Source organism: Oncorhynchus keta, chromosome 19 (genome assembly GCF_023373465.1).
Source record: "Oncorhynchus keta strain PuntledgeMale-10-30-2019 chromosome 19, Oket_V2, whole genome shotgun sequence".
NCBI lineage: Eukaryota > Metazoa > Chordata > Actinopteri > Salmoniformes > Salmonidae > Oncorhynchus > Oncorhynchus keta.
Genome location: NC_068439.1, coordinates 30,488,711 through 30,560,799, shown reverse-complemented (window position 1 = coordinate 30,560,799; position 72,089 = coordinate 30,488,711). Strand labels below are relative to the sequence as shown.

The 72,089-nt window shown below is 40.9% G+C and overlaps 1 protein-coding gene across 1 annotated transcript; it reads right to left on the bottom strand.

Moving 5' to 3' along the window:
* Nucleotides 1-13,657: 13,657 nt before the first annotated feature.
* LOC118398053 (potassium channel subfamily K member 9-like) lies at nucleotides 13,658-65,676 on the bottom strand. The gene is made up of 2 exons (XM_035793032.2): nucleotides 64,352-65,676; nucleotides 13,658-19,590 (listed from the first exon to the last, which is right to left on the bottom strand). Exons 1-2 carry the CDS (start codon nucleotides 64,950-64,952, stop codon nucleotides 18,656-18,658), a joined length of 1,536 nt encoding a protein of 511 aa, XP_035648925.1. The 5' UTR covers nucleotides 64,953-65,676; the 3' UTR covers nucleotides 13,658-18,655.
* Between the last annotated feature and the right edge of the window lie 6,413 nt (nucleotides 65,677-72,089).

Here is a 72,089-nt window from a genome sequence, read left to right as displayed (position 1 = left end):
GAGTACCAGCACTAAATATTTTCTTCTGCTTGAGGTCCTGCACTTCCTGTAGAATATCAGGTCAAAAGTATTGAGGAGTTCCTGCACCTGAATATCAACAGTACCGGCACCCACAATGAGTACTGACATCTATTTTAGTCCAAGTCAAGCACTGGCCTGAACATGCATGCACCATCAGATTGAATGCATAGTGGGTGGGACAACAAAGGGTAAATGTACCAAACGTGAAGGACACCATCCCACAGTTGTGTCAAGTTGGCTGGATGTGCTTTGGTTGGTGGACCATTCTTGATACACACGGGAAACTGTTGAGCGTGAAAAACCCAGCAGCGTTGCAGTTCTTGACACAAACAGGTGCGCTGGCACCTACCACCACACCCCGTTCAAAGGCACCTAAATATTTTGTCTTGCCCATTCACCCTCTGAATGGCACACATACACAATCTATGTCTCAATTGTCTGAAGGCTTAAAAATCCTTCTTTAACCTGACTCCTCCCCTTCATTTACACTGATTGAGGTGGATTTAACAAGTGACGTCAATAAGGGATCATAGCTTTCACCTGGATTCACCTGGTCAGTCTATGTCACGCCTGGGCAATTATTTTCCATGGAGGGCCACATGAGAATATATTTTTGCCATCGCGGGCCAGAATCATATTACAGGATTATACATCATGTGTATGACCGTGTTGACAGATATATCTACTGTAAATCACATCCAGATATGCTACTTATTTTATGCACAGAAATAAACCACATCCATGTTCTCCTTTTGGTAGGTATTTTCCTTGTTTAACATGTAATAAACTACACAGAGGGAAAAGTACACTGTACATAGATAGACTCCATGTCCTGGAAAGAGCAGGTGTTGTACAATCAATAGTAATAATAATAATCATACATTTTATTTGGCAGATGCCTTTCAGGACACAAGGACATCGTACATAACATCTAGTGCTGTACATTACATCTATTTCATTTAAGCCTACGTAATGAATTTGAATTACGCTTGATTATTTACCAGGAAACAAAACAATATACTGTTAACAAATTGCTTATCAATTTTAAAGTAATATGGGGGTTCTGGTACGTGTCACTTCACACTGATACCATGTGTAGTAAACCGTAGCTATCGCTGTGTAGGCTAGATTACACTGTGTAGGCTACTCACCGTTATCTACTGTAGCTAGCTAAGGCTCACTAGTCAACTTGGCTAGCTAAAACAAGCCAAATGGCCAAACAAAGCTCACTGTTACATTTTTTTCAAGAGACCGTGAATGGAAGAGGGTGTTGGGAGTATTTGCCAAGATTTTTGATATCAGTGATTTCACAACGAAGGGCCTCCAGTCCCCCTCTATATTAATCACTGATTGCATTGATCTAATCCAGGACCTTTTAAAGGGAGTTTCAATAACGTTCAAAGACAATGATCTGCACTACAACAACGTTTTTATTCAACACTTGGAAATCATGAAACACGCTTCTCCACTTCGACCATCAATCCGGTGAAAGTTATGTCAATTCATGCTTCAATGTGCCTTGCAGGTAATAGGGAACAACAACCTGGCCTATTACCAGTGTTATCATGGAGCCTATCTTGAGCCTTATATAGAACTTTGCCATGTGCTTCTCCACCCATTCACTATAGGCCCAATACGTATACACTTCTGATAATTTAATTGATATCACACAATACATTGTAGGCACATTTTTAAAAATGTATTTTACCTTTATGCAACTAGGCAAGTCAGTTAAGAACAAATTCTTACTTTCAATGACAGCCTAGTAAAAGTGGGTTAACGGCCTTGTTCGGGCGCAGAGCGACAGATTTGAACCTTGTCAGCTCTGGGATTCAATCTTGCAACCTTTCAGTTACTAGTCGAACGCTCTAACCACTAGGCAGAGAATTCACTCAGTTTACATTTTGACTCATAAAGTGATCTCGATTAAGAAAAGGTGATCGACCACTGTTTTTGTCTGTGTAGGCTATGGGTGCCTATTGGGATTATTACTGTTATATCAGGGCATTATGTTCTAGTCTCATAATCTATGACTTATAGGCCTACGGTTTATTTTGTGTAGGTCTTTGTGAGTCACATGTTAAATGCATGAGTCATGGATTTATGTAGGCCAACGAGACCATTTGGTCTGTAATGTGAAATCACATGTTAGTTGTGTGGGATTACAACTGATCGATTACAGTAGGGCATAGGGTAGGCTATGTCTTTATGATCATTTAATGATGATTTGTTGGCCCTTCCATCAACTGATTTCCACTGGATTTCCACTGATTTCCACTGGATTTTGGTTTTCATGAATTCTCACATCATGGTGGTTTTCAGCCAGCTGGTTTTCTTTCAGGCAGTTTTGTTCCCAAACCTTCTCATTCATGTGCCATACACATCTTCCATCTTCCCAGTTAGTCATTCATGTATTCACTAACTTCCCAAACAATCCTACATAAAATAACAATAGTTTCTGTTGCACCATCAGCACCTGCTTGCTGATATATAAAAGCCCTCCTCCGTCCACCCAGAGGAAACGTGGCTCTGCTTAGATGATTATTTGAGCTGTGGTGAAATTACAGGCTTAATGTTGAACGGAGAGCACCAACACGAACGCCACCACCCCTCTAGGCTTTGAACAGAGGGCCACAACGCAATGACACTCCAACGCCCTTCCTTCCAGGCTGTTCTTATTGTCCTCCTCCATCCCTGACGTCTGTGGCTCTGGCAGTGTAATTAGCATGGTGTGGGATGAGGAGGAAGACACAATAAGAACAGGGGTTGGATAAATAGGACTGCAGTGATCACCACGCTCTGCTCTGCAGAGATCCCACCTACTGAAAAAGGGCAGGGGAGCATCCAGTGGCAGAACACACAAGCCTCTTCATGAGCCCCGCTCATTTTTCTGTCTGTCAGCGTCCTCTTTCCGGCACCCCCCTCCTGCATGTCTATACCCAGACTTTGGCTTAGCGGGCTAATGTGCACTTCTAGTGTGCAGGAGACCTGGGTTTGAACACCTTGTGTAAAACCACACACACACAGTACAGTAGACATCCGTACGCATCTTCTCCAGGCATTGACAGCTATTTCCAGATATAGACTTTTAGTGAAATGTACAGCCTATATCTGCCTGTCTCATACACATACCTGACACATACCTTCACTTAGTCAATATGGCTTCTCAGTGGATCACTGTGGTTATTTTGCATTTCACACCAAGCTTGTGGAACTTCGTTGCTGATTTCTTTATTTGTAATAAGGTGACTTTCTCAGTACTTTTGTCAATCTCCTCTACACCCGTACATTGTATTAGACATGTATCGGCCTCCTGTGGTATTTCAGCACAGCAGACCATCTCTGTAGGTTTCGATAGGTTTCGGAGTGAATTAAAGTACATGCGATATGGGTCTTGTCTGGTGCTTTAATTGCAAGCACACACAGGTTTATTCCAGTTAGTCTTTATGATCACAGAAAGAGGGATAGAGACTTAACTAAGTCAGTGAGTAAGAGCCTCGCTGTTAAGGTTGTATAATGATTGGAGACAGGCGCAGGAATACGTAATAGGGTTTTTTATAAACAAGTGTACAATAGCACCTAGCTTGGAAGCCAATACAACAGCATTGGTACTCACAAGACCAACGGACATGGTAACAATAGCCGACAAGGACAATAGGGAACAGAAGGGACAGATATACACATACAAATCAGAGGAACCAGGTGTGCGTAAGAAGACAAGACAGTCCGGGGTTGGTGGTAATGAATCCAGTTCAGTGACACCTAGAAGGCCTGTGACGTTTACCTCCGGAGCTGGTGAACGGAGTAGGCAGCATACCAGGGGGCTCCGTGACACTCACTCACATTTAGATCTTGCATCTTACCTGGGTTGGAGCAGGATAATTCCCTGGCTTGTAACCGTCTCCTATTTGTGGATAGAGGGCAGGTCGGGGAGAAATGACCCCTTTATCCACAATAGGAGCAGAGGCCCAGATTCCTACTTCTCCTACGCTCTGCCTCGGGCAAACGTGCAGAGCCCACCTCCATCGGCTCTGGCACAGAGATGGTGTAGCCACGGGCTCCAGATTCCGTGCAGGTCTTCATCTGGACCACATGAGGTTGTCCAAATGAATCGCCATGCTGATGAGCTGGTCGAGTGACAGGTTGTCATCACGGCAGGCTAACTCCATCTGTACCTCCTCCCGCAGTCCGCTGTGGAACACGGTGACCAGAACCGACTCGTTCCCTCCGGTGGAGGCCACGATGGTCCAGAACTCCAGGGCGAACTCCGAGGCAGTCCTAGATCCCTGGCGTAGACGGAGTACGCACTCACCCCCCTCTTGGCCCTCCACAGGATGATCAAACACAGAGCGGAAGAGGAGGGTGAAGCGCTCGTAGGACTCGCCCTCTGGTCCGCCTGTTTCCCAGACCTTGGCACCCCAGTCCAGGGCCCGTCCGGTCAGTGCCTAGATGACGGTGGCAACCCTGTCTCTCCCGGAGACAGCCTCGTAGCGAGCGAGGTACAGGTCGCATTTCAGAAGGAATCCCTTGCATCTCGCTGGCACGCCGTCAAAGCGCTCCGGGAGGGACAGGGGTATTCCGCGGACTGGCTCAGATGGGACAGAGGCATGTAGTGGTGTGGGGGCTGGTACCGGAACCGGTGCTGGAGACTGGAGGGACTGCACATTTCTCTCCAAATGCTGGATGGTTGCCAGCACGCTGTCCATGGCACTGCCGAGTCGGGAGACACAGTCCTCGTGATGCTGGACTGTCTCTACGATGGTCCACAGCTCGGTCTTTCCTGCTGTCTCCATTTAGGGGTCGGTTATTGTATAATGAATGGAGACAGGCGCAGGAATACGTAATAGGGGGTTGTATTTTCTCCAACGAAAAGTGCGAAGTGTAAACCTCTAAATAATACACAGGACGAGACCCGTAAAACAAGCTCACAATAACACGTAGCATGGAAGCCGATACAACAGCACTGGGACTCACAAGACCAACGGACATGGTAACAATAATCAACAAGGACAATGGGGAACAGAGGGCACATACACACACATACTAATCAGGGGGAATAGGAACCAGGTGTGCGTAATGGGACGAGACAGTCCAGGGTTAGTGGTAATGAATCCAGTTCAGTGACACCTGGAAGGCCGGTGACGTAGACCACTAGAGCTGGTGAACGGGATGAGCAACAGGACCAGTGGAATCCTTGACACTCCCTCACATTTTTATCCTCTCTGGGACGGTTGCCTCTAGATCATTCTGAATCGGAATGTAGAATTAGATCTGATTTGTCTTGAAGTGTCTTGTGTTTTGATCAGTTTAGACGTCGGTGGTCACTCTCTCCGGGCTAGATATGTTCTCTCTCTTCACATGTTCTTAAGCCAACACTAAAATGACTTTTTAAGCCCCATCGTGTATCTGGAAGCCTTGAGCAAATATGAGCTTCAGCTTGGGTTTGAGCGTCAAATTAGATGCCAGTCATATCCCTTCTGGAGGGTGATTCTTAATAAATGCACTATAGTCATGAATTCATAACTTCTTCTTGGAGTAAAACTTAATTTCCCCAACAGGTAAGGTTTTGAACTCAATCTTTTAACTGCAATAGTGAATATCTTGGTAAGGAATGAATTTGGAAATGTATGCGTTTATATACTGGTTCTTCTTTTATCTTAGCAGCGTAGTCTTCATACAATGTAGTCTGTCATGGGGTGAATAGTGAATACTGTACTTGGCTACTGTTTGTCAGTGGGATGTGGCAACTGTGTTGGGAGCTGACCAATACAGTAGTGTTACAGTCGTGTTATAGTGGGGTTACATTAGTGTGACCAATACAGTAGTGTTACAGTCGTGTTATAGTGGGGTTACATTAGTGTGACCAATACAGTAGTGTTACAGTCGTGTTATAGTGGGGTTACATTAGTGTGACCAATACAGTAGTGTTACAGTCGTGTTATAGTGGGGTTACATTAGTGTGACCAATACAGTAGTGTTACAGTCGTGTTATAGTGGGGTTACATTAGTGTGACCAATACAGTAGTGTTACAGTCGTGTTATAGTGGGGTTACATTAGTGTGACCAATACAGTAGTGTTACAGTCGTGTTATAGTGGGGATACATTAGTGTGACCAATACAGTAGTGTTACAGTCGTGTTATAGTGGGGTTACATTAGTGTGACCAATACAGTAGTGTTACAGTTGTGTTATAGTGGGGTTACATTAGTGTGACCAATACAGTAGTGTTACAGTCGTGTTGTAGTGGGGTTACATTAGTGTGACCAATACAGTAGTGTTACAGTGGTGTTATAGTGGGGTTACATTAGTGTGACCAATACAGTAGTGTTACAGTCGTGTTATAGTGGGGATACATTAGTGTGACCAATACAGTAGTGTTACAGTCGTGTTATAGTGGGGTTACATTAGTGTGACCAATACAGTAGTGTTACAGTCGTGTTATAGTGGGGTTACATTAGTGTGACCAATACAGTAGTGTTACAGTCGTGTTATAGTGGGGTTACATTAGTGTGACCAATACAGTAGTGTTACAGTTGTGTTATAGTGGGGTTACATTAGTGTGACCAATACAGTAGTGTTACAGTCGTGTTGTAGTGGGGTTACATTAGTGTGACCAATACAGTAGTGTTACAGTCGTGTTATAGTGGGGTTACATTAGTGTGACCAATACAGTAGTGTTACAGTTGTGTTATAGTGGGGTTACATTAGTGTGACCAATACAGTAATGTTACAGTCGTGTTGTAGTGGGGTTACATTAGTGTGACCAATACAGTAGTGTTACAGTTGTGTTATAGTGGGGATACATTAGTGTGACCAATACAGTAGTGTTACAGTCGTGTTATAGTGGGGTTACATTAGTGTGACCAATACAGTAGTGTTACAGTTGTGTTATAGTGGGGTTACATTAGTGTGACCAATACAGTAGTGTTACAGTCGTGTTGTAGTGGGGTTACATTAGTGTGACCAATACAGTAGTGTTACAGTGGTGTTATAGTGGGGTTACATTAGTGTGACCAATACAGTAGTGTTACAGTCGTGTTATAGTGGGGATACATTAGTGTGACCAATACAGTAGTGTTACAGTCGTGTTATAGTGGGGTTACATTAGTGTGACCAATACAGTAGTGTTACAGTCGTGTTATAGTGGGGTTACATTAGTGTGACCAATACAGTAGTGTTACAGTCGTGTTATAGTGGGGTTACATTAGTGTGACCAATACAGTAGTGTTACAGTCGTGTTATAGTGGGGATACATTAGTGTGACCAATACAGTAGTGTTACAGTGGTGTTATAGTGGGGTTACATTAGTGTGACCAATACAGTAGTGTTACAGTCGTGTTATAGTGGGGTTACATTAGTGTGACCAATAAAGTAGTGTTACAGTCGTGTTATAGTGGGGTTACATTAGTGTGACCAATACAGTAGTGTTACAGTCGTGTTATAGTGGGGATACATTAGTGTGACCAATAAAGTAGTGTTACAGTCGTGTTATAGTGGGGTTACATTAGTGTGACCAATACAGTAGTGTTACAGTGGTGTTATAGTGGGGTTACATTAGTGTGACCAATACAGTAGTGTTACAGTCGTGTTATAGTGGGGTTACATTAGTGTGACCAATACAGTAGTGTTACAGTCGTGTTATAGTGGGGTTACATTAGTGTGACCAATACAGTAGTGTTACAGTCGTGTTATAGTGGGGTTACATTAGTGTGACCAATACAGTAGTGTTACAGTCGTGTTATAGTGGGGTTACATTAGTGTGACCAATACAGTAGTGTTACAGTCGTGTTATAGTGGGGTTACATTAGTGTGACCAATACAGTAGTGTTACAGTCGTGTTATAGTGGGGTTACATTAGTGTGACCAATACAGTAGTGTTACAGTCGTGTTATAGTGGGGTTACATTAGTGTGACCAATACAGTAGTGTTACAGTCGTGTTATAGTGGGGTTACATTAGTGTGACCAATACAGTAGTGTTACAGTCGTGTTATAGTGGGGTTACATTAGTGTGACCAATACAGTAGTGTTACAGTCGTGTTATAGTGGGGTTACATTAGTGTGACCAATACAGTAGTGTTACAGTGGTGTTATAGTGGGGTTACATTAGTGTGACCAATACACTAGTGTTACAGTCGTGTTATAGTGGGGTTACATTAGTGTGACCAATACAGTAGTGTTACAGTCGTGTTATAGTGGGGTTACATTAGTGTGACCAATACAGTAGTGTTACAGTGGTTTTATAGTGGGGTTACATTAGTGTGACCAATACAGTAGTGTTACAGTCGTGTTATAGTGGGGTTACATTAGTGTGACCAATACAGTAGTGTTACAGTCGTGTTATAGTGGGGTTACATTAGTGTGACCAATACAGTAGTGTTACAGTCGTGTTATAGTGGGGTTACATTAGTGTGACCAATACAGTAGTGTTACAGTCGTGTTATAGTGGGGTTACATTAGTGTGACCAATACAGTAGTGTTACAGTGGTTTTATAGTGGGGTTACATTAGTGTGACCAATACAGTAGTGTTACAGTCGTGTTATAGTGGGGTTACATTAGTGTGACCAATACAGTAGTGTTACAGTCGTGTTATAGTGGGGTTACATTAGTGTGACCAATACAGTAGTGTTACAGTCGTGTTATAGTGGGGTTACATTAGTGTGACCAATACAGTAGTGTTACAGTCGTGTTATAGTGGGGTTACATTAGTGTGACCAATACAGTAGTGTTACAGTCGTGTTATAGTGGGGATACATTAGTGTGACCAATACAGTAGTGTTACAGTCGTGTTATAGTGGGGTTACATTAGTGTGACCAATACAGTAGTGTTACAGTTGTGTTATAGTGGGGTTACATTAGTGTGACCAATACAGTAGTGTTACAGTCGTGTTGTAGTGGGGTTACATTAGTGTGACCAATACAGTAGTGTTACAGTGGTGTTATAGTGGGGTTACATTAGTGTGACCAATACAGTAGTGTTACAGTCGTGTTATAGTGGGGATACATTAGTGTGACCAATACAGTAGTGTTACAGTCGTGTTATAGTGGGGTTACATTAGTGTGACCAATACAGTAGTGTTACAGTCGTGTTATAGTGGGGTTACATTAGTGTGACCAATACAGTAGTGTTACAGTCGTGTTATAGTGGGGTTACATTAGTGTGACCAATACAGTAGTGTTACAGTTGTGTTATAGTGGGGTTACATTAGTGTGACCAATACAGTAGTGTTACAGTCGTGTTGTAGTGGGGTTACATTAGTGTGACCAATACAGTAGTGTTACAGTCGTGTTATAGTGGGGTTACATTAGTGTGACCAATACAGTAGTGTTACAGTTGTGTTATAGTGGGGTTACATTAGTGTGACCAATACAGTAATGTTACAGTCGTGTTGTAGTGGGGTTACATTAGTGTGACCAATACAGTAGTGTTACAGTTGTGTTATAGTGGGGATACATTAGTGTGACCAATACAGTAGTGTTACAGTCGTGTTATAGTGGGGTTACATTAGTGTGACCAATACAGTAGTGTTACAGTTGTGTTATAGTGGGGTTACATTAGTGTGACCAATACAGTAGTGTTACAGTCGTGTTGTAGTGGGGTTACATTAGTGTGACCAATACAGTAGTGTTACAGTCGTGTTATAGTGGGGTTACATTAGTGTGACCAATACAGTAGTGTTACAGTCGTGTTATAGTGGGGTTACATTAGTGTGACCAATACAGTAGTGTTACAGTCGTGTTATAGTGGGGTTACATTAGTGTGACCAATACAGTAGTGTTACAGTCGTGTTATAGTGGGGATACATTAGTGTGACCAATACAGTAGTGTTACAGTGGTGTTATAGTGGGGTTACATTAGTGTGACCAATACAGTAGTGTTACAGTCGTGTTATAGTGGGGATACATTAGTGTGACCAATAAAGTAGTGTTACAGTCGTGTTATAGTGGGGTTACATTAGTGTGACCAATACAGTAGTGTTACAGTCGTGTTATAGTGGGGATACATTAGTGTGACCAATAAAGTAGTGTTACAGTCGTGTTATAGTGGGGTTACATTAGTGTGACCAATACAGTAGTGTTACAGTGGTGTTATAGTGGGGTTACATTAGTGTGACCAATACAGTAGTGTTACAGTCGTGTTATAGTGGGGTTACATTAGTGTGACCAATACAGTAGTGTTACAGTCGTGTTATAGTGGGGTTACATTAGTGTGACCAATACAGTAGTGATACAGTCGTGTTATAGTGGGGTTACATTAGTGTGACCAATACAGTAGTGTTACAGTCGTGTTATAGTGGGGTTACATTAGTGTGACCAATACAGTAGTGTTACAGTCGTGTTATAGTGGGGTTACATTAGTGTGACCAATACAGTAGTGTTACAGTCGTGTTATAGTGGGGTTACATTAGTGTGACCAATACAGTAGTGTTACAGTCGTGTTATAGTGGGGTTACATTAGTGTGACCAATTAGTGTTACAGTGTTATAGTGGGGTTACATTAGTGTGACCAATACAGTAGTGTTACAGTCGTGTTATAGTGGGGTTACATTAGTGTGACCAATACAGTAGTGTTACAGTCGTGTTATAGTGGGGTTACATTAGTGTGACCAATACAGTAGTGTTACAGTGGTGTTATAGTGGGGTTACATTAGTGTGACCAATACAGTAGTGTTACAGTCGTGTTATAGTGGGGTTACATTAGTGTGACCAATACAGTAGTGTTACAGTCGTGTTATAGTGGGGTTACATTAGTGTGACCAATACAGTAGTGTTACAGTGGTTTTATAGTGGGGTTACATTAGTGTGACCAATACAGTAGTGTTACAGTCGTGTTATAGTGGGGTTACATTAGTGTGACCAATACAGTAGTGTTACAGTCGTGTTATAGTGGGGTTACATTAGTGTGACCAATACAGTAGTGTTACAGTGGTGTTATAGTGGGGTTACATTAGTGTGACCAATACAGTAGTGTTACAGTCGTGTTATAGTGGGGTTACATTAGTGTGACCAATACAGTAGTGTTACAGTCGTGTTGTAGTGGGGTTACATTAGTGTGACCAATACAGTAGTGTTACAGTCGTGTTATAGTGGGGTTACATTAGTGTGACCAATACAGTAGTGTTACAGTGGTGTTATAGTGGGGTTACATTAGTGTGACCAATACAGTAGTGTTACAGTCGTGTTATAGTGGGGTTACATTAGTGTGACCAATACAGTAGTGTTACAGTCGTGTTATAGTGGGGTTACATTAGTGTGACCAATACAGTAGTGTTACAGTCGTGTTATAGTGGGGTTACATTAGTGTGACCAATACAGTAGTGTTACAGTCGTGTTATAGTGGGGTTACATTAGTGTGACCAATACAGTAGTGTTACAGTCGCGTTATATTGGGGTTACATTAGTGTGACCAATACAGTAGTGTTACAGTCGTGTTATAGTGGGGTTACATTAGTGTGACCAATACAGTAGTGTTACAGTCGTGTTATAGTGGGGTTACATTAGTGTGACCAATAAAGTAGTGTTACAGTCGTGTTGTAGTGGGGTTACATTAGTGTGACCAATACAGTAGTGTTACAGTCGTGTTATAGTGGGGTTACATTAGTGTGACCAATACAGTAGTTTTACAGTCGTGTTATAGTGGGGTTACATTAGTGTGACCAATACAGTAGTGTTACAGTCGTGTTATAGTGGGGTTACATTAGTGTGACCAATACAGTAGTGTTACAGTCGTGTTATATTGGGGTTACATTAGTGTGACCAATACAGTAGTGTTACAGTCGCGTTATATTGGGGTTACATTAGTGTGACCAATACAGTAGTGTTACAGTCGTGTTATAGTGGGGTTACATTAGTGTGACCAATACAGTAGTGTTACAGTCGTGTTATAGTGGGGTTACATTAGTGTGACCAATACAGTAGTGTTACAGTCGTGTTATAGTGGGGTTACATTAGTGTGACCAATACAGTAGTGTTACAGTCGTGTTATAGTGGGGTTACATTAGTGTGACCAATACAGTAGTGTTACAGTCGTGTTATAGTGGGGTTACATTAGTGTGACCAATACAGTAGTGTTACAGTCGTGTTATAGTGGGGTTACATTAGTGTGACCAATACAGTAGTGTTACAGTCGTGTTATAGTGGGGTTACATTAGTGTGACCAATACAGTAGTGTTACAGTGGTGTTATAGTGGGGTTACATTAGTGTGACCAATACAGTAGTGTTACAGTCGTGTTATAGTGGGGTTACATTAGTGTGACCAATACAGTAGTGTTACAGTCGTGTTATAGTGGGGTTACATTAGTGTGACCAATACAGTAGTGTTACAGTCGTGTTATAGTGGGGTTACATTAGTGTGACCAATACAGTAGTGTTACAGTCGTGTTATAGTGGGGTTACATTAGTGTGACCAATACAGTAGTGTTACAGTCGTGTTATAGTGGGGTTACATTAGTGTGACCAATACAGTAGTGTTACAGTCGTGTTATAGTGGGGTTACATTAGTGTGACCAATACAGTAGTGTTACAGTCGTGTTGTAGTGGGGTTACATTAGTGTGACCAATACAGTAGTGTTACAGTCGTGTTGTAGTGGGGTTACATTAGTGTGACCAATACAGTAGTTTTACAGTCGTGTTATAGTGGGGTTACATTAGTGTGACCAATACAGTAGTGTTACAGTCGTGTTGTAGTGGGGTTACATTAGTGTGACCAATACAGTATTGTTACAGTCGTGTTATAGTGGGGTTACATTAGTGTGACCAATACAGTAGTGTTACAGTCGTGTTATAGTGGGGTTACATTAGTGTGACCAATACAGTAGTGTTACAGTGGTGTTATAGTGGGGTTACATTAGTGTGACCAATACAGTAGTGTTACAGTCGTGTTATAGTGGGGTTACATTAGTGTGACCAATACAGTAGTGTTACAGTCGTGTTATAGTGGGGTTACATTAGTGTGACCAATACAGTAGTGTTACAGTCGTGTTATAGTGGGGTTACATTAGTGTGACCAATACAGTAGTGTTACAGTCGTGTTATAGTGGGGTTACATTAGTGTGACCAATACAGTAGTGTTACAGTCGTGTTATAGTGGGGTTACATTAGTGTGACCAATACAGTAGTGTTACAGTCGTGTTATAGTGGGGTTACATTAGTGTGACCAATACAGTAGTGTTACAGTCGTGTTATAGTGGGGTTACATTAGTGTGACCAATAAAGTAGTGTTACAGTCGTGTTGTAGTGGGGTTACATTAGTGTGACCAATACAGTAGTGTTACAGTCGTGTTATAGTGGGGTTACATTAGTGTGACCAATACAGTAGTGTTACAGTCATGTTATAGTGGGGTTACATTAGTGTGACCAATACAGTCGTGTTACAGTCGTGTTATAGTGGGGTTACATTAGTGTGACCAATACAGTAGTGTTACAGTCGTGTTATAGTGGGGTTACATTAGTGTGAGACCAAACACAGACCATAGTCAGAAGAAAGAGTTTTAGGTGTTATAGTCAGTGTCGCTGACATTTACAGTAGTGTGACAGTAGTAGTGTTGTAGTAGATTTACAGTAGTGTGACAGTAGTAGTGTTGTAGTAGATTTACAGTAGTGTAAGACCAGAGACCAGAGTCAGAAGTCAGAGGGTTTGGGCCATGTGAGAAGGAGGCTCATAGTTTTTATTCAAGTGGTGTCATAGCTTCACCCAGGTCACCTGACCAGGAAGTCACCACACCAAATCATGCACACACAAAAATGAAAACATAAACATAAATGGTTGTTTCCTCAACAAGTTGCTCTTTCCCATTTATTGAAAAGAGAAACCCCATACCGCTGCATGTATTGACATCAGGAGTTTTCCAAAACTGTGAAACAAAAATGTCCATTGGGTCAATTTGGTCATTTGTTTAACCAAATTGATAAAACGTGTCATGTGGAGATGGTATGCATTTAGCATTTTTGTAATGTTAAAATTAACATGGTACATGGCATTTGTTCAATAGACCTAAAAATAAAAAAAATCTATTGCAAAGGATTATTTTTTTAACTCATGAAATTAGAGAAATTAATAAACAGTAACATGGAATTATACAAGTAACCCAACAGCCTTCTTGAGTTCATCACGACACATATAGTTGTGCAATATGTGTCTCTTTGTCCCTGTAATAGGAGAACTTGGCACTTTGGACTTCTGGGCAGATAGAACGCTGGCCGGCACATGGCGATATCTGCCACATTAAGCCTCAGGCATTAGGAGGACATGCAGAATGCAGAAAGATCGGCCAATAACCATCTGAATCCAGAGTACTTTTTGTTTCTGGCTGCACAGCGTGGAGGTAAAAAGCCAAATGTATCATTTTGAAAGAGCAGGGATAATGCAACAACTAATATACATACCACAAGTCAATATCAATGTCTTTCGTACAATGTGTTTTATATATGTGTTAACAAACATCTGTTATCTGTTGACTCACTCAGCATTTAATCCATGCATGGTAATATGGTACATTTCCTGGCAAGCAAACCTCAGTAACAATTATTGTTTTACTCTCTTGTGAATCATTGTAAAGCATTATCATGTTGGCATCACCTCACTATGGTATGATCAGTCATTAAAATGCTGGTATGCACTTTAAAATAAAATGGAATAAATAGAGATGTATTGGATATTGCCAATATTGACTCATAATCAATCAAAATGACTTTAACATTGACTCTCAACCCTTAATATCCATGTGCACGTCCACCATCTACGCCAATAAATTACACATGTAGTAGTTTAGCTAAATGTAAGAGTGATTTCTCCACCTATACCCAATCATTCACCTCAATAATTCGACAAGCGTAGAACCTGTGGCAGTTCTGTCTAAATAAGTACTTTTTAAGTTGTAAATCAGCTGGCTTGTGTCTGTGTGGTTTGCCGAAAATAAGTCCATTTCTGCTTTGGTTTGCATTTGTATGAAGTGTACATGAATCCTTAGAGATGGATACATATTTTATAAGGACAAGTGTTTGATTTATTTCACAGACATAAAATGTGCCTACAGGTATAGAAACATTGAAATATAGTTTTTTAAAGGCACATATGCTAAAATGTGTAAAAATGCTAACGCATCTGAGCTGTGGAAAGGCCGTTTTATTCCAAAGGATGAATACTTACAATATATGTACTGTACAGTAGATATAAAGTAGTCTGTATATTTACATATGCATTTCTAGGGTCATCTGAACATTCTAGAACCTTGGATGTTCATGTTTTGTTATTTTCATTTAAGACAGACACTAGGTATGTTTCCATTAACTTGTCCAGGGATTTTTTTTGTCGACATAGAAATTAGATGCGATTGATATGTATTGTTTTGTCTGCTAGGGTGCGTTTCCATTTAACTATCTTGTGTCGATAACAACTGGCCGTAATGACGTCACAGCTAAACCCCAAAACGTTTTTGGAAAAACCTAACGTAAACTCACGTAAACTCATACATCGCCTTGGTCCGTACAATTGCCCTTATTTTAGCTCACTAAAAACGTAATACTTCCATAATTCCTTTCAACTGTAATGTCAATACCATTGTAAAGCACAATTTCTCCCCTTACCAACAGAATCAATTACATGACCTAAACGCTGCACATTTCTGCATAATTCAAGCAGGCAATGAGCCCCGTCGGGTCGTTTTAAAAATGGCGGTGGGGAAGCGAAACTAATGTGTGATAGTGAGGAGGAGAGGAGATGTGTGGGAAAACTGCTTTTTTTCACTCGATCTGTCACACTTATCACCTTATCGCCTCTAAAAATGTAAATAAAACACTATAAAGAGTTTATATAATGTGTCATTACATACCTATTTGAAGGTTTGTGTCGAATTTGAATGGGGTTTTTAGGGCGGTGCTAAAGTGATCTTAGAAGTAAACAGCGGCTTTGAGAATGATGATCGCATGCAGTGATGACGCAAAACAATGACTAGGTACCCCCCTTACCCCCGTCACTGTCCATTTCCTGTTTTTAAAGGATGAGAGAAGTGCTACACCTGGTGGAGAGAGATTGTAAGACGGAAATAGTTGCTTTATGCTGCTGTTCGTTACGACATGACACGTCAAGATGTAACATCAGAGGGTCAGTTTTTTCAACTTTTCTCCACTACTATAGAGCCATTATTACCATGTCGATTAACGCTTGAATAGAAACCTAGTTCACACCCCCGATTTTGATGTCAACACAGTCACTACAGTTCTTTGTAGCCTCGTTTGAATGTTGTGGTTGCGCACATTTGTACGGAATGGGGTGAGTTTACGTTGGCTTGAATAAAAATGTATTGGTTGAATTGTTCCCATTACCCATTTGTGGCAATTTCCGCATTAATAAATTGGCAACAGCCTGTATGCCCTCTCACCTATCTCTTTCATGTCTCAGGTAGCCTGCAAAAGTCAGCAAGGATACTAAAATGCAATAATTGACTAATATTTTCCATAATAATTCTCATGTACCAACATGTCGCCTAGGTCTGTGCACTCCTGTAGATCTGAAATAATTGGATGGCGAAACTTGCCAGCCAACCATAAGAGCAAGGTGAAGCAATTCAGGCATTCTTGAAAGTCAGAACAATCCTTGTCTTGCAAAGAAACATCATTTTTTATAGATTTTTATCAAATAGATGTTGCAAGCAGTATGCATTTAGGATTGTGAAGTGGACCTTTATAGTCAACCTACGTGATGACAACACTTTCCCCGCGTACCTTCAAAATTATTCGGCAATCATCGTTTAAAAAAAAATGTGTTTTCCATCATCATTTGCCGCAACAAAGAAAGTTAGACAAAATAAATATCCTGTAAAACGGATACAATTTTTGTTGATCTTTACAAAAATGTCTCCAATATCTGCCGTTTTCATTACACATTGCAACGTTTTTTTTTACAACATTTATTTTGTTTAATTAACCTGTGTCAATGGAAATCTACCTAATGGTATCCATGGCATTTATCCCTTTGCCCTGTTGCCGACTTAATTGGCACATTTTGTGCTTAACGAATCAATGCCCAGTATTGCATTGCTCCTTCATCTCGTCATTTTTCACCCATTGATTGCCATTTGACTGTCATTGAATTTCAATGTTTTGATTTAAACCCAAGGATAACATCATTGTATACATCTCAAATGCCTGTCATTGTGTTCGTAGGCTGAAGGCGTGTATATATTCTTAGTGACACAATTGAAGTTTGGACTCTTGGATTACACCTGTCATCAACATTAACATTGTTATAGAATAGCAGTGGTACAGTATCCTGGCCTGCTCCTCTATGGCTCGATACAGTGAAGAGCTGTATGTGTGTGCACGCGCTCTGATCCCACGCTGGTCTATAGTACAGGAAGCTTCGCTTAGTAAGATGATGCATCTCAATATCCTTTTCCTGGAAAATTTGTACTATTTAAAAAATAAATTGATATGTATTGTTTTGTTTGGCAGGTGCATTCGGATTTCCAGGATATCTTTTGTGATTTGATTCGGGGACCAGAACCTAAAGAGGCTATCCATTCAAAACCTGAGACCAAAGGTTATTGTACAATTTTTCAGAATGGAAAAAAATGGAAAAACAAAAAGCTGTTTAGCCTACACAATACATCATTACTTTTAAGTGGCTAAATCAATTAAGTATATTTTTAAATCATTATTATGATTATTTGCTATCAAAATTCAATCAAATTGCAAGGTTATTATTATTTTCCCCCATACATCTATATGCATACCAGTTTCACAAAGTACATGCACATAGCAACTTTTTCAAACTGGAAAGCCTTAAAACTCTTGTTACTCCTTTTCCCATCCTCATATTTTACACAATCTGAAATCCAGAAAGAAAACATCTACAGACACAAACCATGATAATACAAAATCTGCTATTTAAAAAAAAAGAAACAAAAATGAAACACTCATTTGATGACTTCTAATGCACATGCTAAGATTGGCAACAATATTTTGGCATGATGTTCTGTAAATAAATCATTTTACTTTTCTTCCTAGATAGATAGAATTGCTTATAGAAAATAATACCTGATGCATTTTAAGTCATTTCAAAAGCACTTAACTGCAATCATTTTAAGTTAAGGTGAAACAGGCATACACTCACTTTAAAAAAAATACCATATCTCCATTACAATGCTAAGTGTGCATCGTTTGGTACATTGTTACCAAGATCCTATACTATTTGAATGAGCTGGCAATAAGGAAAGTTGTGATAACATCTGATGGTTCTGATTTGTATTTCTCAGATGGGCCATTTTCCTGGGGAAATAAGTACCCATGCTTCATGCCTTGAATCCCTCACAAGAAAAAAACACACAATTCATGTCCAAAAGGTTTTCCATTTCTTTCCGAAGCTCCTTCCTCTTCTATCAATCCCTGTGAATCACTTCAATATATTATATCTTTATACCAACCAAAAGAAACAAAACAAAAGTTCTAAAATAAGATTTGGTTAGGAGCAACATTGGAGATGCATTGTACTTGTATATAAAAAAAAGGAAAGCAAGGAGTTGTCTGTGTAGATGAGCCAACCCAGTCTGATGATCTGTTCCATTTCAACGTTTTACCATTTAGGCAAAAGCATTGAAATGCAACATATAGTTCAAAACACTATGATGCACTAGGCTCAGATAGATTTCCTTCTCTTCATGAGTCGCCGATTGTCTGTGAAGCTGTGGAGGCCTGGGGAGACTGAGCTAATGGGCGAGGGGAAGAAGCTGTTCTTTAGGGTGCTGGGAGAGATCTCCTCGATGCGGTACGACACCGAGTGAAAGTACTGGTGGGGGTTCAACTGGGAACTAAAGGAGTTCTGGTGGGAAAAGGCACATTCTATCCCTCCTCCTCCTCCCCCCATCCCTCCCCCTACTCCCATCTCTCCCCCACAGCTACCAAACTCATGTGAGTTGTAGTTCATGCAGGAGCAGACAGATGGCACATCGTTGACCTCGGCGCAGAACTGGCCCTGCGTCTCCCTGCGCCTCCTTCCTGCACCTCCTCCTCTCCCCAGCGTCTCCTCCTGAATGTGGATGATCATACTGTTTCTGTTCCCCGCCAGCGAGGCCCTCTCCTCTGCGTCCCGCCTCTCGTCTTCACTGTTCATGGTCAGGAACCTCAGCACCACCAGGTTGAGGAAGGCTCCTATGACAGTCAGGCCCACCAGGATGTACATGAAGCTGAAGGCCACGTACAGGGGCCTCCGCTGCAGGGCCCGGTTCTTCTGCAGGGCCACAAAGTCCCCGAAACCGATGGTAGTCAGTGTGATGAAGCAGTAGTAGTAGCTCTGGAAGAAGCTCCAGTCCTCGTAGTGGGAGAAGGCGGCCGCCCCGATGCACAGCGTCCCGATGCAGGAGAAGAACCCCACCGTCACCATGTTCTCCATGGAAACGTCGGTGATGCGCATGCCACAGCACTTCTTGATGCGCTTCAGGAGGGACTTGACGAAGGTGTTCATCCTCTCGCCCAGGCTCTGGAACATGACCAGGGTCAGGGGTATCCCCAGGACGGCATAGAACATGCAGAAGGCCTTCCCCGCGTCTGTGCCGGGAGCTGCATGGCCATAACCTGCAGGGAGACAACAGACCACAGTTACCAGAATGTAATGGTACAGCAGCATGGTAGAGCAGCATGGTCATACCCTACAGGGGAGAGAAGACACAGACAGTGATCAGGACCTAACATCTATCGTACAGTAGTATGGCAATAACCTGAAAGAGAGGCAACAAACCAGAAACCGGGACCATTATGTTACAGCGATGGCTGGATAACTGCCAGGGTTGGGCTCAATTCACTTTTCAATTCAGTTCATTCAGCAAGCCAAATTGCTCATTCATTTCCTCAATTGATTGAATTAAAAATAGAACTCAGCCCCACCCAAGCCACTTATCATCAACTCAACTGTCCCAGTTGGCTTTTAGATTTGTTTACAGATAATACCCAGCGAAAAATCCCCAAAGCATCTTGATGTTCCTTTGCCAAGATGGCTTTTGAATAAGAGCTGAGCCCCACAGACAGGGCCGGTATTGAATAAGAGGGCAGCACAGAAATGGGTCCAGTCATTCATCTGAGTACGGCACAATGATTATAAGGTTGTCCAATTAGTGGGAACTTTCCTCTCCCAGTCCTGTGAGCTACAGGGAAGTGTGGGAAATGTAGGAGTTATTGGATGAGGAAGGAGTCGTACAGGAGCCAATAAGGCTTTTAAGATAATTCAACTTTATCTATAGGCCTGCAGTTGCTGACTCAAAGACACACACACACACACACACACACACACACACACACACACACACACACACACACACACACACACACACACACACACACACACACACACACACACACACACACACACACACACACACACACAACCCCAACCTGTGCTCATAACTAAAAAGATTATAATAGTGTTGTTGATGGTCCAGATATGGAATACGATTAAATCTAACACAGATGTAGGGTAGGCTATACATGCTTTACTATACAGTACAGTACATGAGTGGTTTTGAATATGAATATGAAAGGCAATGCTGAGAATACATGTTCCTTTTCCGTAATCCATTTCTGCTGTATCCCTAACAGACATAGTATATTAGGTCTAACTCACAACAACCGAAGTTGTTGCCAAATAACACCCACCAGTCTTTTCCATGGAAACAACTGTTTTGACCAAGATACATTACTCTCCTACTATTTTTCACAGACCCGTTGTAACCTGAACTCGTCTATTGGCCTTTGTGTTTCTTTACGATTGATTTCATACATTCCCTGATGGGCGTCCACCCACTCAAGCACGTGAGGAATGATTATATTTATAGGCTCAGGACAAGATCTATCTGATTTGTAGCAAGCAGGGAATGGGATTTTATGTGCATATAAAGTGTGCTCCCGTGACCCAATATGCTTTACTCCTGCAGCTTCTCTGGACTAGATTGAGTAGGTAGCAGATTAGGGCAAACGGTTCACAGTGTTGCATTACATTTAGACTTATTTAACAAGCAAATGGAAGGGAAAACTGTTTTAAAGATCTACGCTAATATACAGAGCCTTCAGAAAGTATTCACACCCCTCGACTTTTCCACATTTTGTTGTGTTACAGTCTGAATTTAAAATGGATTCAATTGAGATTTTGTGTCACTGATCCACACACAATACTGTCAAAGTGGAATTATGTTTTTAGAAATGTTTACCATTTTTTTTTTTTAATCAAAAGCTGAAATGTCTTGCGTCAATAAATATTCAACCACAAAGACCAGGGAGGTTTTTCGATATTTTGCAGGTGTCCTTCCTAACTTGGTTTGCTGGAGAGAAAGGAAATCGCTCTGGGATTTCACCATCAGGCCAATGGTGACTTTAAACAGTTACAGAGTTTAATGGCTGTGATAGGAGACAACTGAGGATGGATCAACAACATTTTAGTTACTCCACAATACTAACCTAAATGACAAAGGAACTAGAAGGAAGCCTGTACAGAATGAAAATATTCCAAAACATGCCTCTGGTTTGCAATTAGGCACCATAGTAAAACTGAAACAAATGTGAAAAAGAAATTCCCTTTATGTCCTGAATACAAAGTTTTATGTTTGGGTCAAATCCAACACAACACATCACTGAGTACCACTCGTATTTTTAAGCCTGGTAGTGGCTGCATCATGTTATGGGTATACTTGTCATCATCAAGGAATAGGGAGGTTTTTAGGACAAAAAGGAAAACCTGCCTCAGTCTGATTTCCAACAGACACTGGGAGACAAATTCACCTTATAGCAGGAAAACAAGCTAAAACACAAGGTCAAATGTACACTGGAGTTGCTTACCAAGACGACATTGAATGTTCTGGAGTGACCAAGTTACAGTTTTAACTTAAATTGTCTTGAAAGTCCATGGCAAGACTTGAAAATGGCTGTCTAGCAATGATCAACAACCATTTAAAAAAATAATTTTAAAGAGAATAACGTGCACATATTGTACAAAGTTCTTAGAGACTTACCCAGAAAGACTCACAGTTCTAATCGCTGCAAATGGTGATTCTAACATGTTCTGACTCAGGGGTGTGAATATGTATGTAAATAAGACATTTCTGTATTTCATTTTCAATACATTTTCAAACATTTCTAAAAACATGTTTTCACTTTGTCATTTTGGGGTATTGTGTGTAGATGGGTGAGAAAAAACATCCTAATCCATTTTGAATTCAGGCTGTAACACAATAAAATGTGGAATACGTCAAGGGGTATGAATACTTTCTGAAGGCCCTGTATCTCACCAGATACAACACTTTGAACTGTCTTCCCCCAACATGAGAAACCAAACATGATCATTTGCAATTAATGTACACATAGAAAAAAACGAAGGTCCGGTTTCCAGGACCAAGGTTAAGCCTACTCCTGCACTAAAGCTCCATGAACCCAGCCCTTCTGCAACGAAATGCCTTGTGGGATATATACAAATGATTAAGTATGTTGTTCCACGAGGTGAAAGTTTAGCACTATGTAGATATCCCAAAATGTTACGCTGAAAAATGGTGTAACGGCAGCTATGACTGTGCCCTTATCAATATCTTTATTTATTCATGTTCCTACCCCAGTCCTCTCAGTGATAAGGTAGACATGCGGTATTCATAAAATGAATGAACTGCATTATTAACCCAGAGCCTGGTACACTGTTCTGTCTGAACAAATGAAACACGGTTATTCTATCAGACTGATTCTCATATTCCTCCTCAAATTTTCTTAAAAGTGTATGTCAAAGTTCTCCAAGCAGCCACCAAAAGAGTTGGTTGGCTCACTTGCATCTGATCGCAGAAAGGTGCACATCTCACATTGTCAGTAGGAATGTATCTTGCTCCGTTGTGCACCACATCAGTGAACCTCCACGGCTCTGTGCGTCTCTCAACACAGACAGAGAGATGACTGAAAGTGTTGTTGAACACCTGCCAACTAGGATGATCAGATCAGTTACAGTGTGTTGATGCTGATAGGAGAATTGCGATATTCATAAAAATACAACTTGGGCCCCAATCACAACACTGATACGACCATATTACTCAGTTCCAGCAGCATTTACTTTGACATCTCCAGCTTCAAAAGTCCATGAGAACCACCTTTGTTACAGCAGCTAGCTATTAGATGTTACTAGCGATGCCCTGTATACACTCCACCCCCTTGCTGTGCTGCTCCCCTTGCCAGTGTTAATTAATCACCTTTAGATGGATGTTATTGATTCTATCACCCTCATCTTCATCAGCTCTGTGTTCTGTCTTTCAATCAAGTTGGGAGAGACAACATCTTCTAAGTGATTAAATGGATTTTCTGAGACCAAACGGAGAGCCAAAACCAACACAAGTTGTTTGGGCATTAAATCAAATCAAATCAAATGTATTTATATAGCCCTTCGTACATCAGCTGATATCTCAAAGTGCTGTACAGAAACCTAGCCATTACCAGGAGGATTGTGAGGATATTCTTAACAAAATTGCTTCATAACATTTCATTGCAACTATAAAGACAGGAGCTAGCTAGATAATGTTATTCATAGCCTATTTATAGTGTTTAAAAAAAAAGTGAAACATCTCTGGATGGGTCTTTCCAGCTATTACATCGTGTACACCTTCTAATAGCAGCAAGCAGCTGTCTTCATTCCCTCTTGCACATTCAACAGCCTAATTAATATTGATTTTAATCTCTCAAATTATTCCTGGGGAGTAATCAGGTGGTACTGAATTACATTGGCAGACAGACATGACGATGAATGGATAAATCACATTTGATTTGTGGCACTACTTTATAACTGTGCTGAAATTGGCTCAACACCGTCCACTAGGTTATTGAGTAACAAGTGCGTCTGATACTGTACTCTTACATAACCTAACCAACAAAGCCATCGTATTTAATACATAGGCACGTATTAGATATTAATACAATTATCTTTACCGCTTCAGATACTGTGTGTGTGTGTGTGTGTGTGTGTGTGTGTGTGTGTGTGTGTGTGTGTGTGTGTGTGTGTGTGTGTGTGTGTGTGTGTGTGTGTGTGTGTGTGTGTGTGTGTGTGTGTGTGTGTGTGTGTGTGTGTGTGTGTGTGTGTGTGTGTCCACTTTGCTCCTTCAGAAACAAGTACCTCTGTCTCCCTCACTCAGTTCCACCCAGTATCTGACATCAAACCTCATGTCATCTGTACTCAGTCTCGCAAAGAGAACAGGATAAGGGCCATGACACATTGGTAGGCTGACAGGATGCACTTCTCTAACGTACAGTATGCATCTTTAATTAAGACGTTAAGAAACCCACTGACCCGAGAACTGCTGTTACCAATGTCCTTGAACAGATTCAACCATAATAGGGGAGAGGTTGGACATGTAGCTTTTCTGCATTTCTCTCGGTATTAGACTCTGAGCTTTAACAGTAAAACATCAAGTCCTGCTACTGACTAGAGGAACAAAGAAGACCAATATATGCTCCTTCCCTCTGTGCCTGCACATATAATAACAGTTATGTACAACCATGCTGTTATGCTTTCCTAATAAACGAGTGCATCTGTAAATATAGCGTACAGTAAAATATTGTCTCATTTTGCAAGATTGTCAGACCAGAGGGATGGTTTTCTAATTGTTGTAGTAATGACTTGGTTCATAGAGTATATACTGTCTTCTATGAGCTGGCCTGCTAAAGTGCCTGTTTGATGTTGGATACTTGGTTTTGTGTTGCTGTGTTGGACTCTGTGATTGGATACTTTGTGTTTTGTATTAGTGCTAGACTCTGATTGGATACTTTGTGTTTTGTATTAGTGCTAGACTCTGATTGGATACTTTGTGTTTTGTATTAGTGCTAGACTCTGATTGGAGACTTGCTGGACTAATTTGTTTGTCCTGCTATAACGACTCCATTAGCAGTTGTTGTCAAGGGAACCAACACATTTATTCTGCTGAGCAGAGACCTGTGTATCTATGTGTGTCTGTGTGGGTGGGTGTGGGTGGGTGCCTGAGTACGTGGGTGTTTGTATGTGTTTATAGATGTGTAATGGTGATGCACTTGACTATACAATTGCTGAATACTCCCCTGAGCCTTTATATTTAGCAATTTAACATGACACTTACAAGACTTCTATACAAATCCATACACACTATGTTGGTCAAGTCAAAGCGTGTGATACCTCTTTGATATCAGCAGGATTATCCAATTTAAACATCATGGTGCTAATCCTGTATCTCCTCATCTTTGCTCAAATATTTCAAGGCAAGATAATCAAATCAGATCAAATGGTATTGGCCGCATACATATATTTAGCAGATGTTATTGCAGGTGTAGCGTAATGCTTGTGTTCCTACCTCCAACAGTCAAACAATTCACAACAATACACACAGATCAAAATGTAAAATAACAGAATTAAGAAATCTATAAATATTAAGATGAACAATGTCAACATAATATATACAGTACCAGTCAAAAGATTGGACACACCTATTCATTTCAGCTTTTCTTTAAATAATAATAATATAATAATAATAGTGAAGACATCAGAACTATGAAATAACACATATGGAATCGTGTCGTAACCAAAAATGGTATAATTGAGATTCTTCAAAGTAGCCACCCCTTGCCTTGATGACAGCTTTGCACACTCTTGGCAGTCACCTGGAATGGATTTCAGGTGCATTACTTTAAGACATGAAGGTCAGTCAATCTGGAAAATGTCAAGAACTTTGAAAGTTTCTTAAAGCACAGTAGCAAAAACCATCAAGTGCTGTGATGAAACTGGCTCTCATGAGGACCGCCACAGGAAAAGAAGACCCAGAGTTACCGCTGCTGCAGAGGACAAGTTCATTAGAGTTAATTGCACCTCAAATTGCAGCCCAAATAAATGCTTCACAGAGTTCAAGTACCAGACAATTCTCAACATCAACTGTTCAGAGGAGACTGCGTGAGTCAGACCATCATGAAGAAACCACTACTAAGAAAAGAAGAAACAACCACTAAGAAACCACTGCTAAAGGACACCAATAATAAGAAGAAACGTGTGGCGGTGCTTTGCTGGTGAAACCGTCTGTGATTTATTTAGAATTTGAGGCACCCTTAACCAGCATGGCTACCACAGCATTCTGCAGCGATACTCCATCCCATCTGGTTTGCACTTTGTGGGACTATCATTTGTTTTTCAACAAGACAATGACCCAAAACACACCTCCAGGCTGTGTAAGGGCTATTTGACCAAGAAGGAGAGTGATGAATTGCTGATGAGTTGGAGTGCAGAGTGAAGGAAAAGTAGCCAACAAGTGCTCAGCATATGTGTGAACTCCTTCAAGGCTGTTGGAAAATCATTCCAGGTGAAGCTGGTTGAGAGAATGCCAAGAGTGTGCAAAGCTGTCATCAAAGGAAGGGTGGCTACTTTGAAGAATCTAAAATCTAAAACATACTTTGATTTGTTTAACACTGTTTTGGTTACCACAAGTTTCCATATGTGTTATTTCATAGTTCTGATGTCTTCACTATTATTCTACAATGTAAAAAAATAGTACAAATAAAGAAAAACCCTGGAATGAGTAGGTGTGTCCAAACTTTTGACTGGTACTGTATATCTATACTGTATGTGATGGAAGGTATAGACATTATGGATAGTATGTGGATAGAATATTTTGTATATCTGTAGAATACGTAGTATAGAATAGTATTCGCCAACAGCTGAATAGGATGGCATCGACTAGAATATATTAAATGAGTAAAGCAGTATGTAAACATCATTACAGGGACTTGTGTTCGATTATTAAAGTGACCAGTGATTCCATGTCGATGTATATAGGGCAGCAGCCTCTAAGGTGCAGGGTTGAGTAACCGGGTGGTAGCCGGCTAGTGATGGCTATTTAACAGTCTGATGGCCTTGAGATATACGCTGTTTTTCAGTCTCTGTACTGTACTGTACTGTACTGTACTGTACTGTACTGTACTGTACTGTACTGTACTGTACTGTACTGTACTGTACTGTACTGACCTCACCTTCTGGATGGTAGCGGGGTGAACAGGCTGTGGCACAGATGGTTGTCGTCCTTGATTATCTTTTTGGTCTTCCTGTGACATCGGGAGCGGTAGGTGTCCTGCTGTGCAGGCACTGTGCCCCCGGTGATGCGTCGGGCAGACCGCACGACCCTCTGGAGAGCCCTGCGGTTGCTGGCAGTGCAGTTGCTGTACCAGGCGGTGATACAGCCTGACAGGATGCTCTCAATGGTGCATCTGTAAAATTCTGTTTGGGTCTTAAGGGGCCAAGCCAAATTTCTTCAGCCTCCTGAGGTTGAAGAGGCACTCTTGTGCCTTCTTCACCACACTGTCTGTGTGGGTGGACCATTTCAGATTGTCAGTGATGTGTATGGCGAGGAACTTGAAGCTTTTCACCTTCTCCACTGCGGGCCTTTCAATATGGATGGGGGCGTGTTCCCTCTGCTGTCTCCTGTCCATAAGCTCCTTCATTTTGATGACGTTGCGGGAGAGGTTATTTTCCTTGCACCACTTCGACAGGGCCCTCACCTCCTCCCTGAAGGCTATCTCACCATTGTTGGTAATCAGACCTACTACTGATGTGTCGTTTGTAAAAATGATGATTACGTTGGAGGCGTGCGTGGCCACGCAGTCATGAGTGAACATGGAGTACAGGAGGGGTTGCACAGGGCGGGGTTCAGACCCAGGGCCCAGAGTTTAATGATGAGCTTGGAGGGTACTATGGTGTTAAAGGCTGAGAGTTAGGCAATGAACATAAGTATTCCTCTTGTCCTCTTGTCTGTGGACCTATTTGGGCGGTATGCAAATTGAAGTGGGTCTAGAGAATACAAAACCCAGCACAGTGCTACTCATAACACCTCTCATACTGAGACGTTGGTGAACCTGCTCTCCATGTCATTCCTAACCATATCAAATGTCTTGTAATGTATGCACGCATGACTGTAAGTCACTTTGAATAAAAGTGCCTACTATCGAGAAGGGTTAATTACTTGAGTAGTTGATAAAACTGATGTATTTTAACTTGTCTGTTCTGGGAGGTTAATCCACCTCACATTATTCCAGTGGCCTGGAGACATTAATTGCCTGTGAGCCATGGAATTATAATGAAGGTCAGGACAGGAGAGTTCGACTGCAGGATAGGAGGTGGCGCAGCAGTTAGCCTGCCGAACACCTTGTGGATCTCTTTCTGAGGACCTGTCACCAGTCGCCACACTGACAAGAGCTAACTAACTATGAGTTAACTGTCTGCACTCCAGAACAGCATGTGCAGAGAAGACACTCAAACACTCCCTCCATGACTCTGGCTGGCTCTACGTTGACACAACGGCCCAGAATGAAGTATCCTTAAAATCCACAATAGGAAACTTTAATTTCTGTTTGTTTGTAGTTCTGGAGAACCTGAGAGAGAGGTAGAGAGGAAAGCTAATGGAGATGAACTGAATGACATGAAATATCCCAATGGCAAAATAGTATCAATAGCCCCTCATTGCAATTGCTGTTGCTTGATATGGAAAGTTCAGTATGTGTAGTCTATAGTAGACTAATGCTTTGTGAAGGATGAAGCCCATGCTTGGCAGTATTTGTTTAATAGATATAGTTTCTCTACGATGAAAGTACAAAACCAATATCTTTCATCTCAGTTTACAGAAAACTTCCCACACACACACTCTCAAACACAAACCAATATGAAGGGACGTACACACACAGTCGAGTGCGCACACAAACACACTCACACACACACCAGGCTGTTCAAATATCAAATTTGATAAAATCTTATTAGATAACCTTCTTGTCTACACCCACTCACCCACTCTACCTTTCTGCCCTACATCTCCTGTGAGGCACACACACACACACACACACGCACGCACACGCGCACACACGCACACACACACACACACACACACACACACACACACACACACACACACACACACACACACACACACACACACACACACACACACACACACACACACACACACACACACACACACACACACAATTGTCTCATTGAAAACACAGGGGTTGGGTAGGTTATTATATTACAGCATTAAAGCACAGGTGACTCATTCGTCCTTTAACAACAACAAAGGGAAGAAAGACTTATAACGATGTTTTACTCATTTCCACCGTCTGAACACATGCTGGGAGCATCAGGCTTTGAAGTGTTTGGTCTGAGGCATGATTTGTTTGTCTTTCTCTTGCTGGGTGTCTGGTGCTCCTAGACTGATGCCAGAAGGGCCACCCTGAGTTACTAAAGAAACAGACAAACGAACACGTTGGGGTGGGAGGTGTCGCAGATGGTTCAGCACACTACTCGGTACTGGGATCGCCAAATTCCGGGAACTTTCAATAAATTCCCTGGTTTTCCAGAAATTCTGGTTGGAGGATTCCGAATTTCCTGCTTATTCCCTCCTGATTGCGGGAATCTTCCAACCGGGATAACCATGGAATTTATTGAACGTCTTCGGACACTTGCAAGCCCACTCAGCACTAATACAACGTTCACAGAGAGATATTGAAGAGAAGAGGTATTAGGATAAAGGAGGACAGGGGAAGGAGCAGGGCAATGATGTAGTGTATATCTCTGTTTTACGTATATTCAGCATATACTGGAGCTCTGTTCATGAGGCATTATCATTGTTGTCTTTTCATGCAAATATACCCCAACACCTTCAAAGTTAGCAAGGGGACCAGTAATTCACTTCTACAAACAGTAGTGCTTGTTTCAACGTTTACCGATCAACGACCAAGGTGGAGCTACTGCCATTACTGCTTACATCTGCCAAGGGTAACGCCCCCTTACCCTTCTCAAGGTGAGTGAGTGGACAAAACTGTGAAAATGCCTCTAAATTATAAGAAACTATCACATAAACCGATACTGAAGCTATTTACAGAAACAGCTACACAGACAATTAGAATGTTCAGCAATAACAGAGTTAGTGTGGTTAAGTATTGATGCTATTTAACCAGTGTGGTTGAGTATTGATTTTATAGAGGTTGAGTATTGATGTGGATGTCAATCATATGAAGGTCAGTAATTTGTGGCAGTGTGGCAGACACAGTGGCGAATACGTTATTAGTTTTTTTTTTAAATGAGCCAAAATAACATCATAGATTTCAGTATTATTCTGAGGCGAATTCGATAATGGATTTCAGAATCCGATGAGAAGCATTTGAGTGAGAATACTCTCTCTCTCTTCCTCTGTCTATCACATTCTCATTCACACACACACACACACACACACACACACACACACACACACACACACACACACACACACACACTCACTCACTCACTCACTCACTCACTCACTCACTCACTCACTCACTCACTCACTCTCTCTTTCTCTCTCTCACTCACTCATTCACTCACTCACTATCTCACTCACAAACACATACTCACTCACTCTCTCCTTTACTCCATCACTCCTTCACTCACTCACACACTCTCTCACTCACTTACTCACCCACTCACTCACTCACTCACTCACTCACTCACTCACTCACTCACTCACTCACTCACTCACTCACTCACTCACTCACTCACTCACTCACTCACTCACTCACTCATAAACACACACTCACTGATGCTGTCATTGAAAACAGTGATCTCAGAAGCCAGGGTTGTACACCACCTTTCCTAGAAACGTGTCAGGCCAGACTGGAACACTGTGAATTATTGTGTACTTCCTCATCCCTTCCAGCCTCCACTGAGTTAGTAATGTATATGACGTAGTGGACCAGTCTGTGACATAGTGCCCTCCTCTGACTCCCTAGTGCCTCTACTCTGCTGCTCAGCTGATTGGTTGCATATAGAGCCACCATGTTTCCTACTGTGCCATATTCAGCTCTGATTAACAGACATGGAGCCAGAGACAAGGGGAATGAGTAGAGCTCTGCTCTGTGGAATATTACCAATTTATCAGAGCTCTCCCTGTGTGTGTGTGTGTGTGTGTGTGTGTGTGTGTGTGTGTGTGTGTGTGTGTGTGTGTGTGTGTGTGTGTGTGTGTGTGTGTGTGTGTGTGTGTGTGTGTGTGTGTGTGTGTGTGTGTGTGTGTGTGTGTGTGTGTGTGTGTGTGTGTGTGTGTGTGTGTGTATGTGTGTGTGTGTGTGTGTGTGTGTGTGTGTGTCTGAGTGTGTGTGTGTGTGCTCTCTTTTCTCTCTCCCCCCTCTCTATCTCTGTACCAAGCCTGCCTCCCAGTCCCAGTTGTCACTGTGGAAGGTCTACAGGTCTATTGATGCTCAGTGCCCAGCACCACACTAAGGTTGTTAAGTGCTGCTAAGCAACAGGAGGTTGGTGGCACCTTAATTGGGGAGAAGGAGCTTGTGGTAATGGCTGGAGCGGAATCAGTGGAATGGTATCATATACATCAAACTTGTGGTTTCCATGTGTCTGATGACATTCCATTTGCTCCGTTCCAGCCATTATTATGAGCCGTCCTCCCCTCAGCAGCCTCCCCTAATTTACACAAAGTACTCTCTTGGTATGATAAATCTCCTGTTGGTAACTAGTCTGATGCTGACAGGTTGTAGTGTTATAAAGGTATTGGTATGATAAATCTCCTGTTGGTAACTAGTCTGATGTTGACAGGTTGTAGTGTTATAAAGGTATTGGTATGATAAATCTCCTGTTGGTAACTAGTCTGATGTTGACAGGTTGTAGTGTTATAAAGGTATTGGTATGATAAATCTCCTGTTGGTAACTAGTCTGATGTTGACAGGTTGTAGTGTTATAAAGGTATTGGTATGATAAATCTCCTGTTGGTAACTAGTCTGATGCTGACAGGTTGTAGTGTTATAAAGGTATTGGTATGATAAATCTCCTGTTGGTAACTAGTCTGATGTTGACAGGTTGTAGTGTTATAAAGGTATTGGTATGATAAATCTCCTGTTGGTAACTAGTCTGATGTTGACAGGTTGTAGTGTTATAAAGGTATTGGTATGATAAATCTCCTGTTGGTAACTAGTCTGATGTTGACAGGTTGTAGTGTTATAAAGGTATTGGTATGATAAATCTCCTGTTGGTAACTAGTCTGATGTTGACAGGTCGTAGTGTTATAAAGGTATTGGTATGATAAATCTCCTGTTGGTAACTAGTCTGATGTTGACAGGTCGTAGTGTTATAAAGGTATTGGTATGATAAATCTCCTGTTGGTAACTAGTCTGATGTTGACAGGTTGTAGTGTTATAAAGGTATTGATTGGTATGATAAATCTCCTGTTGGTAACTAGTCTGATGCTGACAGGTTGTAGTGTTATAAAGGTATTGGTATGATAAATCTCCTGTTGGTAACTAGTCTGATGTTGACAGGTTGTAGTGTTATAAAGGTATTGGTATGATAAATCTCCTGTTGGTAACTAGTCTGATGTTGACAGGTTGTAGTGTTATAAAGGTATTGGTATGATAAATCTCCTGTTGGTAACTAGTCTGATGTTGACAGGTTGTAGTGTTATAAAGGTATTGGTATGATAAATCTCCTGTTGGTAACTAGTCTGATGTTGACAGGTTGTAGTGTTATAAAGGTATTGGTATGATAAATCTCCTGTTGGTAACTAGTCTGATGTTGACAGGTTGTAGTGTTATAAAGGTATTGGTATGATAAATCTCCTGTTGGTAACTAGTCTGATGTTGACAGGTTGTAGTGTTATAAAGGTATTGGTATGATAAATCTCCTGTTGGTAACTAGTCTGATGTTGACAGGTTGTAGTGTTATAAAGGTATTGGTATGATAAATCTCCTGTTGGTAACTAGTCTGATGCTGACAGGTTGTAGTGTTATAAAGGTATTGGTATGATAAATCTCCTGTTGGTAACTAGTCTGATGTTGACAGGTTGTAGTGTTATAAAGGTATTGGTATGATAAATCTCCTGTTGGTAACTAGTCTGATGTTGACAGGTCGTAGTGTTATAAAGGTATTGGTATGATAAATCTCCTGTTGGTAACTAGTCTGATGTTGACAGGTCGTAGTGTTATAAAGGTATTGGTATGATAAATCTCCTGTTGGTAACTAGTCTGATGTTGACAGGTTGTAGTGTTATAAAGGTATTGGTATGATAAATCTCCTGTTGGTAACTAGTCTGATGTTGACAGGTTGTAGTGTTATAAAGGTATTGGTATGATAAATCTCCTGTTGGTAACTAGTCTGATGCTGACAGGTTGTAGTGTTATAAAGGTATTGGTATGATAAATCTCCTGTTGGTAACTAGTCTGATGTTGACAGGTTGTAGTGTTATAAAGGTATTGGTATGATAAATCTCCTGTTGGTAACTAGTCTGATGTTGACAGGTTATAGTGTTATAAAGGTATTGGTATGATAAATCTCCTGTTGGTAACTAGTCTGATGTTGACAGGTTGTAGTGTTATAAAGGTATTGGTATGATAAATCTCCTGTTGGTAACTAGTCTGATGTTGACAGGTTGTAGTGTTATAAAGGTATTGGTATGATAAATCTCCTGTTGGTAACTAGTCTGATGTTGACAGGTTGTAGTGTTATAAAGGTATTGGTATGATAAATCTCCTGTTGGTAACTAGTCTGATGTTGACAGGTCGTAGTGTTATAAAGGTATTGGTATGATATATCTCCTGTTGGTAGCTAGTCTGATGTTGACAGGTTGTAGTGTTATAAAGGTATTGATTGGTATGATAAATCTCCTGTTGGTAACTAGTCTGATGCTGACAGGTTGTAGTGTTATAAAGGTATTGGTATGATAAATCTCCTGTTGGTAACTAGTCTGATGTTGACAGGTTGTAGTTGTAGTGTTATAAAGGTTGTATTGGTATTGATAAAATCTCCTGTTGGTAACTAGTCTGATGCTGACAGGTTGTAGTGTTATAAAGGTATTGGTATGATAAATCTCCTGTTGGTAACTAGTCTGATGTTGACAGGTTGTAGTGTTATAAAGGTATTGGTATGATAAATCTCCTGTTGGTAACTAGTCTGATGTTGACAGGTTGTAGTGTTATAAAGGTATTGGTATGATAAATCTCCTGTTGGTAACTAGTCTGATGTTGACAGGTTGTAGTGTTATAAAGGTATTGGTATGATAAATCTCCTGTTGGTAACTAGTCTGATGTTGACAGGTTGTAGTGTTATAAAGGTATTGGTATGATAAATCTCCTGTTGGTAACTAGTCTGATGTTGACAGGTTGTAGTGTTATAAAGGTATTGGTATGATAAATCTCCTGTTGGTAACTAGTCTGATGTTGACAGGTTGTAGTGTTATAAAGGTATTGGTATGATAAATCTCCTGTTGGTAACTAGTCTGATGTTGACAGGTTGTAGTGTTATAAAGGTATTGGTATGATAAATCTCCTGTTGGTAACTAGTCTGATGTTGACAGGTTGTAGTGTTATAAAGGTATTGGTATGATAAATCTCCTGTTGGTAACTAGTCTGATGTTGACAGGTTGTAGTGTTATAAAGGTATTGGTATGATAAATCTCCTGTTGGTAACTAGTCTGATGTTGACAGGTTGTAGTGTTATAAAGGTATTGGTATGATAAATCTCCTGTTGGTAACTAGTCTGATGTTGACAGGTTGTAGTGTTATAAAGGTATTGGTATGATAAATCTCCTGTTGGTAACTAGTCTGATGCTGACAGGTTGTAGTGTTATAAAGGTATTGGTATGATAAATCTCCTGTTGGTAACTAGTCTGATGTTGACAGGTTGTAGTGTTATAAAGGTATTGGTATGATAAATCTCCTGTTGGTAACTAGTCTGATGCTGACAGGTTGTAGTGTTATAAAGGTATTGGTATGATAAATCTCCTGTTGGTAACTAGTCTGATGCTGACAGGTTGTAGTGTTATAAAGGTATTGGTATGATAAATCTCCTGTTGGTAACTAGTCTGATGCTGACAGGTTGTAGTGTTATAAAGGTATTGGTATGATAAATCTCCTGTTGGTAACTAGTCTGATGCTGACAGGTTGTAGTGTTATAAAGGTATTGGTATGATAAATCTCCTGTTGGTAACTAGTCTGATGTTGACAGGTTGTAGTGTTATAAAGGTATTGGTATGATAAATCTCCTGTTGGTAACTAGTCTGATGCTGACAGGTTGTAGTGTTATAAAGGTATTGGTATGATAAATCTCCTGTTGGTAACTAGTCTGATGTTGACAGGTTGTAGTGTTATAAAGGTATTGGTATGATAAATCTCCTGTTGGTAACTAGTCTGATGTTGACAGGTTGTAGTGTTATAAAGGTATTGGTATGATAAATCTCCTGTTGGTAACTAGTCTGATGTTGACAGGTTGTAGTGTTATAAAGGTATTGGTATGATAAATCTCCTGTTGGTAACTAGTCTGATGTTGACAGGTTGTAGTGTTATAAAGGTATTGGTATGATAAATCTCCTGTTGGTAACTAGTCTGATGCTGACAGGTTGTAGTGTTATAAAGGTATTGGTATGATAAATCTCCTGTTGGTAACTAGTCTGATGCTGAAAGGTATTGGTATGATAAATCTCCTGTTGGTAACTAGTCTGATGTTGACAGGTTGTAGTGTTATAAAGGTATTGGTATGATAAATCTCCTGTTGGTAACTAGTCTGATGTTGACAGGTTGTAGTGTTATAAAGGTATTGGTATGATAAATCTCCTGTTGGTAACTAGTCTGATGTTGACAGGTTGTAGTGTTATAAAGGTATTGGTATGATAAATCTCCTGTTGGTAACTAGTCTGATGTTGACAGGTTGTAGTGTTATAAAGGTATTGGTATGATAAATCTCCTGTTGGTAACTAGTCTGATGTTGACAGGTTGTAGTGTTATAAAGGTATTGGTATGATAAATCTCCTGTTGGTAACTAGTCTGATGTTGACAGGTTGTAGTGTTATAAAGGTATTGGTATGATAAATCTCCTGTTGGTAACTAGTCTGATGTTGACAGGTTGTAGTGTTATAAAGGTATTGGTATGATAAATCTCCTGTTGGTAACTAGTCTGATGCTGACAGGTTGTAGTGTTATAAAGGTATTGGTATGATAAATCTCCTGTTGGTAACTAGTCTGATGCTGACAGGTTGTAGTGTTATAAAGGTATTGGTATGATAAATCTCCTGTTGGTAACTAGTCTGATGCTGACAGGTTGTAGTGTTATAAAGGTATTGGTATGATAAATCTCCTGTTGGTAACTAGTCTGATGTTGACAGGTTGTAGTGTTATAAAGGTATTGGTATGATAAATCTCCTGTTGGTAACTAGTCTGATGCTGACAGGTTGTAGTGTTATAAAGGTATTGGTATGATAAATCTCCTGTTGGTAACTAGTCTGATGTTGACAGGTTGTAGTGTTATAAAGGTATTGGTATGATAAATCTCCTGTTGGTAACTAGTCTGATGTTGACAGGTTGTAGTGTTATAAAGGTATTGGTATGATAAATCTCCTGTTGGTAACTAGTCTGATGCTGACAGGTTGTAGTGTTATAAAGGTATTGGTATGATAAATCTCCTGTTGGTAACTAGTCTGATGTTGACAGGTTGTAGTGTTATAAAGGTATTGGTATGATAAATCTCCTGTTGGTAACTAGTCTGATGTTGACAGGTTGTAGTGTTATAAAGGTATTGGTATGATAAATCTCCTGTTGGTAACTAGTCTGATGTTGACAGGTTGTAGTGTTATAAAGGTATTGGTATGATAAATCTCCTGTTGGTAACTAGTCTGATGTTGACAGGTTGTAGTGTTATAAAGGTATTGGTATGATAAATCTCCTGTTGGTAACTAGTCTGATGTTGACAGGTTGTAGTGTTATAAAGGTATTGGTATGATAAATCTCCTGTTGGTAACTAGTCTGATGTTGACAGGTTGTAGTGTTATAAAGGTATTGGTATGATAAATCTCCTGTTGGTAACTAGTCTGATGTTGACAGGTTGTAGTGTTATAAAGGTATTGGTATGATAAATCTCCTGTTGGTAACTAGTCTGATGTTGACAGGTTGTAGTGTTATAAAGGTATTGTTGTAAATCTCCTGTGTTGTTATAAAGGTATTGGTATGATAAATCTCCTGTTGGTAACTAGTCTGATGTTGACAGGTTGTAGTGTTATAAAGGTATTGGTATGATAAATCTCCTGTTGGTAACTAGTCTGATGTTGACAGGTTGTAGTGTTATAAAGGTATTGGTATGATAAATATCCTGTTGGTAACTAGTCTGATGTTGTCAGGTTGTAGTGTTATAAAGGTATTGGTATGATAAATCTCCTGTTGGTAACTAGTCTGATGTTAACAGGTTGTAGTGTTATAAAGGTATTGGTATGATAAATCTCCTGTTGGTAACTAGTCTGATGTTGACAGGTTGTAGTGTTATAAAGGTATTGGTATGATAAATCTCCTGATGTTGACAGTAACTAGTCTGATGATTGACAGGTTGTAGTGTTATAAAGGTATTGGTATGATAAATCTCCTGTTGGTAACTAGTCTGATGTTGACAGGTTGTAGTGTTATAAAGGTATTGGTATGATAAATCTCCTGTTGGTAACTAGTCTGATGTTGACAGGTTGTAGTGTTATAAAGGTATTGGTATGATAAATCTCCTGTTGGTAACTAGTCTGATGTTGACAGGTTGTAGTGTTATAAAGGTATTGGTATGATAAATCTCCTGTTGGTAACTAGTCTGATGTTGACAGGTTGTAGTGTTATAAAGGTATTGGTATGATAAATCTCCTGTTGGTAACTAGTCTGATGTTGACAGGTTGTAGTGTTATAAAGGTATTGGTATGATAAATCTCCTGTTGGTAACTAGTCTGATGTTGACAGGTTGTAGTGTTATAAAGGTATTGGTATGATAAATCTCCTGTTGGTAACTAGTCTGATGTTGACAGGTTGTAGTGTTATAAAGGTATTGGTATGATAAATCTCCTGTTGGTAACTAGTCTGATGTTGACAGGTTGTAGTGTTATAAAGGTATTGGTATGATAAATCTCCTGTTGGTAACTAGTCTGATGTTGACAGGTTGTAGTGTTATAAAGGTATTGGTATGATAAATCTCCTGTTGGTAACTAGTCTGATGTTGACAGGTTGTAGTGTTATAAAGGTATTGGTATGATAAATCTCCTGTTGGTAACTAGTCTGATGTTGACAGGTTGTAGTGTTATAAAGGTATTGGTATGATAAATCTCCTGTTGGTAACTAGTCTGATGTTGACAGGTTGTAGTGTTATAAAGGTATTGGTATGATAAATCTCCTGTTGGTAACTAGTCTGATGTTGACAGGTTGTAGTGTTATAAAGGTATTGGTATGATAAATCTCCTGTTGGTAACTAGTCTGATGTTGACAGGTTGTAGTGTTATAAAGGTATTGGTATGATAAATATCCTGTTGGTAACTAGTCTGATGTTGACAGGTTGTAGTGTTATAAAGGTATTGGTATGATAAATCTCCTGTTGGTAACTAGTCTGATGTTGACAGGTTGTAGTGTTATAAAGGTATTGGTATGATAAATCTCCTGTTGGTAACTAGTCTGATGTTGACAGGTTGTAGTGTTATAAAGGTATTGGTATGATAAATCTCCTGTTGGTAACTAGTCTGATGTTGACAGGTTGTAGTGTTATAAAGGTATTGGTATGATAAATCTCCTGTTGGTAACTAGTCTGATGTTGACAGGTTGTAGTGTTATAAAGGTATTGGTATGATAAATCTCCTGTTGGTAACTAGTCTGATGTTGACAGGTTGTAGTGTTATAAAGGTATTGGTATGATAAATCTCCTGTTGGTAACTAGTCTGATGTTGACAGGTTGTAGTGTTATAAAGGTATTGGTATGATAAATCTCCTGTTGGTAACTAGTCTGATGTTGACAGGTTGTAGTGTTATAAAGGTATTGGTATGATAAATCTCCTGTTGGTAACTAGTCTGATGTTGACAGGTTGTAGTGTTATAAAGGTATTGGTATGATAAATCTCCTGTTGGTAACTAGTCTGATGTTGACAGGTTGTAGTGTTATAAAGGTATTGGTATGATAAATCTCCTGTTGGTAACTAGTCTGATGTTGACAGGTTGTAGTGTTATAAAGGTATTGGTATGATAAATCTCCTGTTGGTAACTAGTCTGATGTTGACAGGTTGTAGTGTTATAAAGGTATTGGTATGATAAATCTCCTGTTGGTAACTAGTCTGATGTTGACAGGTTGTAGTGTTATAAAGGTATTGGTATGATAAATCTCCTGTTGGTAACTAGTCTGATGTTGACAGGTTGTAGTGTTATAAAGGTATTGGTATGATAAATCTCCTGTTGGTAACTAGTCTGATGTTGACAGGTTGTAGTGTTATAAAGGTATTGGTATGATAAATCTCCTGTTGGTAACTAGTCTGATGTTGACAGGTTGTAGTGTTATAAAGGTATTGGTATGATAAATCTCCTGTTGGTAACTAGTCTGATGTTGACAGGTTGTAGTGTTATAAAGGTATTGGTATGATAAATCTCCTGTTGGTAACTAGTCTGATGTTGACAGGTTGTAGTGTTATAAAGGTATTGGTATGATAAATCTCCTGTTGGTAACTAGTCTGATGTTGACAGGTTGTAGTGTTATAAAGGTATTGGTATGATAAATCTCCTGTTGGTAACTAGTCTGATGTTGACAGGTTGTAGTGTTATAAAGGTATTGGTATGATAAATCTCCTGTTGGTAACTAGTCTGATGTTGACAGGTTGTAGTGTTATAAAGGTATTGGTATGATAAATCTCCTGTTGGTAACTAGTCTGATGTTGACAGGTTGTAGTGTTATAAAGGTATTGGTATGATAAATCTCCTGTTGGTAACTAGTCTGATGTTGACAGGTTGTAGTGTTATAAAGGTATTGGTATGATAAATCTCCTGTTGGTAACTAGTCTGATGTTGACAGGTTGTAGTGTTATAAAGGTATTGGTATGATAAATCTCCTGTTGGTAACTAGTCTGATGTTGACAGGTTGTAGTGTTATAAAGGTATTGGTATGATAAATCTCCTGTTGGTAACTAGTCTGATGTTGACAGGTTGTAGTGTTATAAAGGTATTGGTATGATAAATCTCCTGTTGGTAACTAGTCTGATGTTGACAGGTTGTAGTGTTATAAAGGTATTGGTATGATAAATCTCCTGTTGGTAACTAGTCTGATGTTGACAGGTTGTAGTGTTATAAAGGTATTGGTATGATAAATCTCCTGTTGGTAACTAGTCTGATGTTGACAGGTTGTAGTGTTATAAAGGTATTGGTATGATAAATCTCCTGTTGGTAACTAGTCTGATGTTGACAGGTTGTAGTGTTATAAAGGTATTGGTATGATAAATCTCCTGTTGGTAACTAGTCTGATGTTGACAGGTTGTAGTGTTATAAAGGTATTGGTATGATAAATCTCCTGTTGGTAACTAGTCTGATGTTGACAGGTTGTAGTGTTATAAAGGTATTGGTATGATAAATCTCCTGTTGGTAACTAGTCTGATGTTGACAGGTTGTAGTGTTATAAAGGTATTGGTATGATAAATCTCCTGTTGGTAACTAGTCTGATGTTGACAGGTTGTAGTGTTATAAAGGTATTGGTATGATAAATCTCCTGTTGGTAACTAGTCTGATGTTGACAGGTTGTAGTGTTATAAAGGTATTGGTATGATAAATCTCCTGTTGGTAACTAGTCTGATGTTGACAGGTTGTAGTGTTATAAAGGTATTGGTATGATAAATCTCCTGTTGGTAACTAGTCTGATGTTGACAGGTTGTAGTGTTATAAAGGTATTGGTATGATAAATCTCCTGTTGGTAACTAGTCTGATGTTGACAGGTTGTAGTGTTATAAAGGTATTGGTATGATAAATCTCCTGTTGGTAACTAGTCTGATGTTGACAGGTTGTAGTGTTATAAAGGTATTGGTATGATAAATCTCCTGTTGGTAACTAGTCTGATGTTGACAGGTTGTAGTGTTATAAAGGTATTGGTATGATAAATCTCCTGTTGGTAACTAGTCTGATGTTGACAGGTTGTAGTGTTATAAAGGTATTGGTATGATAAATCTCCTGTTGGTAACTAGTCTGATGTTGACAGGTTGTAGTGTTATAAAGGTATTGGTATGATAAATCTCCTGTTGGTAACTAGTCTGATGTTGACAGGTTGTAGTGTTATAAAGGTATTGGTATGATAAATCTCCTGTTGGTAACTAGTCTGATGTTGACAGGTTGTAGTGTTATAAAGGTATTGGTATGATAAATCTCCTGTTGGTAACTAGTCTGATGTTGACAGGTTGTAGTGTTATAAAGGTATTGGTATGATAAATCTCCTGTTGGTAACTAGTCTGATGTTGACAGGTTGTAGTGTTATAAAGGTATTGGTATGATAAATCTCCTGTTGGTAACTAGTCTGATGTTGACAGGTTGTAGTGTTATAAAGGTATTGGTATGATAAATCTCCTGTTGGTAACTAGTCTGATGTTGACAGGTTGTAGTGTTATAAAGGTATTGGTATGATAAATCTCCTGTTGGTAACTAGTCTGATGTTGACAGGTTGTAGTGTTATAAAGGTATTGGTATGATAAATCTCCTGTTGGTAACTAGTCTGATGTTGACAGGTTGTAGTGTTATAAAGGTATTGGTATGATAAATCTCCTGTTGGTAACTAGTCTGATGCTGACAGGTTGTAGTGTTATAAAGGTATTGGTATGATAAATCTCCTGTTGGTAACTAGTCTGATGTTGACAGGTTGTAGTGTTATAAAGGTATTGGTATGATAAATCTCCTGTTGGTAACTAGTCTGATGTTGACAGGTTAGTGTTATAAAGGTATTGGTATGATAAATCTCCTGTTGGTAACTAGTCTGATGTTGACAGGTTGTAGTGTTATAAAGGTATTGGTATGATAAATCTCCTGTTGGTAACTAGTCTGATGTTGACAGGTTGTAGTGTTATAAAGGTATTGGTATGATAAATCTCCTGTTGGTAACTAGTCTGATGTTGACAGGTTGTAGTGTTATAAAGGTATTGGTATGATAAATCTCCTGTTGGTAACTAGTCTGATGTTGACAGGTTGTAGTGTTATAAAGGTATTGGTATGATAAATCTCCTGTTGGTAACTAGTCTGATGCTGACAGGTTGTAGTGTTATAAAGGTATTGGTATGATAAATCTCCTGTTGGTAACTAGTCTGATGTTGACAGGTTGTAGTGTTATAAAGGTATTGGTATGATAAATCTCCTGTTGGTAACTAGTCTGATGTTGACAGGTTGTAGTGTTATAAAGGTATTGGTATGATAAATCTCCTGTTGGTAACTAGTCTGATGTTGACAGGTTGTAGTGTTATAAAGGTATTGGTATGATAAATCTCCTGTTGGTAACTAGTCTGATGTTGACAGGTTGTAGTGTTATAAAGGTATTGGTATGATAAATCTCCTGTTGGTAACTAGTCTGATGTTGACAGGTTGTAGTGTTATAAAGGTATTGGTATGATAAATCTCCTGTTGGTAACTAGTCTGATGTTGACAGGTTGTAGTGTTATAAAGGTATTGGTATGATAAATCTCCTGTTGGTAACTAGTCTGATGTTGACAGGTTGTAGTGTTATAAAGGTATTGGTATGATAAATCTCCTGTTGGTAACTAGTCTGATGCTGACAGGTTGTAGTGTTATAAAGGTATTGGTATGATAAATCTCCTGTTGGTAACTAGTCTGATGTTGACAGGTTGTAGTGTTATAAAGGTATTGGTATGATAAATCTCCTGTTGGTAACTAGTCTGATGTTGACAGGTTGTAGTGTTATAAAGGTATTGGTATGATAAATCTCCTGTTGGTAACTAGTCTGATGCTGACAGGTTGTAGTGTTATAAAGGTATTGGTATGATAAATCTCCTGTTGGTAACTAGTCTGATGTTGACAGGTTGTAGTGTTATAAAGGTATTGGTATGATAAATCTCCTGTTGGTAACTAGTCTGATGTTGACAGGTTGTAGTGTTATAAAGGTATTGGTATGATAAATCTCCTGTTGGTAACTAGTCTGATGTTGACAGGTTGTAGTGTTATAAAGGTATTGGTATGATAAATCTCCTGTTGGTAACTAGTCTGATGTTGACAGGTTGTAGTGTTATAAAGGTATTGGTATGATAAATCTCCTGTTGGTAACTAGTCTGATGTTGACAGGTTGTAGTGTTATAAAGGTATTGGTATGATAAATCTCCTGTTGGTAACTAGTCTGATGTTGACAGGTTGTAGTGTTATAAAGGTATTGGTATGATAAATCTCCTGTTGGTAACTAGTCTGATGCTGACAGGTTGTAGTGTTATAAAGGTATTGGTATGATAAATCTCCTGTTGGTAACTAGTCTGATGTTGACAGGTTGTAGTGTTATAAAGGTATTGGTATGATAAATCTCCTGTTGGTAACTAGTCTGATGTTGACAGGTTGTAGTGTTATAAAGGTATTGGTATGATAAATCTCCTGTTGGTAACTAGTCTGATGTTGACAGGTTGTAGTGTTATAAAGGTATTGGTATGATAAATCTCCTGTTGGTAACTAGTCTGATGTTGACAGGTTATAGTGTTATAAAGGTATTGGTATGATAAATCTCCTGTTGGTAACTAGTCTGATGTTGACAGGTTGTAGTGTTATAAAGGTATTGGTATGATAAATCTCCTGTTGGTAACTAGTCTGATGTTGACAGGTTGTAGTGTTATAAAGGTATTGGTATGATAAATCTCCTGTTGGTAACTAGTCTGATGCTGACAGGTTGTAGTGTTATAAAGGTATTGGTATGATAAATCTCCACACTTTACCCAACAGGCCCTCCTTGACCAACTGTCGTGGAAAACCAGCTTTTTCAAGTGGTCTGTGGCCCCCTTTTGACTCTTGGGGCCCGGATCATTAGTCTCTGCCTGGCCCCTGACTTACCCCTGTCTTCTCCAGTTGGAGGGCTGTTCTGCTGGGAGGAAGCTCCGCAAACCAGACAGATACTGCAGAACAGTATCTGCACAGAAGGGAGGGAACTGCAGTGGAAAGGGTCATAGTACGGCTCTATTTCTCCTAACTGCATGAATGATAATCACAGTACATAAGCATTCACATGCTGGAACATTTTGCCAGAATATCAAATCAAGCTTTATTTATATAGCACATTTCAGACCTGGATGCAACATAATTCGCTTCACAGGAAAACACGTAAATGAAATGTAAATGTAAAATACGGATATTTACTTCACACAACATCAGAGGATAAAAAAGCTAAATAATGACAATACGAATTGAAAGATTAAAAAGCACCCCAAAGAAAAGCTGAGCTAACAATGTGTGTTTTAAGACCACTTATAAACATGTCCACAGTTTTGGCCCTCCCTCAGGTTCCCTGGCAGGCTATTCCAAAGGCTGATGGCATAATAACTTAAAGCTACCTCTCCATGCCTCTTGGTCCTGGGCTTTGGGATAGTTAAAAGGCCAGAGGACCTGATGGACCTACTGGGTACATCACTTCAAAGCATGTCTGACATGTATCGGGGTGCATAATTGTGGACTGATTTAAAAACCAACAGAAGAATCTTAAAATGTCATCTAAAACTCACAGGCAGCCCGGGCAGAGACTTTAAAACCTGGTGTAATGCGTCTGGTCTTGGTCAGTACCGGTGCTGCAGCATTCTGAATGTTTTGCAGTTGGCTTTCTGGGGTCGACCAGACAGGAGAGCGTTGCAGTGGTCAAGCCTGTTTGCAATAAAAGCATGGATGATTCTGTCTGTATCAGCCTGAGAGAGAAGCTGAGAATTTGGTTGAACTTAATTGTAAGTAATAAGTCGTACATTTTTCAAGAAGCTGGAACGTATAACAGGGAACATCTTTCGCATACAGACGCTTTTTATAGTAGGTATTCGTGCTCACGCTGCACACACACGGTCTAATTCTAAGCTACTGCTCACATTCTACGCTACTGCCCGTTACCTCACACTTCTGGATGTTGTGACTATCACTGTTCACATAGGGCTATTTATAGTTCAGCTTTTTGCACATTGACATACAAACCCACACTCACACTCACACACACAAGCAATGCCATTCCCTGCTGTGAACTGCAGGGGGAGCTGTGAGCACAGTGTTGATCAACACTGGGGATTATTAGGCTATACAAGCCTTGACAATCCACTGTACTGCAGCCCTTCCGTGTGTGTGTGTGTGCGTGTGCTCTCTTCTACTACTGTGGCTCTATTGTTTTCCAGCCTCTCGGGACACACCGTTTAGAATCACAGACACCACTTGTAGAGCACAGCATGCTTTAAACCGCCAGAGCAGTTCCTTCTGTGGCGACTGGTAGAGCTGATTTCACGGTTCCCACCACCATGTCTCTGGGGAGAACGTCTACTGTGGTTGTGGTAGGCCAGTCTGCTTTTACAAGGCAAACTGCTGTACCAAACTACTGCCTCTTAATGAACAGAAAAGGTCATTAAGTGAGTGCTTACATTCGTCCTATTTCACACATGTGAATTGGGCATTTGTTTTGTTTTACATATCCCACTCCCCTGAGACACCCTTGGAAAGCAGGGTCAGAGCCAGGAATCAGCCATTATTGATGGCAACCCAGGAGCAATTAGGGTTAAGTGCCTTGCTCAAGGGCACATTGACAGATTTTTCACCTAGTCAGCTCGGGGATTTGAACCGGCAACCATTTGGTTACTGGCCCACACCTAACCACTAGGATACCTGCCGCTCCAGAGATAAGGCATGGATCCTATCACATAGATAAACCATATAGGAGGCAATACAGAGCAAAAGTAGTGACAACATCAACACATGTTGGGTAAACAACATGGCCATGACACACCACATACACATTTTAGGAGAGGAATGCTTGAGAAGCAGAAGGTAGTGAGCTGAGACCTAGCTGTTAGGCATTGTTGTGGTCTGCTGCTGGCTCACCCGATGAGGTGGGGTGGTCAGTGTGGACCAGGGGAATTAACTTCATGGCTCAATAGCCTACTCGGAACCAGAAGAGGAGCAATGCTGAGGTGGGTCGGGGGCACAGAGCACGAGAGGACTGGAGGCTCAGGACTGGACCTAATGGGCTAAATGTCACAGCTTTTAATGCAGCCACACCCAGGGGCCAGGCTACCCCAACCCCCAGATCAGACTGCTATGTAAAGATCTGTAATATTCCAGTTCAGAGAAAGTTCTGTGGGAACATGTTTGGTCAGTAATGATGTTGATAATGAATAGAAGGTAGAGTATTGCAGGATTCCTCTCCATCCAATCACCCCATGCTGTCTCTGGTTTCTCTCTGGTTAAAGACAGTGATTAAACACTTGAACTCAAGTGTTGGGGAAAACAAGTGTACCTTTTGGCTTGTGTTAGGTGTTATCTCCTGACACGTAAACCAACACTTTAAAGCATCTGGACCAGTACTGAGATGTATGAACAACAAGTAGGAACAACATTGAAAAAATCTTATTCCCTAACAACCCTAGCCTTGAAACCTTCATATTAAAATAACACATCAAATGCCCTTAAATACATAGACTTGTTCTTATCCAACCATACTTATAAAAAATACATTCAAATAAGCAGGAATATTTCAAAACTGTTGCATAACTGGCGTTAAAGGGGAACTGATATTAATAATGCATAAAAAATAAGTCGTCATGTTTAATATATTGATTTATGCACTTTAAATATTGCATTATGCCTTAAAACATAACGTTTGATATACAGTGCCTTGCAAAAGTATTCACACCCCTTGCATTTCTTCACATTTTATTGTGTTACAAAGTGGGATTAAAATTCATTTAATTGCCATTTTTGTCAACAATCTACACAGAATACTCTGCAATGTCAAAGTGGAAGAAAAATTCAAACATTTTTTTTTTAAAGATTAATCATTTTTTTTAAATGACTAAAATAAAGTAATTGTGTAAGTATTCAGCTCCCTGAGTCAATACATGTTAGAAACACTTATGGCATTTATTACAGCTGTGAGTCTTCTTAGGTAAGTCAATAAGAGCTTTGCACATGTGGATTGTGCAATATTTTCCCATTATTATTTTCAAGCTCTTGCCATAGATTTTCAAGCAGATTTAAGTTAACTGTAACTTGGTCACTCAGCAACTGTCTTCCTGGTATTTTTTTTATTTTTAATTTGACCTTTATTTTACTAGGCAAGTCAGTTAAGAACAAATTCTTATTTTCAATGACGGCCTAGGAACAGTGGGTTAACTGCCTGTTCAGGGGCAGAATGACAGATTTGTACCTTGTCAGCTCGGGGATTTGAACTTGCAACCTTTCGGTTGCTAGTCCAACGCTCTAACCACTAGGCTACCCTGTCCAACTTCAGTGTACATTTGACCTTGTGTTGTAGGTTATTCTCCTGCTGAAAGGTGAATTCCTCTCCCAGTCTCTGGTGTAAAGCAGACTGAACGTTTTCCTCTAGGATTTTGCCTGTGCTTAGTTCCATCCCATTTATTTTTATTCTGAAAAACTCAGAAGTCAAGCATACCCAAAACATGATGCTGCCACCACCATGCTTGAAAATAAGGAGGCAATTACTCAGTGTGTGTCACACCCTGACCATAGTTTGCTTTGTATGTTTCTATGTTTTGGTTGGTCAGGGTGTGAGCTGAGTGGGCATTCTATGTTACATGTCTAGTTTGTCTAGTTCTATGTTTGGCCTGATATGGTTCTCAATCAGAGGCAGGTGTTCGTCATTGTCTCTGATTGGGAACCATATTTAGGTAGCCTGTTTGGTGTTGGGTTTTGTGGGTGATTGTCCTTGTTCCTGCCTCTGTTCCTGCCTCTGTGTTTGCACCAGATAGGGCTGTTTTTGGTTTTCCACATTTATTGTTTTGTTAGTTATTTCATGTCTAGTTCCTTTATTAAAGAACATGAATAACCACCACGCAGCATTTTGGTCCGCTTCTCCTTCACATACAGAAAACCGTTACAGTGTGTTGTTAGATTCTCCTCAAACATAAGGCTTTGCATTTAGGCAAAAAAGTGTATTCCTTTGCTGTGTTTTTTGTTGTTGTTGCAATATTACTTTATTGTCTTGTTGCATACAACAATCATGTTTTGGAATATTTGTATTCTGTATATTTGTGGTCTTGTCACGCCCTGACCTTAGAGCCTTTTTATGTCTCTATTTGGTTTGGTCAGGGTGTGATTTGGGGTGGGCATTCTATGTTTTTCTTTTCTATCATTTTCTATTTTTATGTTTTGGCCGGGTATGGTTCTCAATCAGGGACAGCTGTCTATCGTTGGGAACCATACTTAGGTAGCCCTTTCCCTCCTTTCAGTGTGGGAAGTTAACTTTGTTTGTGGCACATAGCACTTAAGCTTCAAGGCCGTTATTGTATGGTTTTGTCGGAGTCATTCAAAATAAAAGGAATATGTACGCTAACCACGCTGCGCTTTGGTCTACTTCATGTGACGGCCTTGACAAGTCTTCTTTTCACTCTGTCATTTAGGTCATTATTGTGGAGTCAATGCAATGTTGTTGACCCATCCTCTAGATCTGTAGCTGTTTTAAAATCACCAATGGCCTCATGGTAACATCCCTGAGCAGTTTCCCACTGTTCCCCGGGCACGAAGACGTGGATATCGGTTATGGCAGCCCCCCCGCACCTCTCTGATTCAGAGGGGTTGGGTTAAATGCGGGAGACACATTTCAGTTGAATACGTTCAGTTGGACAACTGACTAGGTCTCCCCCTTTCCCTTTCATTTTCCTTCATTCCTGTCCCGCAGCTCAGTTCAGAAGGACGACTGTATTTTAGATGTGTACGTTTGAAAATCTCTCAGGTCTTTGTAGTTGAATCTGTGCTTGAAATTCAATTCTTGACTGAGGGACCTTAACAGATGTTTTATGTATGGGGGACAGGGGAAGGGTTAGTTATAAAGAAATCATGCCAACGCCTATTACACAGTGTGAGTCCATGTAACTTATGTCATTTACTCCTGAACTAATTTAAGCTTGCCTAGTTATGATTTATCCAACACAGAACAACAAAAATCTTTCACTTTGACATTACAAAGTGTTCTTTGTAGATTATTGACAAAAAAATGATAATTAAATCCATTTGAATCCCACTTTGTAGCACAATAATGTGAAAAGATCTTAGGGGTTTGAATATTTCTGCAAGGCACTGTATGAATATGCGAACCAGGAAATAAGTTATCAAATGATAGTGTGACTTTCACAGTTTAAAACTAGGGCTGGAGAACCTAATGAACTCATCTGACATTAATTAATGATGCATAATGACGAAGAATTACAGCAGACCAGAAATATGCAAAGTGTAATTAAACAAAAGAAACAATAAAAATGTATAATAATACAAATACTAATATAAATAATAATATATACATATTAACAAATGTGCAATGATAAATGTCCATTTCAATTGGCAAAAGTACTTCTAGTACTCAAAGAACAGATGTAAAAAAAAAAATCCATACTTTGTCCATTTAACTATTTTGTAGCCTAAACAATATAGGCTACAAAATATTATAGAAATTAGAAATATAATGCAAAATAAGCTGTATAAGAGCCCAATCACCCCTATCACACCACAGTATGCAGAATGACAAGGTGTTTTGGGGCTTGTTGCAACAAAGTCACTGGTTGGATTGGATAGAACAAAGCCTAAAAGCTAACTCCCCACACAGGTACTCTAGATACCTCCTGTTTTCAGAAGAAAATGTCTGCACAGGCAGTAGCCATTTTGCTACACTTTCTTCACAACCTCTATTTCGCAGACAGTGATGAAGAGAACTATATCTGCTGTAAACTCAGCACAAAGTGAAACACAGGAGGAGCTCTCCTTTGGTAATAGATGTTCGATGCAAGCTGCTCTTTGAAAATGGGGGTGATACTTAAATGAATAGAACATGAAAAATGAGTTTGATGAAACACGCAACACACTGTGCAGCCCACTGCGGGTTTCAAGAGCATCCTCACCATGTGAACATTACACTGAAGGCTCTTAAGACCAGGGGACATATCCACAATGCATCTCAGACTAGAAAATGTGTGTTAAGTGCTGAGAATAGAGACATTTTACTCCTACTCTTACAGGTAAAAAAATAAAAGCTATGCATGAAGCCTCTTTAGTCATAAGAGTCCCACCTAGTCGACAGATATTTAGGACACCTCATGAGCTGAGTTACCAGCAGGTATCTTGATAATAGAGAAGGCAGTCAGTGGTTCACCCTCTACATGCAATTTCTTTGGAGTTGTTGAAAGAATGTTTTAGAAATGTCTATATGATCAATCCATATATAATCTAGACCTCATGTGAAAAGGATTACACATGAGCCCCACTCCACATGATCATGCTTATAACCACATAGGCCGATAAATAATCACATCTTTATCTTTGGAGTATATAATTAACCTACATCGTGTTATTTCAAGTTATCCCTTTGGAGGACAACAACACCTTAAACAATGCCTGAAGTAAAGACATCTAGGGACTATGATAACATTGACTGTAGTCGATAAGATGATAGACCTTTCAAACATTTTATGCAACATTATCAGCGAGTGATTTGATGCCAACTGTGTCAGAGCGATTTAAAGTTGTTAAACGGGAATGGTGAATGTGTTGATATACTGAATGGACAACACATTAAGAACACCTTCCTAATATTGAGTTTCACCCCCCCCCCCCCCCCCCCCTTTAACCCTCAAAACAGACTCAGTTCGTTGGGGCATGGACTCTACTTGTGACCCGTTTCAGGAAACTAAGCGTATGTCGCAAGTCACGACTTCACAGGAGAGCCGTTTGAACGTAAAAATGTGCAAAATGTGTTTTTGGTCAGAAATGCCATCTCAAAGATGTGAGTTGCACCCTTTTTCCCTCAGAACAGCCTAAGTTCATTGAGGCATCGACTCTACAAGGTGTCGAAAGTGTTCCAGAGGGATGCTGGCCCATGTTGCCCACAGTGCCCAATGCTTCCCACAGTTGTGTTCAAGTTGGCTGGATGTCCTTTGGGTGGTGGACCATTCTTGATACACATGGGAAACTGTTGAGAATGTAAACCCAGCAGCTTTGCAGTTCTTGACACAAACCAGTGTGCCTGGCACCTACTACCACACCTCGTTTAAAGGCACTTCAATGTTTTGTCTTGCCCATTCACCCTCTGAATGTCACACATAAACAATCTATGACTCAATTGTCTCAAACGTTAAAAATCCTTCTTTAACCTGACTCCTCCCCTTCATCTACACTGATTGAAGTGGATTTAACAAGTGACAACAATAAGGGATGATAGCTTTCACCTGGATTCACCTGGTCAGTCTATGTCATGGAAAGAGCAGGTGTTCCTAATGTTTTGTGCACTCAGGTTTTAACAGGATTCCTGAGACCTTTTCTGAGATGCTTTGTGGATACAGGCCCAGGAGTCTCTGGGAGCTTTCTACTCCTCAAAGTAACCAATATCGTCTAAACAAAATCTCCAAACAATTGCTGTCAAGACCACACACAAACACACATCTCACCCCACCAAAAATGTGCTGCCAAAACCCCATTTGCAGAACCACACACACACACGCGCACACACACAACACGCGCACACACACACACACACACACACACACACACACACACACACACACACACACACACACACACACACACACACACACACACACACACACACACACACACACACACACACACACACACACACACACACACACACACACAGTACCAAACAACAATCACTGTCAAGACCACACTACCCCATTGACAGAACTCTTCACCAAACGATCTTTGTCAACAGTGGTTGGAGATGACAGCCCCTGAGGCACACACACCCTTCCATATACACACAAACACACACACCGTACACACAAAGTACACACACACATCCAAAACAATCACTGTCAACGGTATGGTCCGGCTGATGTGGCTGTAGGAAATGACAGCTAAGTAGGGAAGGAGGGACAGAGTCCAGCTGTGGAGTGCCTTTGGCTACCGAGAGCTGTCAATCCCGCTGGCAGCAGACAGAAAAGTGAGTGTCCACTGTCATCATTCTCCACACTAGATGCTACCATCACACTGGCAGACAGATGAGACATAGAGGCCGAAATGGCACCCGGCTCCCTATATTGTGCACTACTTTAAACCAGGGCCGATAGGGAATAGGGTGTATTACACAATACAATGTAGGGAATAGGGTGTATTACACAATACAATGTAGGGAATAGGGTGTATTACACAATACAATGTAGGGAATAGGGTGTATTACACAATACAATGTAGGGAATAGGGTGTATTACACAATACAATGTAGGGAATAGGGTGTATTACACAATACAATGTAGGGAATAGGGTGCCATTTCAGATGCAGCCAGAGAATCAGCTGGTGCTGTGTAGCTCCATCAGTCATACATATGGCACATCACCTCTCTCCTGCACAAATTAGCAGCATAGGGTCTATAGAGATATGGCCAAGGTAAACAAGTAATGATTTATATTTTCCCTGTGCTACAGACAGCTATATCGGTCCGCTAATACAGGACTAGTAAAGGCCCAGTGCACTACTTTTGCTGGAGCACCCTCAGCACCCCTACTTCCCGCAGCTATGCTGAGGTCAACTCCACATAGCTCTTAGAAACAAAGGTGCTATCTAGAACCTTAAAGGGTTCTTCATCTGTCCCCAGAAGAGAACCCTTTAAAGGAAATCAACACAGTCTGAGTCACTGTCATTCAACTACACTAATAGAAAAAAGGGTTCCAAAAGGGTGCTTTAGCTGTCCACATAGGTGAACCCCTTTCGGTTCCAGGTAGAACCCTTTCAGATCCAGGTAGAACAATGTGGGTTCCATGTTCTACTTGGAACCAAAAAGCATTCTACCTGGAACCAAAAAGTCTTCTCCTATGGGAACAGCAAAAGCACCTTTTTGGAACCCTTTTTTCTAAGAGTGTAGTTAATTGACAGTGAATCAGACTGTGCTGATAGTGTTGACAGTGCTTAACCCATGTCTATTGCAGCAACTGTACACAGAACAGACCTTTCTAGGTCCAGTAGTTGTTGTTATGGTAGAAAGACGTGGGCAGTGTTTGTATTGGAGAATCTAACTAGTCGTGACACACAACAGCAACACAGCGCTTCAAAGAGCTTATTCCTGGCTCCCATGAAAGCTATTGTTCTGAGAGCAATAAGAATGTCAGTGCACCTGTCCTACGCTCAGGTGTACACACACACACACACACACACACACACACACACACACACACACACACACACACACACGCGCGCGCACACACACACACACACAGACGCACACACATACACACAGACACAAGGCAATGGGAGCTTTTCATCTCACACAGCATCATCAGAGCTTTAAAGATATTGTCGCCTTGAATGATGTCAATCTACACACACCGTTTTCACACTTAGCTGTAATCCAGTAAGACATCAACAGCTTTTTCAATTTTGATTGAGCAGTGCCATGTTTCTTGCTCTGAATTAGTGGGAAAGAAATGTAAAAGACCTATTAGACTAATGCATTTAGTGCCTTTTGAAGATAGTGCTTTGTGACTAATGCTCTGTGTCCATGTCACGTTTCACCAGTGTACCCCATTACCAATTCAAAGGCATGATTTAATCACAGGCCCGAAATCACAACAGAGAAAAGCTCTAGAAGTGTTTTCCCACCCCAGGATACATTCGGGCCCTGGTGGACGTAGCGCAGTAACTAGAGAATAGGCTGTCATTTGGGATGAAGCCTGTAATAACGTTTCACATCACAGCCTCTTTAGTAACCTGCGCTTAATTCCATCATTGTACTGCATTCCCTGGACTGTACATGACAGACTCATGAAGTCAGACCCCAGTTCTGCAAGACGTCTGGGTCCACTTTCTGCCCACCACAGGACTGTGTTAGCCTGTAAAACTAAAACGTATTCTGTGCAGCTAATGCAAGGCCTTAGGTCTCTGGTGAACTAGTCATAAGAGTGAGGTTCACCATCGGAACCACATCCATTACAAAAGCACCCTTTGCCTATGCAGTCTTTCTTCACACGCTGATGTACAGAGCCAAGAAAAGTCTTCACTTTCCGAGCAATTAGTCAGAGGAATTAGTGGAATCAACCCCAAAGCCAATGTGGACAGAGTGGAAACGTGAATTAGACCTGCAAACAGAAGCAGAATCACCACGACGACATGGCACGCAGCGTCTCCACGGCAACAACCAGGGTTCTAACTCGGCTACAGCTGTTCTCATATGCGCTCATCTCACCTCAGCTTCTAAATCTGGACGATCACAAGCTATTTATAGATTACTAGCAGTTAGCAGTGTTGGTGGCCATGGTGATGATGATGATGATGACTTTGTTTGAATATCAACTGTAGTTAAAGTTGTCAAGTTCAGAGAATAATTCTACAGTTTCTGATTTGTTTTTATTACACACAATGAGCAGAGCCAGATTCCTACAGTAAAGCCTTTCTTGTTCTCTCTCGAATGACTTCTCAACATCAATTTGACAATATGACAGTTCTGTATCCAGAGTTGTGGGTATCAACTTTCTTTGTTCACCTATGTTGTGCATGCACACACACACACACACACACACACACACACACACACACACACACACACACACACACACACACACACACACACACACACACACACACACACACACACACACACACACACACACACACACACACACTGAGAGGTTCCCGAGGTTCATTCTGCCCTTCTGATGCCTATCCAGCCAGCACTAACACCTACAGCCAACATTATCAGCCTTGTGTACATAACATTCACCATTTGTGTTTAGGTTGTTTTTTTAACCCCTCGCATGGCAAGCCGTTAGTGTCAAGTCAAGTGACTCATCCTACTGCTGAATGTGTTGATGGAAAAACAAATAGTTTGTTTCTTTATCTGAATTTGGAACGTGTCTCTTACAGTGCAATAACCTCTGTATAATTGCATTTCCATAACTATTATGTAGATAGGCTATAGCAAGATGTATTCATTGGATAATATTTGTAACATGTCAGTGTTATTCAAACATAACAGGCAACTAACCCCTTCCCCATCTGTTGAAACCAGAAAAGCATGAGCCATGGGCTGAGTATGAGCCAGGTCAGGTGGACGGGACTCATTATGACTAAAGTCATCAATACACTCTACAGCCATACATAGCCATGGGCTGAGTATGAGCCAGGTCAGGTGGACGGGACTCATTATGACTCAAGTCATCAATACACTCTACAGCCATACATAGCCATGGGCTGAGTATGAGCCAGGTCAGATGGACTCATTATGACTCAAGTCATCAATACACTCTACAGCCATACATAGCCATGGGCTGAGTATGAGCCAGGTCAGGTGGACTCATTATGACTCAAGTCATCAATACACTCTACAGCCATACATAGCCATGGGCTGAGTATGAGCCAGGTCAGGTGGACTCATTATGACTCAAGTCATCAAAACACTCTACAGCCATACATAGCCATGGGCTGAGTATGAGCCAGGTCAGATGGACTCATTATAACTCAAGTCATCAATACACTCTACAGCCATACATAGCCATGGGCTGAGTATGAGCCAGGTCAGGTGGACTCATTATAACTCAAGTCATCAATACACTCTACAGCCATACATAGCCATGGGCTGAGTATGAGCCAGGTCAGGTGGACTCATTATGACTCAAGTCATCAATACACTCTACAGCCATACATAGCCATGGGCTGAGTATGAGCCAGGTCAGGTGGACTCATTATGACTCAAGTCATCAATACACTCTACAGCCATACATAGCCATGGGCTGAGTATGAGCCAGGTCAGATGGACTCATTATGACTCAAGTCATCAATACACTCTACAGCCATACATAGCCATGGGCTGAGTATGAGCCAGGTCAGGTGGACTCATTATGACTCAAGTCATCAATACACTCTACAGCCATACATAGCCATGGGCTGAGTATGAGCCAGGTCAGGTGGACTCATTATGACTCAAGTCATCAATACACTCTACAGCCATACATAGCCATGGGCTGAGTATGAGCCAGGTCAGATGGACTCATTATAACTCAAGTCATCAATACACTCTACAGTCATACATAGCCATGGGCTGAGTATGAGCCAGGTCAGGTGGACTCATTATAACTCAAGTCATCAATACACTCTACAGCCATACATAGCCATGGGCTGAGTATGAGCCAGGTCAGGTGGACTCATTATGACTCAAGTCATCAATACACTCTACAGCCATACATAGCCATGGGCTGAGTATGAGCCAGGTCAGGTGGACTCATTATAACTCAAGTCATCAATACACTCTACAGCCATACATAGCCATGGGCTGAGTATGAGCCAGGTCAGGTGGACTCATTATGACTCAAGTCATCAATACACTCTACAGCCATACATAGCCATGGGCTGAGTATGAGCCAGGTCAGGTGGACTCATTATAACTCAAGTCATCAATACACTCTACAGCCATACATAGCCATGGGCTGAGTATGAGCCAGGTCAGGTGGACTCATTATGACTCAAGTCATCAATACACTCTACAGCCATACATAGCCATGGGCTGAGTATGAGCCAGGTCAGGTGGACTCATTATAACTCAAGTCATCAATACACTCTACAGCCATACATAGCCATGGGCTGAGTATGAGCCAGGTCAGGTGGACTCATTATGACTCAAGTCATCAATACACTCTACAGCCATACATAGCCATGGGCTGAGTATGAGCCAGGTCAGGTGGACTCATTATGACTCAAGTCATCAATACACTCTACAGCCATACATAGCCATGGGCTGAGTATGAGCCAGGTCAGGTGGACTCATTATAACTCAAGTCATCAATACACTCTACAGCCATACATAGCCATGGGCTGAGTATGAGCCAGGTCAGGTGGACTCATTATAACTCAAGTCATCAATACACTCTACAGCCATACATAGCCATGGGCTGAGTATGAGCCAGGTCAGATGGACTCATTATAACTCAAGTCATCAATACACTCTACAGCCATACATAGCCATGGGCTGATCCACTGATGAAACACTTAGTACAATAATAAATGTATAGGCTGTACATGTAATCTCACTGTACTGGCCCGGGTCCTTTACTACATTAAAGACGGTTCAAAACAAAGTTTTACAAAATAAAAGGATGTTGTGTTCATACTGTTGACCTCTGTTTTCATGAGGCACAGTCCTCCTCGTATCATTTACTTTCCTATGGGATGTCTCAGTCTGCACCTAAGGCAGGGGTGTCAAACAAACAGCCTGCGGGCCGGATCCAGCCCATGAGGGGTTCCAATCAGGCCCGAGGGTGGTTAGAGTAGAAACAAAATAAACAAACTCAACATGCTTTAAAATGACTAAAACCGTTATCTATGGACAATCATTATCATGACCTAGGCCTATGTAATTGCATGCCTTGCTTGTGCGCATGTGAGTGTTTGTAGGCTATGTCACCTTCATTCTCCACGCCTCCACAAGGTGGAATGCATCCCCAGGAATATTTTCTACTTCTTCTGGATTGTAGGAAAACATACGGTACTTTCTGAAAGGCTCATGGGGTTATGACATACTTTATAATGCATTGGTAAGTGGAGCTGCTGTAGCCTCTGTAAAGCAGGCTGTGTTGAACAGGTTTCACTGGACCTTTAACGTGACGTAACGGACGGCTACATTGTCGCTTACATCCATATAAACTCTTTCTGTATGGAACGCATCTCTTACAGTGTAAGTACCATGTAAAAGCAATTGTATATCATTCGTTTCCATACCGACCTATCTAGATACACTTTTTAAACGCACATTTAGAATGTCAACGAAAACGCGTCACAGTGTTTCGATTGTAAACACCAGAACATGTTTATTCGTTGTAACACTGTTTAAACACATGCACACCTTTATACAACACTTAACACTGTGTTGTTTTAACAGGGTGTAAAGCAGTATTTACATATTTCCCAGCATGTCTTTTGTGTGGAATGTGTGAGATGTGCGAGACCCACCCATGACTGTGTTTATTAGTGACACAGACATGATTGTTGCGTTCAATAACTTATATTTCTGAAGCCTTCTTCAAGTGACTGCCTAATTCAATGTATTTCAATTAAAAATAAACCCTTTAATGACCACATATTATATATTTAATGAGGCCTTTAGTTATGGCCTAGTTATCCTCGACATTATGGTCTACAAATCCTGGCTCATGGGCCACATCAGACCTGCAAGTCACAATATGCTGGTTTGTGAAGTGATTAGAGAGAGGATATCCAACAATTTGAATATGTTATAACACACAACTTGCACTCAGAGTGACTGCTATGGTGAAGGACTTAATAAACAAGACTACCTAAACCATCTAAACTGGAACAACTATCTCAGTAACACATACAATATGTCCAACACCTTAAAGATTTTATTGGTGAGGCCTCGCGGGTGGTGCAGTGGTTAAGGGTGCTGTACTGCAGCGCCAGCTGTGCCACCAGAGACTCTGGGTTCGAGCCCAGGCTCTGTCGTAACCAGCCGCGACCGGGAGGTCCGTGGGGCGACGTAAAATTGTCCTCGCGTCGTCCGGGTTAGGGAGGGTTTGGCCGGTAGGGATATCCTTGTCTCATCGCACACCAGCGACTCCTGTGGTGGGCCGGGCTCAGTGCACGCTAACCAAGGTTGCCAGGTGCACAGTGTTTCCTCTGACACATTGGTGCGGCTGGCTTCCGGGTTGGATGCGCGCTGTGTTAAGAAGCGGTGCGGCTTGGTTGGGTTGTGTATCGGAGGACGCATGACTTTAAACCTTCATCTCCCCTGAGCCCGTATGGGAGTTGTAGCGATGAGACAAGATAGTAGCAATTGGATACCATGAAATTGGGGAGAAAACGGGGTAAAAATAAAATAAAAGATTTTGATTAGTTTAGAAAAATTTATACACTCTACATAGCCATGGGCTGAGTATGAGCCAGGTCAGGTGGACTCATTATGACTCAAGTCATCAATACACTCTACAGCCATACATAGCCATGGGCTGAGTATGACTTTAAACTTTACTATACATCTTTGTATAGTATACGATCAATGAATCAATCAATGTGCACGAGGACACAGATACAGTATTAAAATGAACTATTCTAAATATCAATCTGCAACAAAGCATGCTGGGAAATATGATAATGGCCCTCTCCCACATCTTTGAAGTCAGCACAGTCGAGTAACAACAATACCATGCGATTGAAAGATTTCTTGAATCAAATGTCCTGATCAGTTGCGCTGAAATGTGACACTCTGATCTGAATAAAAGGCATCTATTTATAATGACCAAATGCACTCTAAACAGGACTATGGGAAAGTACACACTAGTGTTTAAAATCTGAACACTTTGGAGATTTAGGGGTTCTCCTGGTTGGAAGTTGACTGGAAAAGGTTGACTGTCATATTTCATCTCGCATTGTAAATTCCTGTGTTAAGATGAGAGCAAATTAAATTTAAACACTGACGTTTAGGTTATAAATGTGTCACATGTTTCATGTGTCCACATCATTAAGGAATTATCATGGTCCGCACATGATTAAAAAAAAATTATATAGCTGCACCATTGAGAGCATCACGACTGACTGCATCAACATATGGTATGGCAAATGCTCGGCATCCGACACCAAGGTGCTACAGAGGGTAGTGCGTACGGCCCAATACATCACTTGGGCCGAGCTCCCTGACACCCAGGACCCACATGTTATACAACTCCAGCCATCCAACTCTCTGCTACCACACAGCAAGCGGTACCCATGCACCAAATCTGGAACAGACAGGAGCCTGAACAGCTTCTACCCCCAAGCCATAAGACTGCTAAATAGGTAGTTAAATAGTTCACCAATATCTACACTGACCCGTTTTGCACTCTTTTGACTCATCACATCCGCTGCTGTTACTGTTTATTATCTATCCTGTTGCATAGTCACTTTATCCCTACCTATATGTACATATCTACCTCAATCACCTTGCACCCCTGCACATGGACTCGGTACTGGTACCCCGTGAATATAGCCAATGGTTACTCATTGTGTATTTATTCCTTGTGTTCATATCTATCTATTTTTCTATTATTTCTATTTCTTTTTCCGTCTCCATTGCTGGGAAGGGCCCGTAATTAAACATTCCAATGTTTATCTACACCTGTTGTTTACAATATATATGAAAAATACAATTTGATATGATGGTTATACAGTGTAGGTTATAGCAAGATTGGAATAATATCTGATTCATGGGAGAATGTATGTTTAAACATGTCTGCATTATTCAAACATAACAGGCACCTAACTAACCCCTTCACCATCTGTTGAAACCAGGAAAGCACATATGAGCCAGGGCAGGTAAACTCATTATAACTCAAGCAGAGACAATCTACAGCCAAACATAAACCATGTTAACCAGGTGATAATGCCAGGAGCTGTTCTTTCAGGGCTACAGCACTTATAGCTCATGGGAAAGCACAGTGTCAATATGTCACTGCTGAAAACAGTCGTATTAAATCCACTACTGTAGGCTGTAATTCAATTGTGATTTTGAACATGTATCCTAAATTATATAACCTGACAAACAAACAACGGAAATATGGCCAAACTCTAAAGGGATCGTTTCACATTCAAATGGACAAATAAACCAATAGACCTGAACAGTCCATCATACATGTAGCTACAACTCTAAAAGCACATTCAAATGCATGCTCTTTTAGTGTTGTTAGCTGCTGTAACATACACAATACAATGGAAGCATACTATGGTCATGTTCACTCTCCAGTAGTCATTTAAGTGTTGCTAGGCACATCTGAAGACATGCCTAGTGCCTTAGTTTCCTTTGCACCGTTATGTGCCCGTGTTGAATAATATCATGTATAGATGGTGTCCATAATGTAGAAGGTGCCCCCCCCACCTCTCTGCTTCAGAGAGGATGGGTTAAATGCCCCTTTCCTTAATGTAGGTCTAAAGCCCACCCACTCTGGTCTTTGATGCAGTTTAATCAGAAGTTGTTTGGGGGAAATGAATATTGGTTGTTATCTCCAAAACAGAAACGTTTCAGGAATTGGAAAACAATGTATATATTTCCCCATGAACGAAAATACAATTATGAAACTTCAGATGCTATTTTGAAAAGATGTTCTTGGTCCTAGAGTCGTGAAATGTTCCGAGTACATTGAGGGGAGTTACTCCTTTCAATAAATGTTTTTAGAAAATGTATTTGCAAGGTTTACATCAGACAGCAACGTATTTCAAAAACAAATAATAAAACATTCCCTCTTAATTTTCGAGTAATGTAGGCCTAAAAAGGGTTCATGTCTTCGTGTTACGGGTCCCTATGTTACCCAGGTCTGATTGACAGGTTAAATATGTTATTAAATATTCTAACATAAATGTCTCTGTACGTCCATGAAGTCATGTAGGCCTACCAGTGTACTAAATGTGAACCTTTAGTACAGAAACATTGCGTGTAACGCTGTGTGCCTACTCTATGTGTAGAAACAATGCTGTGTGCCTCCTCTCTGTGTAGAAACAATGCTGTGTGCCTCCTCTCTGTGTAGAAACAATGCTGTGTGCCTCCTCTCTGTGTAGAAACAACACTGTGTGCCTCCTCTCTGTGTAGAAACAACGCTGTGTGCCTCCTCTCTGTGTAGAAACAATGCTGTATGCCTCCTCTCTGTGTAGAAACAACACTGTGTGCCTCCTCTCTGTGTAGAAACAATGCTGTGTGCCTCCTCTCTGTGTAGAAACAATGCTGTGTGCCTCCTCTCTGTGTAGAAACAATGCTGTGTGCCTCCTCTCTGTGTAGAAACAATGCTGTGTGCCTCCTCTCTGTGTAGAAACAATGCTGTGTGCCTCCTCTGTGTAGAAACAACGCTGTGTGCCTCCTCTCTGTGTAGAAACAATGCTGTGTGCCTCCTCTCTGTGTAGAAACAACGCTATGTGCCTCCTCTCTGTGTAGAAACAATGCTGTGTATGCCTCCTCTCTGTGTAGAAACAATGCTGTGTGCCTCCTCTCTGTGTAGAAACAATGCTGTGTGCCTCCTCTCTGTGTAGAAACAATGCTCTCTAATCTACTGCCTGTATTTTTCTGGTCCTTCACAACGACCATTGTGATTTTGTCTTGTTTTATAGAAATGCTGATTCACCTTAAAAACGATTGTTTGCTTAAAGATATTTCCATATTATGGCGGAGATCAAATCCAGCTAGACCTTTCACTGTAATGTTGGCAATACCACTTCAATCAAGAAACTAGCATGTTCATTGAGGACCTAAGATAAATAAAGGCCATGCAAAGGACAACATTAAAGGCACCAGGCTACTCTGAATATGTGCTAAAGTTGTAGGCCTATAGCCTACAGTACGCCTGTTGACTCCGTTGGTATTTTCTACACGTATATCTTATAGCATATATACTTAACATCTGTTTTTGTATGTTTTCTTCTATCAAAGTGGATATACCTCAGGATACAATTCGTTGGAGGACAAGGATCTGATCGTTTGGCCGAGAAACGGTTATGGGCGTTTTATTCGGCCTGCTTGGAATAATATGTATGGCCAGCTGGTGTATGGCCAGCTGCAGATCATCCCTCATGATGTGGTTGTTGGCAGCGCAGCTCACAGGAGCTAGAGGAGCTGTCCTTTCAGCACCAGGTGCAGCGCAGCTCACAGGAGCTAGTGGAGCTGTCCTTTCAGCACCAGGTGCAGCGCAGCTCACAGGAGCTAGAGGAGCTGTCCTTTCAGCACCATGTGCAGCGCAGCTCATGTTCAAGCTGCAGCAACAGCTGATGGAACGCACTTCAGTTAAGGTTACATGCACACAATCATAGGAAGATGGGTTTTTTTGGGGGGGAGGGGGGGGTGGACTAGTATAGGCCCAGCGCACTACTTTTGTGAAATAACTGTTTTATTATTTTTTAAGTAAGATAATTTGTATTATTTTTTTTTCAAGGAGTGCTGCAGCACCCTCAGCACCGCTACTTCCCCGTCAATGCACACAATAATGCCATTATTATTGCCTGTCAGGTTAATATAATATTTTGTTTAAAACGTTTACACACTTTGCAAAAAGAATGATTTCCCCAATAATCCTGTTTACATGGACACATCTGAAAGCAGGCTACTGATGAGACATGTGATAATTGCAGAACATCGCCAAACAATACAAACGTTCTACCACAGTGACCATGTTATTTTTGCAAAGACTATTTGATTCTGAGTTCAGACATATAATGTTTGTATGTGAAAACTACTTATAAGATGAATACTTTTCCGAACTCATTTAACTCACTTAATGGTGCTTGCACATGCGCAGATCAAATTGACCGCTGGGACCTCGATTAACCTGTTTACATATCATAATAATTGGAAAGATTGCTCAGAAAACCAGGTGTTTTAATCGGTGTATGCTTACTTCGATTATGACCTTACACTGATTAAGATAAGCAGAGTAAGGTGTTTACACACAGCACATGCCTAATGCAATATTCGGCCTTCTGCCATAATCACTTTAATGTCGAGAGTTTAGTGTGAATGTAAACATATTGATGCCTCCACAGTTTTTTAGATAGTGTTGACATGTTATCAATCACAGCCTTTTGTAACCTACCACTTTCATGGTCTGCCATTAAATCATGGATTAAAACATGTTGTCTACAGGGGTAACCAATGCAGATGCAGCAACAGTCGTGCAGTTGAAATCATTGTACATGTAGGCTTATGATTATTTGGTTTCCAAAAATGTGGTCAAGCCTATCTCAGTGGCGTGGTAGGCCACTCCTACTTTGATGGTGCATTGTGGTACTCGAGGGAATGGTTGCATACATAGTAGCCTAGAGGACTGCTTTTCGTGTAGGCTATTGATCTTTTCTCATTAAATTGATGAGCTGCTGAAAACTATAATGGAAATTGGCAGTTTATCTAGATAGACAGACACATTATGTTGTTGCTACTGATTGCAGTGATGCCTTTTTTCCCCCCAAATCTATAAAGTTGATGTGCAGAAACATTGTACACAGGTGGCATTTTACTGTTATTGCGTCATCATTTGGTTTCGCCTGTTAACATACCGGAGTTATTTAGCGAAAACCACATTTTACCTACTTTTCTAAAACAATTGATGTTGCATAAGGGACAGGTTTTAAGGGTTAATACCGGGTAGTGGGTATAGACTACCTGTTGCTGGACTAAGTTTAGTGAAACACATCTCTGCATAATGCTGTGTTGACTTTAATTCGTTGTGCTATATAGTGTTGTAAGTGATATAGTAACTATTTAAATTGTAGCCTACTAACCACCTAACATCCACGGCCCATGACTGTGATTAGGCTGTAATCTACACTTTAAATCTCCGCATGAATGACATTATATTGACATAGTGGCTGTGCGTAATGCTGGTACGCAATTAAATTTCCATGGACTATAGACTGCAGACTCACCTATGGTGGTGATGACTGTGATGGCAAAGTAAAAAGATCCCGCAAATTTCCACTGAACTCCGGCCCTGTGGGGCTCGGCCTCCATAATGATGGTCTCCAGTTTGCGGTAGTCGTCCTCGCTAATGTTGTATTTCCCTTGGAGACGCTTCTCCTCTGCCTCCAGCTGTTCTTTCTCCCGCATCTCGAAGTCTGACTCCAGGGCATCGAACACTGCGGCCCCGACCAGCAGGTACGTGAACGTGCAGATGATCAGGGACAAGGTCCGCACGTTCTGCCGCTTCATGACCACCAGGAACCGGCGAGTGAGGGGCTCATGTCCCCTCCGATCCCCCGGGAAGGCTGCGCAGCAATCGGGAAAGCGTTGGCAGCGGCTGAAAGAGGAGGGACAGACTGGCGCGTGTTGGTGACTGTGGGTGCGGTGGACAGAAGAGCAGTAGTGGAGACTGCTATGTGTGTGATCCCTGTAACAGGTCCTAAAATCCTGCTCCGGGTTCGCAGAGAGACACAGAAGACTGCTCGATCGCCGGGACCACGAGCCCTGCAGCCTAGACACTCTGCGCAAAACCTGCCCAAACCAAGTCCTCCAAGCGCGTAGTGCCATCAACAAGCAGCTGCTAGATTCCTCTGTTGTCTTCTTATCGAAAAGTCAACGTTTTTTTTACGAATTCAATTTAAAACATATGGCAAAAATAAAGTTCGATTATTTTTGATGTGAATCTGTAAATGCTTGATGCGGTATTTGCTCTTCTGTCCAAATCTTCCTGGAAGATTTAAAGAGAAATGAACCGATCCAAAAGAGGTTGGATGCGGGTGAACCATAGGCTATTTTCGCATTTGCTCCCAGTAAGTTTCAGTAAGCAGCAACCTGTTCATCTCGCTTCCTCATCTTAAGTGTCAGGCTATTTTTAACAACGAACCATACCCCCATTTGTACATAATCAATTGACTGTGGAATCCAGAAATACAGCTCAGAAATATAAGACATCGCCAGAAGTCATTTCCATTTGATTCACAATGTGTTGTGCTGAGTCCTCGATAAAATACACGAGGAGAGGAACACACAGCGCAGGATCTGGGAGAAAAAAAGTATACTCACTCACTTGATTCGCGCTCTGGGGATCTAAACCCAGGCAAAACTCAACAAAGATCTAACACTGTGCACAGCGTCATTCCTGTCCATTGCGGAATTATTCACTACCGATTCCTTTCCTCATATCGGATCATATTGCCATGAATTATGGTAAAGATAAAACTATCCCAAAACGGTGACTGGAAGGGACACTCGTCATCAATAAATATACATTAACTACATGTTTCATTTCAAATGTTCCCTTCTTAGAATAGTGCCGTGGGGTTCTGCCTCAGGACAAACGTGCATTGTCACTGTATAACCTTCTCTAGAAACCCGGAGCAGGCAAACCCGAAATACCGGTATAGCCTGGTGCATGTCTCCTGTTAGGCGCGTGGTGACTACCGGCTCAGCTGCGCCCACCAAGAGCTCTCCAGGCCGGAGCTGATTTCTCCGCGGGCTTCCAATTAACTGGAGTTAAATTAGAAAAAGTTTCGGGTTTTCCTCGTTAGTAGAAGTTACTCGAGGCCATCAATTAACGCTAGAGAAAGAGAAGCACTTTGATGATGAGGCTGAACACTGCGTGTCCTCACAAGCTACGGATGCTGAGTGTGTGGAATCTCCTGTCAGAAGTGTGGCAGGCTATTTAATTTAAGAGACCGTTGAGATCTGATTCTCCATCTATTGTAATTTTAGGACGTTCTATTTTAAGACATTCTAATTGTTGAACATGTTTACTTAAAGCCGACTTCCTCCCGAGGGGCATCTCTTAATACACCCCCCTCTCCCAGGTCACCCCTTCTCCTCACACCCCTCCTGCAGCGACCACTCCCACTCATTATCAACACGAGATTACTTCCAAACACATTACCAACTCACATACAGTGCCTTCGGAAAGTATTAAGACACCTGGACTTTTGTTACGTTACAGCCGTATACCTTTTTCTCTCGTCAATCTACACACAATGCCACATAATGACAAAGCGAAAATAGGTTTTTAGAAATGTTATCAAATGTATTTCAATAAAAAACAAAACAGCTTATTTACATAAGTATTCAGACCCATTGCTATGAGACTCGAAATTGAGCTCAGGTGGCATCCTGTTTCCATTGATCAACCTTGAGATGTTTCTACAACTTGATTGGAGTCCACCTGTGGTAAATTCAATTATTTGGACATGATTTGGAAAGGCACACCGGTCTATATTTTTTTATATAGTAGTCCAACGCTCTAACCACGAGGCCACGCTGCCGCCCCTAAAATATAAGGTCCCACAGTTGACAGTACATGTTAAAGCAAAAACCAAGCCATGAGGTCGAAGGAATTGTCCGTAGAACTCTGAGACAGGATTGTGTCGAGGCACAGTCTTGGGGAGGGGTACCAAAACTTTGATGCAGCATTGAAGGTCCCCAAGAACACAATGGCCTGGTCAGTGAGGTGACCGGGAGACTAGTCAGGATCGAGAGAAAGATTAACGGAACAAAGTACAGAGAGAGATCCTCGATGAAAATCTGCTCCGGAGGGCTCAGGACCTCAGACTTGGGCGAAAGTTCACCTTCCAACAGGACAATGACCCTAAGCATATAGCCATCCAACCTGACAGAGCTTGAGAGGATCTGCAGAGAAGAATGAGAGAAACTCCCCTAATACAGGTATGCCAAGCTTGTAGCGTCATAATCAAGAAGACTAGAGGCTGTAATCACTGCCAAAAATGCTTCAACAAAGTACTGAGTAAAGGGTCTGAATACTTATGTAAATGACATATTTCAGTTTTTTCTTTTTAATAAAGGTGCACTAATGTCAAAACTGTTTTTGCTTTGTCATTATGTGGTATTGGTGTAGATTTATGAGGGGGGAAAGTAATTTAATCAATTTTAGAATAAGGCTGTAACGTAACAAAATGTGGAAAAGGTCAATGGGTCTGAATAGTTTCCGAATGCACTGAATGATTAGTCTGCTAGCCAGGCTAGCCTAACACCAATGAAACGTTAAATCACTGTATCCAGTAGCTGCTGTCCATGGTGCTAGTTTACAGGCTCGCATGCATGTGCACTGCACTGGAAGGACTGGGGAGTACTGTGTCGCACGCAGTACAAGAATGTTATTTATTTTTTATTTAACCTTTATTTAACCAGGAAGGGCTCATTGAGATTAAAATCTCTTTTTTCAAGAGCGCCTTGGCCAAGATAGGCAGCACCAAGTCATTACAAAACAATTACAGACAGACAACATGAAAAACTACAAGTAATCTAGCAAAAACCATTGAATTCACAAGAGTATAAAACAGCAAATTAAAAACATTGACAGGTCAGGGAATCAGCCTCAAAATCCTTCATCAGTGATTTAAAAACACCAATCGGGACAAGTTCTTCCAGTTTAAAAGTATTTTTGTAAGGTGTTCTAAGACAATGGCGCAGAGTACATAACAGCCCTTTTACCAAATTCAGTTTGGACATTTGGAATAGTTAGCAGGATAAAGTCCAGCGAACGAAGAGAGTACCTACCACATTTCTGAACAATAAAAATGCACAAATAAAAAGGTAGTAAACCCAAAATGGCTTTGTAAATAAAAGTATACCAGTGCCTGAGCCTACGAGTGACTAGAGAAGGCCAGCCAACCCTGGTATACAAAGTGCAGTGGTGCATAAGGGTTTTGCAGTTTAAAATAAACCTCAAAGTGCCATGGTAAAGAGTGTCAATTGATCTCAAACACTGAGCGGAAGCATTCATATATAAAATATCCCCATACTCTAGTAAAGGCATCAATGTAGCTGACACTAGCCTCCTTCTGGCTTCAAAAGAAAAACAGGCTTAAATTGTTTTGTAAGTTGTTGAATATGCAATTTAAAAGAGAGGCCGTCATCAATTAAGATTCCAAGATATTTATATGAGGTTACAACCTCAATCTCCTTGCCCTGACAGGTAGTAATAGGTGAAAGGTTCAGAGGTCTATTTCTTGCATTAGAAAACACCATTAGTTTAGTTTTGTCAGTATTGAGGATAAGCTTCAATTGACAAGGTATGTTGAACAGTATAAAAAGCAGTTTGCATGTTCTGGAAAGCATTTGTAAGAGATGAGGCACAACAGTAAATAACAGTATCATCAGCATAAAAATGAAGTTGTACATTTTGGACATTTTTGTCTAAATAATTTATATAAATAGTGAATAAGAGAGGACCAAGTACAGAGCCTTGGGGCACACCATTCAAGATAGACAATTTAACAGACATAAGCCCATCAAATTGAGTGCACTGAGTTCTATCAGACAGATAGTTAGCAAACCATGCAACTGCATGCTCCGAAAGACCTACACTCGACAATCTCTGCCTTAGTATAACATGATCAACTGTATCAAAAGCCTTAAAGAGATCAATAGAAAGTGAGACACCGTGCTGTTTTTGCCAATGGCTTCAGTGACATAATTTAAAACCTTCATGGCTGCTGTAATTGTGCTATGCTTCTTCCTGAAGCCCAATTGGTACATTGATAAAATAGAGCTAGTAAATAAAAACTCTTTAAGCTGTTCACTTACAAGGGTTTCAAGTATTTTCACCAGGGGTGACAACCAGAGAGAGCAAAAAGCTCTCCCTGGTTCATCCACACAGGGTTGTACAGAGACAGAGGACACTGAATCAAACAGCCTACCAGATGATACAAAGTGCTCATTGAAACAATTCAGCGTTTCAGTTTTGTCATATACAGCAACAAAGTCCTTCAAAACACATGAAGGTAATTAATTGACATTACTGTTACCAGACATAGATTGAATAGCCTTCCAAAACTTTCTAGGGTCATTCAGGTTATCGGTGGTAACAGACAGAAAATATACAGACTTGGCCTTGCTGAGAAGAAAAGAACACTTGTTTCGTAACTGCCTAAAAATAAGCCATTCAGCATCAGAACATGATTTCCTTGCTTTAGCCCAGGCTAGATTACGGTCGTGAATAATACAAGACAGCTCAGAAGAAAAACATGGATTATCCCGCCCTTTAACCCTGAACCTGCGGAATGGGACATGTTTGTTTACTATTTGGGAAAAAAACATCATGAATGAATTTCCAGGCAGTTTCAACGTCGGGGATAAGCTCAATCTTGCTCCAGTCAAAATAAAACACATAATGAAAGAAAACCTGCTCATTAAAACACTTCAAATTTCTCTTATGAACAAAACGTGGGTTTGTCTTTGTAACCTTAGTATTTCTAACAGCAACAACAGCACAATGGTCACTTAAATCATTACAAAAAAAAACCAACCGCAGAATATTTATGTGGAACATTTGTCAATATCAAATGAATCAGGGTAGATTTATCTGGGCATTTTAGATTTGGGTGAGTGGTTGAGTTAATCAACTGGGTAAGATTCATAGAATTCCAAAACATTTTTAAATCATCAGACACCGGCTTTAACCATCACCAGTTGAGATCACCAATCAAGATCATTTCACTGTCAAGAAGTTTAGACATAAGGTGCGTCAAAGAAGAAAATGCATCACCGAGAGCAGAGGGGGGTCTATAACAGCCAATCACAGCCATAGAGAGTAGAGGGGGGTCTATAACAGCCAATCACAGTTATAGAGAGGCCCTTTGAAACCTTAATATTCAAAGCAAGAAATTCCAACTGTTTACAAATAGTTTCAGACTTTGCCACACTTACATTGAATTTAGATTTGACATATATAGCCACACCCCTACCTTTTTTAACCCGATCAGTGCGATAAACATTGTAACCACATATACAAATATCCTTATCAAAAACAGACTTGCTGAGCCAGGTTTCAGAAAACACAATTACATCAGCATCAGTTGATTTAGCCCAAATCCTAACCCCATCAATTTTTGACAACAGGCTGCGTACATTTAAATGAAAAATACCAAAACCAGATCTTGATTTAAAATCAGGGTTAGGTTGCACGTTACCTGATATCAACAAAAGAAGAATAACTAGGCACCTCTGTTTAATAACTTGGCACGGATTCTCTTTTTTAAGAGAATGCATCTGTCTATTGAGATGGGTGTTCAAAGGAACCGTATCTGAGGATAATATTCCTCAGGTGTCAATTCCTCCAGTTCTTTAATGTAATTCAATATGATAAATGTCTATATTGCCACGATTGTGTAATGCACAACACAAATATTGTAACAACATTGCAGAATTCTGCATAAATTAATGGACTTTTAACATGGCGAACTGATCATTCTAAGGGGTAGATGTGCCCATCGACCCATGCCTCTCACAAACTCCTCTTTATCCAACAAAATAGATGACTAAACCTGTATATGATTTAAAACTGTGGAAATCTTTTCAATATTAATGATCTTCAGGGTGTACACAGGATCACAGTTTTTACATATTCTCAGGGTCAATATTTTGGCATATTTTTGTCGTTGTTGCTATATTCTGGGCTGATGTCAGTTTTATTTGTATGGAGGACATAACTCAGCACGCACCCAACCCGCTCACTCTAATCAAGGGCATGTCGTGCCAATCCTTCAATAGACTCTGACTCTATAATTTAGTCTTTTGACTCTTGAGGGAAGTGTGAACTTAAAATCCCCTTGAACTTTACAATAGCATACTTGAAAATGCTCAACTGTCAGTTTTCTGCCTTCTACTTCCCCCACCACAGATACGATGTCATAACCCCAAAGGCCTCCTCTTCACAGCTGGTATTTAAGACACTCCCTCCTCATTTCCCCATTTGACCTTTAAACCCTTTGGGCCATTCGTCTATGCCAACTAGGGTAACTATGGTGACCCAAAGGGTTCATAGGGAAAACGCATCCCTAAGGAAGGCTCACATTAGCTAATTTTAACCATGCCTAATTGGAAAACAAAACCTTTTGTCCTCTCTGAGAAGGGTCATACTGGCTATTAGTCTATAACAGGTGGCCAACCCTCCTCCTGGAGAGATATTGGGTATGCAGGGGTTTGATCTAGCCCTTCTCCAACACATAGCTCCCCAGGAAGAGAGTGACTGGCCACCCCCTGGTTTATTTCTACCATCGTTTGAGACTTGCTGGCATGAAAACGATCAATGAGTATCTCCAAGTTTATTAAGTGAAGTTCCCTTTACAGTGTAATTAGCCCAGAGTGCTTTCTATTGTAAGTTACTGATGGGTAGCACAGAAGGAGCTGATCATGGACTATAGGAGACAGCAGAGAGAGCACGCCATCCACCTTTTCAGGGCTGCAGGGGAGAGGGTCAAAAGCATCAAGTTCCTCGGCCTGCGCATCACTGACAACCTGAAATGGTCCTTTCACGCAGACAGTGTGGTGAAGAAGGAGCATCAGCTTCTCTTCAACCTCAGGAGGCTGAAGAAATTGGTCTTGGCCCTCACAAACTTCTACAGATGCACCATTGAGAGCCTCCTGTCGGGCTGTATCACCACCGGGTACAGCAATTGCACCATTCGGGAACCGCAGGGCTCTCCATAGAGTGTAGCGGTCAGCCCAATGCATCACAGGGGGCACAATGCCCGCCCTCCAGGACATCTAGAGCACCCGGTGTGACAGAAAGGCCGAGAAAATCATCAAGGACCTTAGGCACTCGAGCCAAGGCCTGTTCACCCTGCTACCATCTAGAAGTACAGGCGTATCAAAGCTGGGACCGAGAGAATGATAAACAGCTTCTATCTCCAGTCCATCAGACTGTTAAACAGTCACCAC

What these genes read in the sequence shown, in the direction of transcription:
- LOC118398053 (XM_035793032.2), bottom strand. Translation starts at nt 64,952, where the DNA reads ATGGCACTACGCGCTTGGAGGACTTGGTTTGGGCAGGTTTTGCGCAGA. An exon ending in CACAGTCATCACCACCATAG is followed by an intron (nt 19,591 to 64,351) that starts GTGAGTCTGCAG and finishes GTCTCCCTGCAG; the next exon opens with GTTATGGCCATGCAGCTCCC.